The 64206-nt window shown below is 46.7% G+C and overlaps 1 protein-coding gene, 1 long non-coding RNA gene and 1 other non-coding gene across 3 annotated transcripts; 2 read left to right on the top strand and 1 right to left on the bottom strand.

Annotated features, from left to right (window-relative positions):
- Positions 1–34862: 34862 nt before the first annotated feature.
- On the top strand, positions 34863–42912 carry LOC148221258 (uncharacterized). Its single transcript, XR_015808412.1, has 2 exons — positions 34863–41685; positions 42798–42912. It is a non-coding gene; the product is annotated as an uncharacterized LOC148221258 (long non-coding RNA).
- On the bottom strand, positions 39394–57747 carry LACTBL1 (lactamase beta like 1). Its single transcript, XM_088178725.1, has 7 exons — positions 57030–57747; positions 54409–54553; positions 51297–51406; positions 50418–50575; positions 48473–48720; positions 45480–45585; positions 39394–42718 (listed from the first exon to the last, which is right to left on the bottom strand). Exons 2-7 carry the CDS (start codon positions 54512–54514, stop codon positions 41740–41742), a joined length of 1707 nt encoding a protein of 568 aa, XP_088034851.1. The 5' UTR covers positions 54515–54553; positions 57030–57747; the 3' UTR covers positions 39394–41739.
- Positions 49159–49232, top strand: TRNAN-GUU (transfer RNA asparagine (anticodon GUU)). The gene has a single exon. It is a non-coding gene; the product is annotated as a tRNA-Asn (tRNA).
- Positions 57748–64206: the final 6459 nt, after the last annotated feature.

The raw sequence follows: 64206 nt of genomic DNA, 5'->3' as shown, positions 1-64206 counted from the left end.
GACAGTGTGATCTATATAGTGTTACATTACTGAGGTACATACATATTCATGTGCTTCATACATTATTCTCTATAGTTTTTGGTGTTTCAGCAACTCTTCGCTTTGTTTTCTTTACAATCTGACTTTTCTGCACAACATCCTGTGAGATATGTTTTATTTCTTCTTGTGGCTCCATCCTGTTGTTCCACATCCTCCAATAAGGGGTTAACAAATTAGGATTTTTCTCCAGTGCTCTGCTTTGTCACTGTTTTCTTATCTCTTGGAGAGGTCGGTCAGCAGAAATAATTATTTCCCACCGTTCTTTCAGTCACATAGAAGCATTCTAAACATTTTGCATTTTTTGCTAAGGCCTACAATAGAATACATTAATCTCACCAGTATTTCTATAACCTATACATACTGTACAGGTTCTATAACCTGTACATACTTTAACTAATAGGTTATGTTATACTAATGAACAGATAAATAGAATTATACATTGATTACATATAATATATAATAGGTGTAATTATTATATGATCTATATAGACAGATTATATTTATCCTAATATATATGTATCTATATCTATATCTATATCTATATCTACATATCTATGTATTATATTATATAGACAGATTATATATATCCGAAAATATAATTATATCTTACTATACTATACTATACTGTACTGTACCATACTATACTATACTATACTATTATATTGTATTATATTGACAGATTATGTATATCCGAATATTTATGGTCAATATTAGCATGCATAAGCTAATACATAAATGTGAAAGCCAATATTACATTGTAATTTTTAACAATCCCAAACCCCACAGGGGCCCTGCCACCTGCCGGGTCTGCCAAAGAACCCTTTTGCCCTCATTTGACTTATTTTTTATTTCGTATCACGCTCTCACATACACAGAAAAAGGTCTTGTAACCTCAGGCAAGAGGACAAACATTGCAGTTGGGTGGATGCTGTCACCCATCTGCGCTTCTCCATCGATATTCCTTGGTCCCAGGCTGCCACATCCCCTTTTTCAACAGAGAGAAAGGAAAAAAAAATCCCACTTGCCGCCGTCACCCCCCAGTTTGCCCTCACCAATCCTGCAAGATTTCATCGTGCTCGTTTTTGAGGCAGAAGTGGCACATTTGGCAAATCAGGGCTGTAAGAACAAAGTTCGTTCTTTCGAATTTGTGGAAGTTTAATGAGGGATGAGAAGGGCCAATACCCAGCGCTGGCTGTTCGGTGTCTCGGGGGACACCTGCAGGCCAATGGCGGAACTGCAGCCGCGGCCGCCGCGCATGCGCACTGCCTCAAACAGCTCTCCTGCGCCACCCGCAGAGCAAAAGCGGTACTGCAGCTCAGAGACGCGCGCACGCGCAGTGAATGTCCGAGCAGTGCAGTGGCGCTTCCCGCGCCTGCCGCCGCCTCCCGCCGGGCCTGGCGCACGCGCAGTCGGCCCGGTCCCGGCTGTGGTGGCAGTGTCGAGCAAGGATTGCGGGGAACCCACGGAGGAGCAGCGCGGCTGCAGGAAGTCACCTGACAGGACACTCAAGATGGCGTCAGAGACAGGAACTGGCGTCATTCCACTCTCCAGATAGAGACCGCGATAGGAAGTGACATGTCACCACACACATGATGGCGGACGGGAGGAAACTCGCGGCGCCACACTCAAAATGGTGACAGCACACAGGAAATGACGCAAACCACTCTCAAGATGGCTGCCCGGGCGCGCGTACTAGGCCGTCCTTCCCAAGATGGCGGCAGGCTGCGCATGCGCTGTGGGGAAGGCCAGAGAACGGCGCCGTGGTGGAGCTTCTCCCTCAGGACGGCGCCCGGCCCCGACCGCGGTGCTTCTCGGCCTGGGGGTGTGAAAAACGAGCTTCGCTTTCCTGCCTGATTTTTAAAAGGTTTAATAAAAGACAATAAGAGACAATAAACTAAAGGTTATAACGGCCGGGTGCGTGGTCTTCCGCCAAGAGGACACTAACTCAGAGAACACTTTGTTTAATGCATTAACCTGTTGCATAGTCATAAACCTTCATGTATAATTCAAAATCACCCCCTCCCCAACCTATAAATCAACATTTTTACTTTTTTATTATTTTTCCTTGTGGCTCCTTTCATGTGTGTGCACTCCCTGATAATGGAGATCAATAAATCCTTTTCCTGGAGTTTTGGTGTTCGTGATCCCGGACTTCAACCAACTAGGATAATCCAATAATGTGAAGAATTTCCTGATTATTTTTTTACCATTTTCTGAGTTAGTTACATGAACAAAAGCTTTTTACATCACCATGCCGTAGTCCAAAAAAATATACTTATCACACTACTATTTCTAAGTTTTGTTAATAGCGGGACTAAAAGAAACTGTATTCATTCAGCAAAGTTTTCCAACGTTATACACATAGCATTCATTTTAATATTTGTGAAAAGCCAATAATATAATATGTTTCTTCTTGCTTATCTTCTCCTTCTTCTTCTTGGTCTCCAGGCCAACGGCCTTGGTCAGAGAATACTTCTCAAAACAAATCTCATTCATTCACCCTCTCTAACCCACAGACCAGCTGTGGGTCCTACTGTAATTCCCCCTTTTTTCTTATTTGAACTAAAAACGCTGCTAAGGATCTTGCAGGGCCTTTTCAAAAATCCAAGCAGACAGCAGGGGACAAAACAATACTTTAACTTACAAAAAAAGCTATTTGATTATTCTCATCTTCAGACTTAAAACATTCCTGTAAACTGTCCCATTGCACTATAACAGGTCCTTACAATGCGTATGCTCAATATCCTGGCATCCATAACCATGTGCTAACAATAAAAAGGACACATTAATAAGGCAGATTAAAGATGCATCTTCAAACACCATTACAGACTCTACAATCCCTTGATGACACATTTGTGGCAGACTGATACCTTCACTTTTAGTTAAATAAATTTTCCTTCATATAGAGTTACATTTTGTGGCCAAAAGACCAAGTCCAGTCACCAATCAGAACTGAGCAGCATCCACTTAACTTTACAACTGGCCACTGCTCTCCTAATAAAGCAAACCTAGTTGCTTGAAGTGTGGGCTTTCAGCTACTAATTCAACACTGTTAAACCAAAGCAATACCTCTCCCCTAGGTACATTAATACTGAACTTAAAGCATGGACATGAGACACAGGAAAATAAAATGCTTTCATTATTTTTGTTTAAATCACTTTGCTGTGAATTGCTGGGTTTTGTTTTTATGTACTTTTAAATAATTTTTTTTTCTTTTTGCCACTATAATTATGAATTATATCCACTTTTTATGTATAAGGAGACACAGGCTTGTGCAAACATGAACAGGCTTGTCACTGCTGTTACCTGCTTGCTAGGAGTGTGAGAGGAATGAGGGATTTGTCTTTCCAAACGAGCTGTGGGTCTGCTGGTAGATAAAACCAGCACTGAGAGATAAAAGAAACTTTGGGAAGGATTCCACTGATTGATGAATGGAAAAAGATATTTGCCTTTACAAACAAACTGTAGGTTTGCTGATCAATTAAATTGGATATTGAAAGGTGAAAGACGCAATGGGGAAAAACTATGAATTCTGTAAGAATTAAAAATGAAAAGGGAGGGTTGTACATTAGAGGGGACTCTCAGGTATCAGGTGTTTGGGAAGTCTGTGCCTCTCAAGTATCTGAGGCATTGAGCAATTTGAGGTATTTGAGAAATTTTACCAAATGGGGAAAGAGAGAGAGAAATGCAGATGGGAAATTGGGATAAAAAGGGAGATGAGTCCTCCAAAAATTCGAGAGATCCCAGGGAAATGTCCCATGGCCTCTCCTTTATTCGAATAAAGCAAAAGGACTCCTCTGTCTCCTTTTTGGACATAAACCTCTGGTGTTTGTGGATTCATTTTGCTGCCAGGTGAAACCTGACAACATGTTGGGGTTTGTAGCCACAGCTGCTGGAGTGCTCGCCAACACGTTGGGGCTTGCTCAGCCTGGAAGCCCAGCACAGCAGGAATGTCACAGCCCAACGAGAAGCTGCCAATAAAAGGGGCAGTGACCAGGGGCAGGACGGGCGTGTTGGTGACTCCCCAGCGCTGCTTGCCCGTCCCTTATCAATGAATTCATAAATTGCCTTATTGATTGACCAAGCCGATTGTGGGGAGTAATTTATAACAGTGGGAATGGAGATTGACACCAAGGCAGTGAGATAATGCCTGAGCTCTGTGAAAAGCTGCAGCTGTGCAGAAAGGAGTTCCTTTGTGACAGGGTATGTGACTGAAGCACGCTTTAGAACTCGGCAAATTTAGCAGAGCAAGCTAACTACAAAAAGCTGAACATTACTGGGCTATTTGAGCAGACAATCTTATAAAGCTTGTGCAGAAAACAGGTGAAAATTTCAAGCCTGAGGAAAACTTCTGATTTCCCTGCCCATTTCTCTCTTGATTCTGCTGAAGCTCAAAATTCCCTGGACTGATAATTCTTTCTTAATTTATTTTCCTAATATATCTTAAATATTTTCTACATATTTTCTCATATTTTTGCTCCCTCTTCTAGCCACCAGTGTTCTCAAACAACCTGCTTGACATCCTATTAAAATCTTAATCCCATAGTTTCTTTCTAATTCTCACCCACATTACCCTCTATCTACCCCCTACCTCCTGTATCCCTTCTATCCAGAAATTTTGTGTCTGTCTGCTTCTATTCCCATTAACCTCTGTCTTCCCACCCCTCTGGCCATTATCACTTTGTGGTTTGTCCCATATCCTTCCTGTATTTCAGAGCACTTGTTCATCCTTTCTTTTTTCTTCTTTTTTCTTCTTTTTTCTTCTTTTTGTCTTCTTTTTTTTCTTTTTCTTTTCTTTTTCTTTTTTTCTTTTTTCTTTTTTTTTTTTTTTAATTTATTTTTTTTTAATTTTTCCCCTCTTTTTTTTGCTCTTCTTTATTTTCCCTAAATGGAAAAATCCAGAAAGAATTTGAGGCAAGCAGGAGAAGAACTTATTTTACCAGGAAAAACATTTAATTCCTTTAAAATGCTCAAAAATATGAAGGCTCAAATCCATTTCTTCACAGAATCCTGGAGTGGTTGAGGTTGGAAGGGACACTGGGGGTGATCCAGTCCCACCTCTCTGGGATCTGAGTGCCCAGGACCGTTTCCAGATGAATTTTGGATGTCTCCAAGGATGGAGACTCCACAGCCTCTCTGAGCAGCCCATTCCAGTTCACACCCCCCCTTCTTTTTGTCTTTTTGTTCAATATCAAATAATTTCTGACTTGCCTCACCTAGGAAATAGAACAGAAGCTTTTGCTAATTTCAAATGAAGCTTTTTTTTTTTTTTTTTTTTTTTTTTTTTTTTTTTTTTTTTTTTTTAGGAAATTCCAGTGCTTTTCATGGAAAAATGCAGGAGGATTAGATGTCATCCCTGGGTGGGGCTCTGCCCCCACCCCATGCAAATCCAGGGATCCCGGAGTGCTCAGCAAACACTGAGCACACAAAGATGGGATTGTCCTTGGGGTAACTTTTTAACTAAAGGGTCAGAGAAAATACCAGCAATAAGGTGATTTGGTTTATAAGCAATAAAAACTCCATAAAAGCAACGGCACAGCCATGGAGTATCTGCATTAAATATTTTGCATTACTGCCATGTTCTGATAAAAACTCTCATCACTGGCATAGGAATACTCTTAGATCTTTCCATATCTCCTAGATTTTTTTTTCTTTTTTTTTCCAGGAGTCTCAAAGACAGATGCCACATTCTCCTCTGCCTGGGATATTTCTCTATCAGGCACTGGAATCAGAATAAAGGTATTTCATTGTTCTCAGTCCTGTCTTGGTGAGACACTTTTTGACCAGATCAGTAAATTTTCTGCTTTGCTATTCCAGTGGATGAGGCAACACAGTGAATCCAAATATCCCTGTTAGCATTCAGCTGCTTTAAATAGCAAACACCCCAAAGTCTGGAGCCTGAATTGTCACTCAGGTGATTTGCCCCAGGCTATTTTGACTTTTTGGTATTTCATGGTAGACATCCAACCCCTCTCCTGGGAGATACCTGGGGAAAAAACCTGGAAAATCCAGTGCAGAGTGAACAAGGATGGATCTGTGGCACATCAGGTGGAGGGGGATGAACTTCTTTAATCTGGGAAAGGAGAGAAGAAAAGGGTGAGGGGGCAACTGTGAGGGACAGGTTAGTCATGGGAGGGTCTGTTATTTCCAGATCCTTCAGAAAGGCACATCCAGTGGCACATCTGTGACACCTTCAAGGATCCATGTCTCAGTTTGCTTATGAACTGCTTGGCTTTTAATACCTTTGGAAGTTTATTTGTTTTTTTTAAATATTTTTTGAAGCTTGTACCAAGTGTGGTGTGTATTTGTAGGTGAAAAAGTTTCTCGGTTTGACAATTTATAATTATTCTGAGCTTGCCAAGGCTAAATTCTCCTTGTCTGGTATCATTTGCCTCAGTGTGCTCTAAAGCTGCTCTGTATCTTTGATCTCCTGTTGACTCAGACCTTGGGGCCTTGTGATGGCTCTGAGTGGGGTCGGCAGGGACAGATGTGGCTGAGTGAGCACACAAAGGCAGAGAGAACAACAGGAACTTGCAGGAACAATAAAACCAAAGAACCCCAAACTTGCAGGTGCCACTCCAGTAATCCAGCTGCTGAACAGATTGTTTTTGGGGAGAGAGGAAGGTCTGAACCCTGATAACAGCAGAGAGTGGTGAATTCACAGAACAGCACACACAGAATTCTCTTCTTTGTTCCAGGAAGGAAATGGATTGTGCCAAGGGACTGTCCCAGAGTAACCCCGGGCATCTCAGGCACGCTGAAGGTGTCACCAAAACCTGGTTTGTCATGGCCAGTGTACAAAGGGCTCTGAGGGACACGGAGATGCTCCAAGGGCTGGAGTCCCTCTGCTCTGGAGCCAGGCTGGGAGAGCTGGGGGTGCTCACCTGGAGAGGAGAAGGATCCAGGGAGAGCTCAGAGCCCCTTCCAGAGCCTAAAGGGGCTCCAGGAGAGCTGGAGAGGGACTGGGGACAAGGGATGGAGGGACAGGACACAGGGAATGGCTTCAAATGGACAGAGGGCAGGGCTGGATGGGATATTGGGAAGGAATTCCTGGCTGTGAGAGTGGGCAGGCCCTGGCACAGGGTGCCCAGAGCAGCTGTGGCTGCCCCTGGATCCCTGGCAGTGTCCCAGGCCAGTCTGGACAGGGCTGGGAGCAGCCTGGGACAGTGGAAGGTTGCAGGGGATGGAATGAGATGAGCTCTAAGGTCCTTTGAACAACTCTGTCAGGCACAGGGTGGGATTGTTGGGGTGTCTGTGCAGGACCAGGAGCTGGACTGGATGATCCCTGTGGGTCCCTTCCAGCTCAGGATATTCCACAATTCTGTAGTCCAGGTGTGAAATCCATCACCATCAGTCCAACAGAATTTTCTCTCCTCTCTTTCTCTCCCTATATAGGGGTGTAGGAAACATTATGAAGTTCATGGGAAGGCAAGTTCAGGATCCCATTAGATTTACTATTGGACGTTCAGGGGAGGAAGCAAAGGTGGGGAAATAGAAGATATGATGAAATTTGGAGACAAATGCAGGGGAAAAAATAAGGCTAAGGGGACAAGAGTGGCCAGTGGTGTGTAAAGAGCTTAGTGGGTAGTGTGATCCTGATCCTGATCAGCACACTGTGATGTGGCTTCTCATTAACCCCCATTCCTTAATCCTTTCCTGGGTCAGGGACTGTTTATTCCCTCTGCAGGGAGATCTGAGAGCCCCTCTGGAGTGGGTCTATGGGTGCAGGGCTCCTGTGCCAGGGGCTGGAGCTGTGTGGGGATGTGGGGATGTGATCCCAGGAGTGCCCAGCCAGAGGAGGTGACCAGCTGGGTCAGAGCCTTGGGAGCCAGGAGTGCATGGGTGTGAGGGGGTGAGAACCAGAGGATTTGGGTATCAGAGGCACTGGGGGCACTTTTGGGGTCTGGAGGGGTCAATGGGGAAGATCCAGGAGCAGCTGCTGGAGGTACACACTCAGTGTTGCTGAGCCTGGTGGGCCTGGGGCAGCCTTGCTCTGTTGGGATCCCAGATTCTGCACCTGCCCACGAGAAGCAGCATCAAAAAAGAGCCCCCAGTTAAATTGGTCAGAGACTGTCTCTGAGAGTCACTTGTGGGGTTTGTGAGTACAGGATGTCAGGAGGTGGCTTGGAAAAGAATCTGGACAAGTGAATGCAAATAAAACATGAGCCTTGCCTCGAGGAGTTTATGGCAGGAATAATGTTTGTTCTGTGTGAAATAGGGGCAATTGCAGATCCTGGTTCCTGAGGCTGGATCACTAAAAGCTGACAAAGGGCTGGGTATAAAACACTCTTGTTTGAGGTGAAGTTTTATGGGAGGATGTGGATGTTCAGTCAGGTGGTATCCAGGTTATTGGGGCCTTCTCTCCCACCAGCCTTTCATCTTCTCCTTCATAAAAATAACAAATCCATTCCAGCAACACTCGGGCAGTTGGGCTGCGGATTGTTAATGTTTATTGCCTGATAAAGCTCTGCACGGGACTGTGACACCATTTCTGGGTGTTCCAGAAGCTGTGCCCACTGTCCCCAGGTGGGTCCCAGCATCAGCACCCCATGGACACCATCCCTCACTGTGGGCATCCTCTGGAAGGGAATGTCCACACCTGGGTCACAGGTGTCTCTCCAGGACAAGCCAGGGGAGGATCAGAAGAGCCTCTAGCTAGAAAGAGCCTTGGGAGAGGGAAAATCCCTGGGCTGGTGACAGAGGCACCTGAGGCAGAGGAAATGAAAGAAGAGATTTGTACAGTGATATTAAAGGCTGGAGTGTGGGGAGGGACAGCTCCAATCTCTGCTCTGTGTGACAGTGACAGCACCCAGGGAATGGCTGGGGCTGTGTCAGGGAGGTTTGGGTTGGAGATCAGGGAAGGTTCTTCCCCCAGAGGGTGCTGGGCACTGCCCAGGCTGCCCAGGGAATGGGCACAGCCCCGAGGCTGCCACAGCTCCAGGAGAGTTTGGGCAGGGTGGGATTGTTGGGGTGTCTGTGCAGGGCCAGGAGTTGAACTGGATGATCCCTGGGGGTCCCTTCAGCTCGGGATATTCTGTGATTCTTTGTACACCAGACACAGAGACAGAACCGTGGAATGGTTTGGGTACTCAAGGACCATCTCATTCCAGCCTCTGCCATGGACTTGGATCCACTGCTCTGGCCCCAGGGCTCACCTTTGGGATGTGCAGCTCTGTGGGTGCCTCTTGCTCTCTTGGTTCAGTGTGTTAGGAGTGAAAGGGGAGAAACAGAGGGTGCAAGTGCCACCAGGAGCCACAGGAGATGTGTCCCTGTGAAACCAGAGCAGATCACACGGCTGCTGGGCTGGCCACAGATCCTTTGATCCAGACAGATCTCTAGTGAGCTGCAAATCTATTGATCCAAGATTTCTAGTGAGATACAGATCTACTGATTCACATTTGGTGAGCTGCAGATCTATTGATCCAGATTTGTGGTGATCTACAGATCTATGGACAGATAGATCCATCCATTGAGAGATCTGTGTGCTCTATTGATCCACACAGATTAACACTGAATTACAGATTTACACTGAACTACAGATTTACATTTTCCTACAAAAGCAGAAGCAATTCTTCCCAGGTCATTCCTGGGAGGTGCTTGTCTGACTTGTTCTTAAGGCCCTACAAACCTGGGAAATGTCACAATTTCCTCATAAATGTCCAAAGCTTCACCACATCTGTCATTGAAACCTTTTCTCTTTGAATCAACCCTTTGCTGCAGTTCACAGAATCCCAGAATGGGTGGACTGAAAGGAACAATTAAAGCTGATCTTGTTCTACCCCTGCCATGGCAGGGACACCTTCACTATCCCAGGCTGCTCCAAGGCTGGTCCAGCCTGGCCCTGGACACTCTCAGGGATGGGACTGATGTGTTCTCTTTTATCAACTCCCTACAAATCCAAGGGCTGTTTGCATCCTCACCAATCATATCTATATTCTGCTTATTTTTTGTCCTCCAGGGACACTTGTCCTGTCTGGAATCATAGCAGCTGTTCCATGTCTTCCATGAGGTGCAGCTCTCCCAGTGAATGTAAAAGGATAAGATCATGGAAGGGGCAATATCTGTGAGAAGGACAGCAGGGACCAGTTTGCCAAACTACTATTTTATTTTATTTTATTTTATTTTATTTTATTTTATTTTATTTTATTTTATTTTATTTTATTTTATTTTATTTTATTTTATTTTAGTCTAAATTATAAAATTTTTATTTCTTTTTTCCTGCCTTTATTTCTTTTGTGAGCCACACGGGGGCAATCTTATCCTGTCATTTGTGGGAAATGAGCTCAATTCCCTAACAAATGTTAAAGATGCTCTCAAAAGCTATTTCCTTCCAGAGAGCGCAGAGGGAAACATTCTTCTTGGACTGGAGATGCATTAAAGAGCAGAAAAGAACTCAAAATTGGAAGGAAAATAATAACAAAAACTTTTTTTCACACTTTTCCTTACCCCTTTCCTTAACAAAGCCCTGCTGCTTGTCCCAGTCACTTTCTCCTGTACATGGCTATAAAATGCTCTCATGGGGATCCTTTCCAGGACTTTCCCAGGGACTGAGGTGAGGCTGACCTGCTCGTAATTCCCAAACTTCCTCTTGAGTTTCCTCTGGAAGATGGGTGAGATGCTGAGGTTGATTTTCAGGAGCTCCCTTCTTCACCATGACCTTTCAGAAATGACACAGAAGATTCTTGCAATGATTCCAGCCACTTCTCCTGTTGGATCCCAGAAACTCGAGATTTCTGTGCTTTCTGGCACTGACCCCCTGGAGAACACTGCTTTTGACCTGAGGCCTTGGAGAAACTTCCAAATTTGGGTGATGGAGTTAAAATCCTGGGTGTGTAGTTAAATAGAAGTGTGTGATTCCACATGGTGAAGGGTTTGGAATTTGAGGTTTTTATAATATAGTAATAGGGATGGGACAAGATGGAGGATTTTGGGTGGTGTCTCTTTCAGTGCTCATGTTCTTTTTTCATGATTTCAGGCAGTAGTTTCTGGTTGATCAGTCAATGCTGCACTGAGGATCACAGGAGTTCGGTTATTGGGTCAAAAACATAAATAATACAGTGTTAATTCTCTATTGGAGTGTTTGGCTTTAAGACACCTTGTAGCACCTGGATCTGTCTCCATTTTGCTCACTTTTGGCTGGTAAGTAGAAGTGTTGCTGAACTTTCTGTACTTTAGATAAGATTTAATAAACAACCAAGCCTGAAGATGAGAAAATCCATTTCCTTCATGGTTTTATAATCCTGGTTCTTAGTGAAGACAGAAGAGACTCAAGACAAACCACTAATGAACTGTGCAAACACCACCCTGTTACATTCTGTGCCTTGGGCTGCATCCATCCCATCCCATCCCATCCCATCCCATCCCATCCCATCCCATCCCATCCCATCCCATCCCATCCCATCCCATCCCATCCCATCCCATCCCATCCCATCCCATCCCATCCCATCCCATCCCATCCCATCCCATCCCATCCCATGGAGCTGTGTCCATCCCCTCTGATCCCACAGAGCTGTGTGCCTCCCCAGGCAGACCATTCCAGTATTTTACCACTCTTTCAGTAAAAAACTTTTTCCTAATATCCAACCTAAATTTCCCTTGGTGCAGCTCGAGGCTGTGTCCTCTCATTCTGTCAGTGCTGCCTGGAGCAGGAGACCAACCCCAGCTGACACAGCCACCTTTCAGGAAGTTTTAGAGCTTCATTTTCTTTCCAGAGGCCACTGGATGATGCAGCACAATGATTCCATGCCCAGAGGAAGGTGCCAATGGAGCCTAAATCTGCTGGGATCTGAGTACAAAGGAGTCTCATTTTTGGTCTGGATTTATAAAGCAATTTTTCAGTGCCTCCTCCCCTCTCAATTAAGTTGTCTTTTATTAGAGCAGCCTTAGAATGAATTTTCCCTGGAAATGCCCAAGGCCAGGGTGGAGCAACTCTAGTGGAAGGTGTCCCTAGGGTGGAATTGGATGAGCTTTAAGGTCTCTCCCAGCCAAACCATTCCATGATCCCATGAGCTGCTGCACTTGTGTTGTTCTCCAGCACATCCCTCCCCAGGAGCAGGCCTGCTCATGGGAGTGAAAGGGGTGAATAATCCTTTAACAAATGAAACATTCCAGCCTCTGTGACAGCAAATGCAGCCCATAATAGTCCATTGCCACCAAGAAAATGCAGTCAGTGGCTTCTTTCATTCAAGGAGCAGCTGGACAAAGTTTTTCAGGTGTAAGCACTGAATTGGGCAGTGCATCCTTCTCCCCATGCACAGTGAATGCAGGAAAGCAGCAGAATTCCCCTCATGGAAAAGAATCAGAATCATGGAAGATCCTGAGCTGGAAGGGACCCACAAGGATCAGAGCCCAGCTCCTGGCCCTGCACAAACACCCCAACAATCCCACCCTGCACCTGAGAGCATTGTCCTGGAGCTCTGCCCATTCCCTGGGGAACCTGGGCAGTGCCTGCCCAGCATCCAGTGCCCAGCAAAGGGATTTTTTTTGCTCTTGCAGCCCAAACTGAGCAGTGCTGTGTCGAGCTGTGTGACTGAAGTAAAGTCTGCTCACTGGAGATTGACAGTCAAGTCCCAGCCACTGCTGAGGAAGCAGCTCAGACAAGCAGAACCGCTGGGAAGAAACTGGGATATGTCACCAGGGATCTAAAGCAGAAGCTCAGCACAGGCTCCTGAGACCATCAAAGTGCTCAGGAAAGAGCTCAGGCTGAGGTTGAACACCTGCAGATGTAAAACCTCCAGCAGCCCTTGAGCACCTGGCTCTGAACACCCAGAGCTTGAGCTGCCGTTCAGTGAGCCCTGGGCACTGATGTCATCGGAGAGCCTCTCATTAATGCCACTGCAAAAATATTGTTACCTCACTGAATGGTTGGAGCAGCAAGGAGAGCTCAGCTCCTACGTGCAGGGGAGGCAGGGTCGGGGTGTTCTTTCTGTAGGAGGGATCCTGCAGGGAAAGAAGGAGCTGTGTCCTCAGAATGTAGCTCAAGGCTTTTAAAAAGATGTTCTGCCAGAGCTCTGGTCCCAGAGAGCTCAGTGAGGAACCGCCCCTCGTGATGCAGAGTCTCTTCAGAAAGTGTGGGAAATTGGGTAAAACCTAGTTTTGGTAGGATAAGAAATGAAACACCACTAGAGGAGGGGAAAAACTACAACTGGTTAGGAAGGATTTTACTGCTTAGGCTCCTGAGCACAAGGTAACTGTGCTATGCATGGAATAATGGAATTGCTGAGGTTGGAAAAGACCTCTCAGATCATTGAGTGCAACCATTAACCCAGAACTGGGAGAACAAGGGATCACAGAACAAGCAGGAGATGAAACCATTGACAGCAGTGCAGTCCTCCGTGCTGAAATGACATTTTCGTGTGGGACTTTGGGCAGGCACAAACTCACTGGAACAGAGACCCCAAAGGGTGTGGGGAAGAGGCAGGAATTGTGCTGAGTTTGGGGAAGGCTGATGGCATGGGATGTCTCAATGTCACTTCTAACACAAGAACGGGAGAGCACCACACAAAATGATGAGGTGGCAGGTTCAGAACACACCAAAGCATTTGTCTCTTCCCACAAATGATAATTAGCTGTGGTTCTGTCACGTGCAGGGCCAGATGGTAGATATTTACAGGGATTTAAAAAAGGAATGAAAAAGCTCATGGAAGAACAGTCCATGGAAGGGCACAGAGGAAAATGCACATTCCATGGTCAGAACCATCACAGGATCACCTCCATACATTTGTCTCGTTCTTTATCTTTTCTTGATGCATCAGATCATTTTCCAAATGTCCTGATTAAACCCAGCCCCCGCCTCAATATTATTTTTCAACATGCTGGACCCTCACAAACTGTATTTATACCATCATTCCAATGGCACTGAATGGGGACTGATAGCAGGGAATAGGGAACAGAAAAGCAGTGTCAGAAAAACCCTGCAGAGTGCAGGGCCCAAGGATGGGAGTTTCTGCCCCTAAGTGCAGGGGTTGAGAGGAAGTTACAAGAGAATAACTTCATATAAATATATATAAATATATAAAATATCTTTTTATGTATATGTCTCTGTGTGTATATACACACATGCACACACATTTTTATGTATATATGAGTACACTGAAAGCAAAGCAAAAGCTGTAGATCTGTAAGTGATTTAGGCACAAAAAAACCTTTTCCACAAAACAAAACCTTCAACAACAACAACAAAAACTCACATACCAAAACAAAAAGAAAAAACTCCAACCCCCAAAAAACTCAAAAGGGCAAAAAGGACCAAAGCCCTAAACCATCCCCCTGTGCTGATGGAGGGAGGAGCAGAACTCCTCCTTCCTCAGGGAAGGTGGGAGGGGTGGGAGGAAGGTGTTTCTGAGGTCTGCTTTTGCTCGTCATTTTCTTGCTCTGATTTTGTTAGTGATACATTCAGTTGATATCTCTAACTCCAGCCTGCTTTGTCCATGAGGGTTTTGTTGAGAGCTCTCTCCTGGTCCTTATCTCAGCCCATGAATCCTCCATCCTATTTCTGTGCCCTGCCTGTTGCCTGGAAAGGCTGAGCTGGAACAGAGACTGGACAGAGCAAAAGGAACAAAATAGAATAAAATAGGAATTTATTGAAAGAATTCACTTTGGGCAATGCAAGAGCCTGGCCAGGGCTACATCCAAAACAAATCCAGCATGGATCCTGGTCACGAGTTGTACGTTTTTATAAGTTTTGGTTCATTTACATATTGGGGTCAATTATCCAACCACAGCCCCAGGCTATGAAGTCTCAACCCCCTGGCTTGACCCCTTCCTTTCCCTTTCCCTTTCCCTTTCCCTTTCCCTTTCCCTTTCCCTTTCCCTTTCCCTTTCCCTTTCCCTTTCCCTTTCCCTTTCCCTTTCCCTTTCCCTTCCCCTTCCCCTTTCCCTTTCCCTCACCATTGTTTCTGCTTTTTGGGTACCAGTTGTCCTTGATTCTCCAGCTAGAAAGGAATTGTTTTGTTTAATTCCCCTGTGAAGAGAACTCACTAACACCTAATAGGAAGTTTCAGAGTTACATACTAAGCAGCAGAAATTTTGAAAACTATAAAAGCTGAAGCCCTGCTGTGGAGGGCAGTGATGGAGAGGCTTTGGTGGGTGCTGGAATTCAGCCAGGGTCAGCCCCCCACTCATTAATTTGATTCTTTTTGTCCTTCCTGAGGACAAGGTTCCCATTGCACCCAGCCACTCCTGTCATGGGGACAGTGGTGTCTGCTCTGCTCACCCAGTCCACAACTGCCAGTTCTGGAGGCAGAGCTTGTTGTTATTCACATGATAAAATAATTTTAAACATCTCTTGTCAGCTCACTGTTTTTTGACTTCCGTGACATCATTATCATCCCCAGCAGACTCTTCTTATAAAAAAAAAAAAAAAAAAGAAAAAAAAAAGACATCTGTGTACATTTTCAGAAATGCTGAGAACTCAGAATCTGTTCTCACCTTCGGGGACCTTGACAAATGGTTTGTCATAAAATCAGTGGGTTGAATATGCACAACCTGGCAATGGGCTGTTGATGAACCCATTACCAGGGCTTGGAGTAACTCTTAATTTGGGGGGAGCTGCCACTCCAAACTGTCAGGTTACACTTACGTGGAGCAGATGTGCTGCACATTGATTTATTCATGTGCCCAGAGTGGAACATCTTTCTAAATAAAAGTGAAATGTAATTTTAGCCCAAGGTCATTATTAGTATTCCTTATTTTGTGCTTGTTATAAAAAGCCCATCAACTGCATCTCAGTGATCCCTAAAACTGCTTTGGGATTGTCTAACCTAGTTCGCGCCTTAAATTTCTTTGCCTTATTCCATTTGTTAAATTTCTAATTTTTTTTCTTTCTGTTTCATGAGATGAAGCAAGTTTTTTAGGATTCACAGCAGAGTGACCCATCCCATTACAGTGGATTTTAATATTCTGACTGGATATTCCTTTTTTCCCCTGACCTTTGGAGTTAATGGACACCTCAGTGGATTTTTTTTTTTTTACATGTCCCTCAAAGGATTTCTGTAAACTTTCAGTGTAACCTGCAACCAGGTTTGGCCTGAGCAACCTTAAACCCAGGCATATCCCTCATGCTCTGGGATGGCAAGGTTAGGGTTAGGAGCAGAGTTAGGGTCAGTATTAGGGTCGTGGGTAATGTTTGGCTCATTTCCATGGTTAGTGTTATTTTTTTTTCTGTTGAGGATCAACATTAGGTTTAGGGTTAGTGTTTCTTTTTGTTAATGTTAGGGTTATGAAACATCAGAAATATCAGGTGCATTCAAGATGATCTCCATGCACCTAAGAGATTTGGTAGCTGAAATCTGTATGAAGCTCTCTCTTTCTTGTTCATCACTGGAATCAGTGTCCACATTTAGCCAGGATTCCTGAATTTATGTTTTATTTTTTTACCTTTAAGTGAGCCTTGCCTAGGTCTTCTCCAGCCTGATCACATTCAGAAGCTGCTGCATCACATTCACAGCCTTTTATGTTCCTTTTCAGTATTTGGGATCAACCCCTTTGCATTTCAACAAACACTTGGCACGGGGTTTGAACCTCCTATTGACCCTGCAGAGTTTTGGCTGCCTTGGAATAAGGGGAGGGACACCTTTCCCTTCCCCTCAGCAGTGCTGGGACCTTTGCTGCACCCCACCAGGGTACAGCTGCTGCCTCAGTGGGTTTGGGGTCCCTGCTGTGGCACTTCCTTGTCTTTCCTCAGTTTTTGCTGTTGCCTTTTCCCTCCTGAGCAAACATTTCCTCTGCAGCCATGTCCTGGACGTTCTGTGTTATGGTAGGACACAGCTGCTCTGGGAGCCAGAGAGGGTTAATGAATAAGGGTTATTTCTGAAAAGTATTCCATCAAGGCCATTGGCCTGGAGACCACGAAGAGAAGAAGGAGAAAAGCAGAAAGAAAACCTGCAGCTGGGAAAAGTATTTTTAGAAAAGTCTTGGGAAAAACAGAGGTGTAGATTGTTTTACACCAATGAATGTTGTATTGATTTATTGGAACTAATGAACAAAGTGTAAACTTTGTAGAGGGTATAAAAGACAGCATGCTGTTGTAATAACTGGGATATTAACCTTCTGAGATGTGGTGTGTCCTTTCCTGTCACTGCCCCAACAGTGACACTGTGCCCTTGCCATGGGCAGTGGAAGGGAGTGGATGGAACCTCCCTAGCCTGGGGATGAAGGATGGTGGGAAAGAGCAAGTCCAAGAGGAGCTGTGGGTGGAGGAGCCATGGCTGGAGAGGTGATCCCAAACAGGTGATGCTGCTGGGAACGTGACAAACAGAAGCTGATGGCTGTGCTGGGGCTGCAGGGGCTGATCCATTCCCTGGGCTGATGGCTGTGCTGGGATTGCAGGGCTGATCCATTCCCTGGGCATGGACAAGGGCAGCAGCACAGCCAGGCAGGGTTTCCATCCCTGGGAGGAGCAGGGTGGTGAATGCACCTTGCACTGTTTGTGCCCTCACGCCATCCAGGTGTTTATCACAGAATCCTGGAATCATTTAGCTTGGAAAACCTCTCAAATCATCAAACCCAACCATCAGCCAGTCCCACTATCACCTAACCCATGTCCCCAGGTGCCACATCCACATGTTGTATAAACACTTCCAGGGATGGGCAGCCTGTGCCAGTGCCTGAGCAGCTGTTTTGTGAAGAAATATTCCCAATACCCAACCTAAACCTCCCCTGGCACAGCTTGAGGCTGTTTTCTCTCATCCCCCTTGTTCCCTGGAAGCAGGGCCTGTCAGGAAGTTGTGGAGTTATTATTTAATAAACCATTAAACATCTTCTTATCTGGGTCCAGGGTAAAGATTTCCTATCACAAAGCAAATGAATGCCAAACAACGCCTGAAATGTTATTTTAGCCCATTTTTAACAACATTCCCCAGACAGCCCTGTGGATGTGCCAGAAAGGGGTCCTGTGACCTTGCTCAGAGCTTTCCAGATGCTGCCTTGAGTTCTGGATTAATAATTTCCCTTCCCCCCCACCCGAGTTTCACTCGATTTTCCTGCTTCTGTTCAATGCAAGTGTAAAATTCAGGAGTGGAACCCGATCCATGAGGGCCCCTTCAGCTCGGGATATTCCATGAATCTGTGATTCCATGAGTGGGTGCTCACACCTGACTCTTCCCCTGCAAGCTCAGCTGCCCCAGAATTCCTTCAGAGACCCTCTGGCATTCAATAATATTTAGCAATGGATCATATAGAAGGTGTTTAATGATTAATGGTATTTGGAAAAATATCATATACCCTGAGAAGTTTCACGCTTTCTCTATTCCCATGCCAGCAAGTGAAGATTTGCAGAGTGAGGTAATTTTATTAAACCAACTGATAAAACTGGAAGAAAGAAGAGAAATGCTTTGGAAATTCACCATCTTCTTTGAGTCTTAACCAGAAATTGCAAATTTCTTGCCAAGTTCTGTCTGAAAGTAGCTGTGCTGAGTTTCACTTAATTTTTTAAATCAGTTTGGAATTAAAGGATGGTTGGTGAAAATGTGGAGTGTGGTAATTATTGTGGAGTAAAAGATATTGCTGGAGCCAGGAGCAAATAGTGGGAATCCAGAGCTGGTCTCTGAATTAGCTCCAGGTTGACCCTGGGGATCCATTGCCCATCAGCAGCTCTAGCCCACACTTCTGTTCACTTCCATCCCAAGGGAATTTTCCATGCTCTGAAAGGAGCATCTCTGTTACATCTATCCTGGGCTCCAGAAGATTTTCTGGAGCTTGGAGAAGCTCTGGGAATTCTACAAGCTGCTTCACTGCCTGTGAATCCCTGAATAAACTCCCTTCCCACACATTAATTATAGGTTTTGCTGAAGAAAGTCTAAGGAAAGACAGAAACAAATGGGAAGAGATATTTAGACATTTGAACAATCTCTTCCTGTGCCTAATGGAAGAGGGTTAAATGTTGAATTCCATAACTCTTCAAAACCTTTGGGTAAGTACTGACTGAGGCACTTACAAGTTGTTGCATTAACTGTGAAATTGTCCAGTCCCTGCTGGAAAGCCCTGACTGCCAGGGCTGGAAATTCCCAGGGTGATGCTTCTTTGGCAATGTGCATTGTTTGAATCCCCTCTGGATGGTGACACCCTGTGACCAGGCAGGTTTATACCTGTGGGGTCCACACAGAGCACAGTGACCCCAGATGGATATGAGGGTACACATGGGCAGTTAGTCAGGAAGTCAGATTAATAAATAATAAAGCAAATACATTCTACAGCTGTTAAAATTAACAGTGCTGTGCTCAGGATGGCCTGGACATTCCCTATGTGTGTCCATGCTATCTAAGGAATATTTGCACCTCTTTTGGAGCCTGAGTTTGGGGACTGGGTATGAAGGAGTTTTCTTTGCTGTGGCAGCCCCTGGGCTCACACACCCTAGACTGGGATATCTCTGAACAAAGCCATTTGGCTTCAATACTCTCAGCTTCCATCAGCCTTTTTGTTTCCCTTCTGCACTTCATAAACATGGAATCACATCCCAAAATCCTTGGTGTGCAAGTGCTGCTCTGCTGTGATCACCACATTTTTATCCTATGATACATGGATCTGTATTCCCTGTTTGGAAAATCAAATGGACACCAAGCCAAGGATGTCCTGGGAATGCAGAGGCATCCCTGGAGAAAAGCCTGGCTTGGCAGGACCTGCCTTTAACTGTGTCAGGCACCTTTTCATCACCTTTCCTCTCCTGCAGCAGGGGATGGGAAGTGAGGCATCAGTCCCTACAGGAAGGGAATTTTGGGCATCACAGAACTAAGGAAGGCCCAGGAAAAGAGGCGTGAATTGATGGCCCTCACATGGAATCATCAAATGGTTCGGGCTGGGAGGGACCTTAAAGATCAGCAGGTGGGGTTTGCTCACTGCTGCTTTGGCCAGAAAGGCAGGGGCAAGAAAGGGTTAATGCCTGGCAGTGTCCAAGGCCAGGCTGGACAGGGCTTGGAGCACCCTGGGACACTGGAAGGTGTCCCTGCCATGGCAGGGGGGGACACTGGATGAGCTTTAAGGTCTCTCCCAACCCAAACCATTCCATAATTCTCTGATGTAATTCTATGACACGAGTGTGAAATTTCATCTCAGCAACAAATTTAGTGCCCAAGCAATAGCTGGAGGAACTGTCTGGGAACAAACACTTATTTCTGTTTAATAGCTTTGCAAATGTTCCTCCTCATAGGGGCAGTTAGAAATGCCAGGCTGGGAACCTGGAGGTGAGAGCCCAAAAAACCACTGTGCTCTCAGATTGATTCAAATGGAAGGAATCCACTCATTTGTAAGAAATTCACTCATTTTCCTAAAGACATCCTGGCAGTCATTATGCCAGTGATGGGCGTGCTGTTACCACGGGTTTGGGGTAAAGAAAAACCACAAAATTTCCAGCATATTTAATATTCCTTACTGAGTTACATATTTAATATTCCTTACTTAATATTTCTTACTGAGTGGCTCACACGTTTGAACTGGACTGGATGCACAGCTGAGTGTTAATTTTTGTTCAAAAGTAGCAAAACCTAACAAACTCCTTGAGCCCAAGAAGCACAAATAAATTATTTAAGTGTTAGAACCCCTTTGAAGAGAGCCTGAGGAGCACTTTGCCTGTTTTGTTGGTGTTTTTTGTGGGTCTATTTATTTATTTCTTTTAAGAAAGGGCAGAAATGGGCATTCAAACTGCCTTCTGTAACTCTGGGTTTACTGATGTAAAAATCCACCTCTCCCAGGAGATGGCAGAAGAGCCCTGATGATGGCCAAGGACAGTCACTGCTCAGTGATGGATGTTTAAACACTGGCGAAAATCTGGGAGCTGTTGAGCTCCGATCCAAATGATCAAAATCGTACAGATTTACAGCCAAGGCCTTTCCCGCTGTCTGTAAATTCTCCTGCTGTGCACACAGTGATGTGTCAGGGCTGAGTTTCATGTCACATGTCCCTGTGGCTGAAGCAAAGGGAAAAATCATCTGGGAAGCAGAGGAGGGTGGAAAGGGCTGCATCAGCTGCTGGGAAGATGCTGGGCCAGGAGTGATGGGATGGCAGTGTCAGGTTTGAACTTAGGAGTGGGACTGGAGGAGTGAATTCCTCAAAATGAGATCACCATAGTCACAGTTTATAAGTCTGTGGGTGGGAGAGGATGGAAACTGGGGCTGAGGGATCCCCAAAGCTCCTGCAGCCGGCTGTGTGTGGGGTGGGGCTGTGGATAGGAACAGAGATTTTAGGTGGTAGCACTGGCAGGCTGGAGCTGCTCCAGCTCGGGAGTGACACCTGGACTGTGCTGTGGAGGTGCCCTGAAGGCATCAGGCTGCCTGGTCATGGAACCCACAATGGTTTGGGTTGGAAGGGACTTTAAAGCTCATCCCATTCCACTCCTGCCATGGCAGGGACACCTTCACTGTCCCAGGCTGCTCCAAGCCCTGTCCAGCCTGGCCTTGGGCACTGCCAGGGTTCTCTGGGCACCCTGTGCCAGGACCTGCCCACCCTCACAGGGAAGAATTCCTTCCCCAAACCCCACCTAAGCCTCTTTCATCCACCAAGGAACTGTGGCAGCACATCCTGCCCAGCCTGTGGAGCTCTGGGGGAACCAGCTGGCCAACAACCCAAAGGTGTTCCAGATGTTTTAGATGGCCAGCTCCAAGGCAGGGACATCCTCCTTTTCTGGGGTGTTTTTCTGCTGCAAGAGACTCGTTCAACCCCCTCGATGTCCTCAGCCAGCTGTCCCAGCTCATGCTCACACACACTCTGCAACTCAAGGGCTGTTTTCCAGAAAGATGCTCTTGATCTCCCAGCCTGAACAGTCTTCAGCTCCATGAATATTTAACTGCTTCAGAGGAAGCTGAATAACTTTAAGAGGCAGGAGAGGAAAAGGCTCGTGGTGAGAGGTCTTAGATCTGCTGTTCAAAGGGTTTTGTGCAGGGGAGCAAAGGCTGGGTCTGAACAACTTAATTGTCTTCTGCAGTTTCCGAAGTGAGTTCAGACTAATATTGCAGGTCTTACAGATATTTCAGATGTCCCCAACAAAAATAAAGAACCTAAATACCAAGGGCATGTTTTAGACAAGTGCAGAATTCACCAGGCACCAGTGACCTTAACCCTGCCCTCCAGTGGGGCTGCCATGGAGGAAGAGCCAACCCAAATTTCTTTATCCCAGACTATAAAATCTGCACTCCTGGAAGTTACTGTGTGATTTTTTTAATTAAAAAAGTCAAGGTTTAACCAGGTTGCCTTATCTGCTGCATTATTTTTCAAAAAATGTTTCCTTTGTTTTATCCCTGAGGTCTTTGCACACCTTACTCTTCTTGCAGTCTAAATTTAATGAATTCAAGGGTTTTCCCAAACATCAGAGGCAAAAAGCACATACCAAATGATACAAAAATCTTCTTTTTTTTCAAGATATATAAACAGCTGCCCTTTCATTTTAACAAAGACCTTCCATCTCATTTGTCATACAGAAGTGTAACACCACTGCAAATAAAGATCATGTGTGGAAAAAAATCTCACTTGCCAGATCAAGAATCTAAACTATGTAACTGTTTCCAGGATTACCGTGGAAACCAAATTACTCCTAAAAGGACATGAATCTGTCTCTGACCCCGAAATGCTGTAGTGAAGGATTTTTGTTGTTACCCATTAGCTCTGCTCAGGAATTTCTTCAAGCATTTAGGAATTCAACATTAATTGCCTGGTGGGGGTGAATAAGCCATGAAGTTACTCCACAAACCCGCTCACAGATCAAAGCAACACCCAAAACTAAGAGAAGAAAGAGATTTTTTTGGTATTTTTCAAGCTGCAATTTGCATGATTCAGGTGCAGTTGAGTGTGGCTTTTGCATGGGAATATTTCTGCCAGAACATGATTGGCATCCACAGGCACCATGTCCAGAATTTAACAACTTTGGATCGATCTCTGCTAAAAAAAGTTCTTAAATTTAAAGAAATTTAAAATACAATTGTGTTCATCTGGCTCTATATTCCCACTGAGAAACAATCAACCAAAGACCTCAGTGAAGAGAATCTTTGAGTGGGGAACAAGGACAACTGAAATATAAATTGCTTAATATAGAAAAAATAGCAGTTTTTTCTTAGAAGTGAAAAACCTCTTTCTGTATAATACTTGTAGACCCTTTAAAAACATGTTTTGATTAATTTTCCCTATTTCTTCCTGGCTGCTGTCCAAGTTAGGGGAGACTTTCACTGGAATCAGCTCGGTGGGGAGCAGAAAGGGGTGTTCAGAAACCAGAATCAAAGTATTTTGTCAGATCTTTCCCCTGCAAGCTCAGCTCTGTCTCTTGCTGCCACCAATCACTTGGATTTTTCTTAGAAAAATAAGTTTCTAGATTTAATTTGGAGGTTTTATTTTTTAAAAATTTATTTATTTATTTATTTATATTTTTTTTAGTTTTAGCTTAAAATTCTTTCAATATTCTTGAAGTAAGAAGTCAAGCTGTGTCCAGTGGGGGGTGTGCCCCAGGATTCTCTGAGGCTTCATGAAATTGCTCTGGAGTGGCAGAGTGTCCTCCCTTCAGGAGCAGATAAAATGGGCACTTGGAGGAGCCTGAGCTCAGCTGATGATGCTGTGGAAGGGGAAAATGCAGAGCAAAGGTCAGAAAAAAAAGGTGGGACAGGACAATTGGCAGGTGGAATGGTTCTGCCCTTGGCAGGAATCAGTGTCTGCTGGAGCTGAGGTTAATGACCCTCTCCCCCCAGCAGGAATCTGGGATACAGATCCGGGGTCTGAGGGAAACACCTGCACAAGCAGCTCATTTATCTCCCTGAGTTAAATCCCCCTCATTCTGTCATAATGCAGAATCCTTAATTCCTATGTCATTTTTTTTGGTTGTGTTTCATTTCTGGGAATGACTAAATATCTGTGTCCTAACTGACTTGGAATTATTGTGAAAAGTGAAAATTCTTCCATTCTGGGCATGTGTGCACACCAGGTTTGCCACAGTGGTCCCACTCTGGATATAAACTGTTCTTCAAGTGATCAAAATCCCAGGCAATTTATACTTATCATCACCACTACCATGAAAGTGATTTTCAGGAATTTCATACTTGATTTAATGGAATAAATCAATTTATATTTGGGGATTCAAAACATAAATACACCTGTATAAACACACACCATGTGGTTCACTGGATGGTTTTGGTTATCCATTGATTATTCATTGGTTATTGAAAGAATGAATATTTTTATTGGGCAACTCTCAAATAAATGAAAAAATGGCACAAAAATTGTGAGCCATTTCTTGTACCATACACGTGAGTACAATTATAGGTGTTTGTCACAGGTGGAGTGGTTGTGGGTGGATCAGCAGGGAGAAATTGATGTGAAAACTCTCAAACTGTCCAGGACTAAATGAGATCCAACCTCCTGTGTAATGCAGTGCAACTGAAAATGGGGTAAGAAAAAATAATTTCAGCTTCCTGAAACAGCAGAGAGGAGCTCCAGACTCACTTCCTGGGCAGACAAGTGAAAGCAGAATTATTTGTCCTACCTGTCCCACAAACGTTGAAAATTACTTTGTTAAAGGGAAAAACTAATCTATATTTAATTTTCAGTGGGACCACTTAAAATTAAATGGTGTTGAAACACAACATTTTGTTCTTGCTCTGTCTTTGAGAAAATGAGATTTTTACCTTCACTGTGGATTTTTCATTATTTCACATCAAAATCTTGCAAAGCACAAACAGTTCCTCTTCATGCCCTTATGGGATTCCGTGTCTGCTTTTCAGCCAAACTTTGCCAAAAGCATCCTGGCACCTGCTGGAAGCAAAACAAATGAACAGGAACCTTTCTGCATTTTGTGGTCACTTCTCATCAATGAAGGGAACTTCAAGAAAACATCTCCAGGCATGTTCAGCAGGAGCTCTGAAATAACCACCCACCAAACTCAAATTCAGCTGAGTCCTCCCATGACCTGGATTTTGGAATCCTCTCCTCATGGATCTCACTCTTCATCAGCCACGTGCTGCCAATAAACGCCTTGTCCTCCACATCTCCAGCCTAAAGAGAATCAAGGAGGCTGGAAAAGAGCTCCAGGATCATCAATCCAGTCACTGACTCAGCACTGCCAGGCCCACCCTCCACCCTGTCCCCAAGTGCCACACCCAGGTGTTTTTTGGGTCCTTTCAGGGATGGTGACTCCACCATGGGCAGCTGTGCCAGTGCCAGACCAACCCCTCCTGTGAAGCTTTTCCTAATGTCCAACCTCAACTTCCCCTGGCAGAGCTTGAGGCTGATTCCCCTTGTCCTGTCCCTGTTCCCTGGGAGCAGAGCCCAACTCCCCTGGCTGTCCCCTCCTGTCAGGGAGTTGTGCAGAGCCAGAGGTTCCCCCTGATCCCCCTTTTCTCCAGGCTGAGCCCCTTTCCCAGCTCCCTCAGCCCCTCCTGGTGCCCCATCCCTTCCCCAGCTCTGTTCCCTTCCCTGGACATGCTCCATGTCCTTCTTGTCCTGAGGACCCTGGAGCTGCTCCACGATTCCAGTGCAGCCACATCCCAGCTCAGTGGTGGGGATCAGCCCCAGCTGCTGACCCCTCGCAGACCCTGGCCAGCACACACATGGAGTTGTGGCTGCTTTTTAGCCCCCTGAGTGCCCTGGGAGCCTCCAGGCAGCCACTCATGGAGCAGGAGGACGTGGAGGGGTGAGAGGCTGACTGTGCATCAGTGCCCAGCACAGCCTGACTGCAGATGTGTGTGTGCATGCAGCAGAGGATCCTCAGCTGGGCAATCCCAGAGGACACAGCCTTAAGCTGCAGCAGGGGAGGTTTAGGCTGGGAATTAGGGGGTTCTTCAAAGAAAGAGTGATTGGACACTGCAAGGGGCTGCCCAGGGAGGTGGTGGAGTCACCAGAGGGATTTAAGGAGGGCCTGGATGTGGCACTCGGTGCCATTGTCATGTTGATATGATGGTGTTGGGTCACAGGTTGGACTCAACGACCTCAGAGGTCTTTTCCAACCTGATCGATTCTGAGATTCTGAGATTCTGAGATTCTGGGATTCTGGGATTCTGAGATTCTGGGGTTCTGGGATTCTGGGATTCTGGGATTCTGAGATTCTGATATTCTGGGATTCTGATATTCTGGGATTCTGGGATTCTAGGATTTTGGGATGCTTTGCTCACTGGCTTAGCCCTCACACAGACCAGCTCCTCTTTGGCCTTGCTGTTGGGGACAGGCAGCTGAGGAATTCTGGGCCACCTTTTTACAAAGGTAAGCAGAATATTGGATCCAACTGTCTGAGCACCTTGCAGAAGGCAGAACCTGGCACTCCCTTTGCCCCACATGTCTGTGGGTCACTCATGATGGGATCAGCAGGTCTGCAACACAAATATGTGGAAAATCAACCAGCACCAATCAAGTCAGCCCCTTTGAGCATGTATGACTCCTCACTGCAAATGGAGATGATCTGCTCTGGGGGTTTGTCTTCCCCACCCTCCTCTTTCCCCCTCCTCCAGGGCATGGACATTGCCAGTTCTATTACTCCTGATGGAGATTTATTCCAAAATAGCTCAGCAGTGCTCACTGCTGACCATGCCATGTTTTTATTTTAGCAAGACTGTCCAGGCTGGGCAGGACAAGCTCAGGACCTGCTCATCAAAAAGATTAGGGTTTTATTTTTCTATTAAAATTCCAAACTGAGATTTCACCCGTGCTTCTGTCTACTGAGATAATGAATATCATTACATCTCCTCACCAGGTCCCTGAGATGACCTCCTGAAAGACAAAGACCTTGTTAAAAAAAATTTTTTAAAAGGCTAACAGATATTGAAGATGTAGGTGTTTTCATTCTTTTTGTTTCACCAAAGTTAGAAAATCGAAGAGAAATTGGGAAGAGCATCCCAGGGAGCCTTGGCTCAGGCCTGTGGTGGGGCTTGCAGAAAATTGTTCCAGATGACAACATTATTATTTACATCTCTGTGGTGGGGTTGTTTAAACATGGGGCTATTATAGAGTAGAAAGAGGGGACAGAACGTGCATTTTTCTTTTGAAGAAGGGTGACATAAAATGGAGATGGGAAAGGGAATGTGAATTTTTTTGTCAAGAAGGAGACAAAAGATGGAGCTGGGAAGGGCAAGCAGCCATTCCAGGTTCAGGCTTCAAGCACTTTCTTCCACAGCTTCTCCCAGGACCATGAGCCTTTCTGAAAGGGGAATCTTAAATAATTAAAACCTGAAATCTGCTCACTGAGAGAAAGAATGAGCAGCTCTTAAAAAAGTTGTATTAAACCTATATTTAAGCAGAGTTCAGACTGAAGGAAAAGACCAGTTGGGGAAGGTTAAAAACCACCACGGGGATATTGTTTTGTGTGATAAATTCAAGTAATTCCAAGGGAATACTACACATCAAAATAATCCACTCATAGTTAGGGAAGGAAAGATGTTCAAGCTCTTCAGATTGCCCTAAATCGTACCAAAAGTGATGAGAAGTGTTTTTGTGGCTCTGCTGCCAACTTGTGCTATCTTTAAAAACAAACCCACATGTTCTGCAATATTTTGAGCCTAAAAAAGTAACTCAGCTGTGAAAAAAGCCAGATCTGGCTGTGTGGATTGCGTACTTCCCACTTACCCATATTTGAATGTCTTTCAAGTGTAACCTTAACTGAATAATTTGAGTTTATTGTGCTTGTTTTGAGAAAATTATCTCATCACAGAGCAATCACAACATCCTTGTAAAGCTGATTGGAGAAAGCCACGTTCAGAGGGGAGTTAGGAATTGTTCCCTGTCAAACCAGGGTGTTGCATCAAGTGTGATTCTTCAGGAATCTGTGTGACCCAGCATGATCCAATATTTCCATTTAACACCTTGTATTGAACAGACTTTGCTGACATTTGCAGATGAAACCAGGCTGTGAGAGATGATTTGTACAGGGAGACGTTTCAGAGGAAGAGTTCTGGAGCCTGGAGGTGCAGTCCTGGATTTTTTAAGGAATAAACACGAGCAGGTACATGCCAGGCAATCCAGCAGGAGTTCAGCACCTTTGCAAAAACCTGGGGATTATTATGGATTAAATTTTGATGCGGGATATGAAATTGAAAAAAAAAAAAAAAAAATAAAAAGGGCAAGGACACCTTCCACTGTCCCAGGCTGCTCCAAGCCCTGTCCAGCCTGGCCTTGGACACTGCCAGGGATCCAGGGGCAGCCAGAGCTGCTCTGGACACCCTGTGCCTGCCCACCCTCACAGGGAAGGATTTCTTCCAAAAATCCCATCTAACCCTGCCCTCTGGCAGATTTACAGCACCAAAGTTATCCAGCTCCCTAGACTTCATGGGAATTACCTGCAGGAATATTTGGAGAATGTATTCAAAGAGCTCAGAATGAACAGAAGGATTCAGACCTGCACTGAAAGCACAAAAAAGCACCTTGTACTCTGGGGACCACTTCTTGTCCTCAAAATTATAAATAATATTGACCCAGCAGCAGATGTCATTTGCCACAAACCTGAAGTGAAAAGAGGAAGATTCCTGGATTCTCTTCTCTGTGTTCTGTTCTGTGGATCCACCTGTAGCTCCCAGGATGAGCACAGTGCTTGTGCTGGGGCTGTCTCTGAAAATCCCTGGGATTAACGGGGACAGAGCTCCAAATCCAGCTCCACCCAGTGATTGGTGTCACCTTCTGTCACCCTCTGGGAAGCTGCTGCTGCTCTGCTAATTCCCAGAGAAATCTGGACCCACAAATGTTCTGATGTAAATATAATCCTCAGAGAGAGATGCTTGGGATAACACCCCCCTCCCACAAATCCTAATCCCAGGATCTGAAATTCCTTAACATTGTCTCCAATGCTCCCTTGTGTGATCCTCTAAAGGTGAATAGCACTCAGCACCTTTGGGCTTTGAACTTTGATTTAATGTTGTTTTTTTCCCCCCCAAATCCCTGTGAGATATGGTCATCATGATCTGATGCACAGTCTGCAAAGCTCTTCCTCTTTCAACCCTGCGAGGGCTGGGTTGAAATTCTGCTTTAATCCTTTGTGAGGTTACAGAAGGAATGGTGCTCAGGAGAAGTGTTCATGCCTTTTTGAGGCCAGGAGGAATGTGAGGCACAGGTCCCAGGTGAGCTCTTGCCTCTACTGTGGTAAGGTACAGGAGAGCAGAGCAGTGACCTCTGGGAGAAGGGAGCTTGTAGTCACTGCCCTAAAAAGAGAGAGAAAGGACAGCGACACACACGGAGCTCTTTGGGGAAAAAAGGCCAATTTATTGTACAGACAGCCCGGATTTAAAGTGTGTTAGTGCAGCCAGGACAGGACAGGAGCTCATGGGACAATTGGGAAAAACATCCTTGGGACAGCACCTCAGGATGTGTCCCACGGGAAAGACACCAGGGGTTAATGTTGGTGATGAATTCCACTCTGTTTGTCACCGTGTTCTCACCCTGGGAGACTCCTCCCTAACTGAAGCTGCAGTCAGCTTGTCAGCCTGGGAATGGAGCTGAGAGTCAGGAGAAATCCAGGCCTGAAAAGAATTTCCAAGCTGTAATTCCCCAGCTCTCTAAATGTGTGTGTCCACAGGAGGTCACCTGCAGAGCCCTGGGGCTGGGCCAAGGTGGGTGACTGCACATCCTGAAGGAGGAATCAGAGGATCACACAATGGTTTGGGGGTTTGTCTTCCCCACCCTCCTCTTTCCCCCTCCTCCAGGGGATGGACATTGCCAATTCTATCACTCCTGATGGGGATTTATTCCAAAACAGCTCAGCAGTGCTCAGTGCTGACCATGCCTTAAAGATCATCTCATTCCTGCCCTCAGGTGTCTCAGCACCTTCCAGGTGGAACCACGGAATGTGCTGAGCTGGAAGGGACACACAAGGATTGTCCAGAGCCCCCAACAATCCCACCCTGGGCATCCCTGGGAGCATTGTCCAAGCTCTCCTGGAGCTCTGGCAGCCTCGGGGCTGTGCCCATTCCCTGGGCAGTGCCCAGCACCCTCTGGGGGATGTCAAAGTTAAAATCCTCAAATCATCCACTCCCACCTGCAGCCAGAGGAGTGTTTGCCATAGTTAGTTCATAAAGATTTCTGAAATGGTGGTTGTGAGACCAAGAGTGAAACCATAAGTGGGAAATTGTGGGAATTTCAGCCACAACCTGCTGTTGTTTTATCTCTGTGGTGAACCACATAAACAACAGCAAAGAGATGCTTATGCCATATTCATCCCAACCACCCAAACACCTGAAACGGCATTTTCTTTGTCTTCAAGAGACTATATTTGCATATATTTACATGAATTTACAGTTTTTATATGCCTTTATCTCCACAAACAAAATATTTAAAAAATATATTTACCTCACGGTGTAGGGAAAAAATTGAGTTTGTTCTCAGCTTCCAAATGAAAAATAAGGATTAGAAAATGATTTCCAGTTGTTCAAATAAAATAAGCATTAGAAAAATACAGCCTTAACAAAACAAGAAAAATACATCCTTACGCAATGTAATTTAAATTTCCCATTTTAGTAAGCTTGGCTCTGTTCCCTCAGTACCTGCTTTTTTTCTAATATTACAAAAAAATAGGCACAGATGGTACCTGAATTTCCATTGTAATAAATCAAGAGAGAAGACATCACTGTAAACACATCTGAGGTAGATTTTTCCATGTGCAGAACAGGAAAATCCAGCCTTGCTGGACACACAATAAAAGGACTCCTCACAATTAACCCGTCCTGTAATTTGTTTGGGGTTCCACCATCCAAATTATCTCTCTGGGAAGCTGTGGCTGTCCCATCCCTGGAAGTGTCCAAAGCCCTGGACCTTAGAGCAACCTGGCATAGTGGAAGGTGTCCCTGCCCTTGGACACCTCTAGAACAGATGGAAAAGTAAATTTGTTAAAGTTTGTCAGGTTATAAAAAAAAAAAAAGCCAATTGGGAATCTCTTCCCAGGTGCTAAGCTGTTATAAATCTTCTGAAAGATGTGAGTCAAAACTAAAAAAAAAAAAAAAATCTGTATGAAAGACAACTGGCAGTGGGAGCTGTTGTACTCTGTGATCATGGACACAGCTCCCACATCATGGACACCAATGTGGGCTGAGAAACCCCCAGGGTTGCTTTGCCCATGGGGACAGCACAGTCCCTTGGGCAGAAACTGGAGCTGTAGGAATTGCTTTGGCAGTATTTTGGGTACAGGGAGTGAAAACAAATCTCTTTTGTTACTCAGGAATCCTGTATTTTTCCTGCTCACTTTTTAAATTAAGAACTTTTAGGGAAATGCATGCCTTTGCCAGAAATATCGAAGTTTATGTTGGATCCATGATGGATAATAGGGAAAATAAATAGAATTGTATAGAATCCCAGAATGATTTTGGTTGGAAGAGATTTTTAAGCCCATCCAGTGCCACCCCCTGCCATGGGCAGGGACACCTTCCACTATCCAGGTGCTCCAAGCCCTGTCCAACCTGGCCTTGGACACTTCCAGGGATGGGGCAGCCACAGCTGCTCTGGACTGATAGTGAGGAGGTGTAAAATCGCCTTAGGTACAATCAAACCAACTTGTTCATTATCAGACTCCTTTATATAAAATTAATCTCATAAAGCTCTGATTTTGCCAGGTGGGTGCATTGCAGTTCTGTTCCTCTGGAATTCCTGACTGACATTTCACAACATCCCCGGAGTTTAAAAGAGAAGAGGCAGGGGAAGCTGGTACTTGGTGACCTGTGCAAGAGATGCAGAGAAATCTGGGGGACAGAGCTCTTCCTAAAAGCCACCTTGAACATCCCAGGCTGCAGTTTGTGGCTATTGCCCCTTGCTGGATTGTCTGGTACCACTTAGCTCTCTTCTGTCCTCTTTGCCATTGTCCTCCAAGGAGATGTAGCTGTTGGTAAATCCATCCTTCAGCCCTCATCTGAGATCTCACCACTTCTTATCCTCCCTGTGATGCAGGCATGACCATGGAGGTGCATTGTCCCTGGAGGAGCCAAGGCCAGGCTGGATGGGGCTTGGAGCCACCTGGGATAGTGGGAGGTGTCCCTGCCCATGGCAGGGGGTTGGAACAGGATGGGCTCTAGGGTCCCTTCCAGCCCAAACCATTCCATGATTCCCTTGGTTCCCTCCAGTTGTTCATCACCTCAGCATCTTCCTGGGCAGAGGGAAAGAAGCCATGGAGGACTCATGGTGACTCAATGAACTAGAAGGATTTTCTCAAAGAGCTGAGAAGTTCTGGCTGTGCTCTCCTGGAACACTTGGCCCAAGTGTCCCTGAGCAGGAGGATGAGCCCAGGTCAGATCCTGTGCCCTTGATCTCTTCTCCACAAGAGCTCAGCTGCTCTGCACTGGCCACACTTTGGGTGCTGGGTTATTGACAGAACAGGATTTGCATTTCTCTGAAACAATATTTATAGGAGGTTATGGTCCCTTTCAATATTTGATATTTTTCAATCAAGGCAAGCAATTGAAGGGGGTGGACACTTTTATAATGCACTCCTGGATATTTTGATGCTTTGCAGAGGTCACACTGCTCCCACTAATCTTCCTTTGTGCATGGGAACGGGGCCAGTTCTGGTTCATTTATTGCTCTGTGTATTTTTTAAAGCTGAATTGTTTATTGTGCATCGGATTTTAATTTGCTTAGTGGCTTCATGGGATTCTGAGTTACATTATTTGTCGGGAAAAGGACTTTGTAAAATTATAACTGCTGGGCCCAGTGGATTCCCTGGTGTAGCACTTCAGTGCTGATATGCAAAGATTACACAATAATCAGTCAATGCTCAAACAGAGCATTGGGAGGTGTGAGGATTTCCTCACAGTAAGTGGATAGGAAGGAAATTCTTAGGGAGAAGCTGCAAGCAGCTGTGCAGGGCTGAAATCCCCATCCCAGTCTACAACTTCTGCAAGAGCAAAGTGAGAGTGTCTGTAAATGACTTCAATGTCTGCACCAAAGCTGGGCAGAGAATCCTCCCAGCAAGCAGCAGGGCAGGAGTTCCTGTGGTCTCTTACCTCCAAAATACATTCTGGAGAGGGAATACAGTGCTGGGAACTTTTTCAAGGACAAGATGGAAATGAGAGTCTGAGGAAAAGAGCAGTCTTCAGTGTCTTGTTGGGTGAAGAGAATCTGTGGGGCTGAGTGGAGACTTGGCCCAGGGTCTCTGTGGCACAGCTGAGGAATTTCAAAGATTGCTGTTGACTTCTGAGGTCACCACTCAAACTCTGAGTGTGCTGAGGGACCAACAGAAACACTGGCATCAATAGGAGCATCAACAACAGGAGCAGTCCCTGTGAGCTTCCCCCAAATCCTACCACACTGCTAGTTTCTATTCTATTCTATTCTATTCTATTCTATTCTATTCTATTCTATTCTATTCTATTCTATTCTATTCTATTCTATTCTATTCTATTCTATTCTATTCTATTAATTTATTTTAAATTTAATTTAATTAAATTTCATTTCATTTCATTTCATTTTTTATTTTTTTAATTTTAATTTTTATTTAATTTTAATTTTGTTATGATGAAAGCCCCTTCAGCAGAGCACCAGCAATGTCACAGGATGGTCCATGTCACCGGTGTGGCCGTGGGCACTTTGCACACACCAAGTCTTGCTGTGGGGGTCCCCAGGGTGCCCTTACAGGCAGCTCTGTGCTCACCCCTGCCCCTCTCAGGCCTGCTGGCACTGCCAGCCCCTCTCCCACACCCTGTGCTCAAACATCCCTCTCTTTTTTCTTCCTCCTCCCTTTCACCCTCCATTGATGGAACCCCCAGTTTTTATTGGATTAATGCGTTTGCTTCAAGCATTCCTTTATTCTGAGAGGGCTCCAGGGGCTGTTCTTGCAGGTGGTCCCAGTGCCACAGGGACAGCTGAGCACTCAGAGACTCGGTGCCATCACAGGAATTGCCTGATGTGCCCTGTCCTTGCCGAGGGGTGGTTCTGGTCGCACCCATGACTGTCTGGAGCGTTTGTTTTCTGCACCAGGGAGCCCTGGGTGGCTTCCAGGACGTGCAGCGTGGCCTGGCTTGTTTCCATCCTGCTCGTGTTCCAGGCTATTGCAGCCCCAGATGAAATCCCAGCTGCGCTTCAGCCTCAGCACTCTGCGGTGCCCCTCTCGCTCCCCCTGTGCCTCGGAATCTCCACCTCAGAGTGTGCAGAAGGAAACGGGAAGAGAATGAATCTGAAGCCTGAGCTCACATCCCACACAAGCTCTTGGTGTCTGCCAGCAGCACCTCAGCTCCCACGGCAGGGATCCCTGGGGAAGAAACCCCAATCACCTCACAGCAACCTCACTCTGCTTCAGACACGAGTGGGGCTGTCAGGAAAGATGGATGGGACCTGAGCTTCTTTCAAGCACATGCAAAAAAATGATAAGGAGAATAATCCTGATGTGGAAACCAGTGATTCCTGGATGAATTAAATCCTCTTCCATGTATAGGACAAAGGTGAGTGGCTTCCCACTGACAGAGGGAAGGGTTAGATGGGATTTTGGGAAGAAATCCTTCCCTGTGAGGGTGGGCAGGCCCTGGCACAGGGTGCCCAGAGCAGCTGTGGCTGCCCCTGGATCCCTGGCAGTGCCCAAGGCCAGGCTGGACAGGGCTTGGAGCAGCCTGGGACAGTGGAAGGTGTCCCTGCCCATGGCAGGAGGTTGGACAGGATGAGCTCCAAGGTCCCTTCCCCCCAAACCTATTCCATGTGGTGATTCTCTAGATCAGGCAGTGTTGGCTGTGAATACCCAGGAAGGCTGACATCCTGGGAGCCATCCCAAAATCTGTGCACATCCTTTTTGGGGACACCTCCCATTTTGGGATTCACTGTCATGACAAACAGCCATTACCCCAAGTCCAGCCTGTCCTGACTGTCACCATTCAGCCAGGACATATCAGCACACCCAGGACTTCATGTAGCATCAGAGGGCATAAGGAAGGGCCAGACTGAGAGCTGACATGTTCCTGTCTTCTAGACAAACGAAAGGGAAGCTGGAGGCTCCTTTGATTTCCTTATTTCTTTATTTTTTCACATTTGTTGCTCTCCAAAGCCCCTCGATTGCTCTTTTCTGCACCTCCCCCAGATAAGTCTTTGTAGACTTATGCAGTCCTCAAATGCTCTTCTCCTGTGTCCCACAACATGTCCCACCCTCCAGCCAGTAACTCCCACCAGTGTTCCAGAGACATTTTATGTCCCTGTTTGTCCCAGATTTCCTGGCAGGCACCAGGGAACATGAATGGTGTTATGTGATCAGAGACTTTTCTGCATCTTCACAAGGAAGGAGAACCAGGGTGCAATGTCACCCAGAGTGACACCCTGAGAGGGCTCATCTCTTACAATAAACACAATGTCAACAGGTTTTTGGGCGTCATGGGACTGAAACCAAACCAACAGCAGCCAAACACTCTGGCCAAGAGAACTGGCACTGAAATGGCGAAGCTTTCCCCAGTTTTACCAGTTTCCCAGGAGGAACTATGGCAGCTTTGTCCTACAAGCTGTGGGAAAAGATCCTATTTGTCACCCTGGAATGGACCTGCTTTCCCAGCAGAGCTCGTTTCTCCCACAGTTTGGGGGCTGCAGGGCACAACATTTTCTGACTGCCTCTCTGGGAGCACTTTGCTCCCATATTTCAGATTTTCGATTTAACCAACTGCTTTTCTTACATCTTCATCAGTAGGTCCGATAATTAGCTGGAAGTGATTGGAAATTGTGGCTGGACATTTTTATATTCGGCTTCCTGTTGTGCTCATTCCCTGCTCCTGCTGACTCCTCTCTTCCCATGTTTTTCCACAACCTTTTGCCAGCAGGATGCTCTCACATCTCACCCACGGTGCTCAGGTGGAGCTGAAATTAAACGAGATGTGCCTGCCCATCCCTAGCAGAAATATCACTTCTTGGAGGAATAAATTGGGCTCTAAAGAGGAGCTGCTGCCAGGCAGAGCTGGCACCAACCCACAATCCTGATAATTGGGTTGGAATCGGGAATGGCTGCCAGGGGAGGCTCAGCACCTGCCCAGAGCAGTTACAGCCAGACCATGAGTGGGAAGGAGGGGGAGAAGATGCTCAGCCTGTGCTGTGGCACTGGGCAGCACCTGGGCTGAAGAGAACAGAGTGAGAATGAGGGAGGAGTGCAGGAATTGTGAGAGACAGACACTCCAAGGACCCCAGAATCAATTAAGTTGGAAAAGAGACCATGGAGTCCAACCCATGACCTGACACCACCTTGTGACCCAGCCCATGGCACCGAGCAGGATGTGTGACATCTCTGTCAGAGGTTGCATGGCACAGGTCACGCCAGGCTTGCAAGATCCACCCAAATTTCCTCCAAGACATCTGGAGGAGCAGCAGGACTGTCCTGATGTGTAAGCATTCTGCCTTGTGATAATCTTTGTGTCTTGGCTTGGGGTGAATGCCCAGAGCTCTCAAAATGCCATGAAGCCAGGAACCTTTGTGTGTGCAGTGGCAGGTCTGGGAGACTCCCAGTGTTCATGGTAAATAATTAGACCTTTAATTACAGGTTGCATGCACCATGCCAGTGATAGCTTGTGACTGTACTTCAACTATGCTGTATTTCCACAATTCCTGTCTGTATGTGCAAAAGGGCCTCGAATCCTGCTCAGGGGAGAAAGGGATTATTTTTTTCTTTCTGTTTTTATATCTTTGAGTGTTTCTGAGCATGAAACATTGTCTTGGGTTGCAATGCAGGATGTGCCCAGCAGTGTGTATTCTATCCCAGCTGTTCACCCAGCTGTTGCAGTGTTCTTTATCTTCCCCACAGCCCATCCTCCCTCCAGGAGATCTCTCCTGTTCATGGCCATGCAGTCCCAGGGCAGGGCTGATCAAATTCCATCATCCCATTGGGAGATGCTCCAGCCAGGGCAGGAGCCGAGCATTTCCTACCCAGATCAAAGGGGAGATTTGGAACAGCAGAGCAGCCTTTTCCCACTGGATCCCAGAGGAAAACCAGAGCCTTCCACATCATCCCTGGAGCTTTGGAGGAAAACTGCACCTTGTGCAGGAGCCCTGCTCCAGCAGAACCAAATCTGTCACTGCAGGATTGCAGCCACCATGGAATGGGACTGCACCAACCCCTGACTGACTGATGGGGTCAGCTTGGATTCTGACTCTGTCAGTGTTTTGGGTTTGTTCTCTGTAATACTGGATTTCTATTTTAACTTTTCCTAGTAAAGAACTGTTATTCCTATTCCTATCTTTGCCTGAGAGCCCCTTAATTTCAAAATTATAATAATTTGGAGGGAGTGGGTTTACGTTTTCCATTTCAAGAGGGCTCCTGCCTTTCTTAACAAATGCCTGTCTTTCAAACAAAGACAAGCATCAATTTATTTTTATTGTTTTTTTTCATATTTTTTGTCAATTTGGCTAGTGCTGGAGACTGTAATATAACTGTATTTCAGCTCTGTCAGTGCAAGAATTCTACCTGGACCATTAAAGTCATGTTTGGTCACTACCATGAGGGGCTGGGGTGGGTGTTCCAGAGCACAGCATGTTGAGGAAAAAGCACTTTTCAGGACAATGAGTGGATAATGTGAGTTTGGGGGATATGCTCCACTTCGGGCTCTGAGAGGAAAGGGATGAAAGGTGAGGGCTCCACGGGCTGGAGTGACCAGAGACAGAGAGCTTGGAGCAATGAGGGCTGGGGATAAATGGGGCACAACTGCAGAAATGAATGGGAGAAAAATCCTCATAAATGAGGTATAGCTGCAAGAGAGAATGGGAGCACAGCCATCCCTTTCTGCATGTCAGATATCAGTGTGATCCTCACCTGAGCTGACACTCCTGAAGGCAGAGTCCTTCCAAGGAGAAGGGGTTGTCATAACCAATGTCATGTTAGAACAGGACCACAACAAGAACCACCTTGTTGTGTTTTGAGCTATTGATCTGTGAACCTCTTGTCTCCAGGGCAATGGTGACGAGCAAGTTGAGAACTTGTCCTTACCTGAGAGCAGATTCTGGAAGTGTTTCCCTTCCAACTGAAGAGATGCTCGTGACAGCAGGGCCTGGGTCCATCCCAGCCAGCTGGGGGCTGGGGATTTGTAGAGTGTGACTCGTCAGTTTATTCCAATTATACCCTTTGATGTGAGATGAATCCACTCCACTGACTGGAGTCGTTAAAACTCACTGAGAAAGGAGTTCAAAGGGTTCAAAGCTCTGAGATGTAGGTGTTTATATTTTTCCAGATTATTCTCATTCTTAGTGGCCCAGAGTCTTTTAACTTGTGGAGTAACTACAGTTTTAGGGACACTATTACAATATTATGTGGTTTCATTAGTGCTCCTTAGGGCAGAATTTGCTCTCTTAAACCAATAAAGTAAGTTTTGTTCTTGTCTGTTTTGGATGCTGGGAATGTTAATGAAGCATTTTCTATTTGTTTGGTTCCCTGATGAGCAATTCTAAAAACATTTTTAAGCACTGTGTTTCCATAGGCTGTTGCAGACACATTGAGTCACTTTTTAAAGCAGAGATTCAGTGAAAAGTGAGCAGATGGGCAGATTTTGCATGTTTGTTGTACGGATTGTGGAGCCAATCTCTGACATGGGTGAAATAACAGTGAGATATTTTTAAATTCAGCAGCAAGTGTACACAAAAGCTTAAACATTATTCAAAGTGGTAACTTAGATTCTGTAAAAGTTCAAGTAAAAAAAAAAAATAAAAAGGTAAATTCACAAAGAGCTGTTAAAGCTGGTGTAAAACACCTGCAAACTGAGTCAGGTCACCTCCTCCTCCCCCTCCCCGATGACAGAGCTGGCACTTCTCAGGATGCTGCTTTGGCACAAAGGGGCAGAAAGAAGTTTGGACTCAGGATTGTGACTCTGGCTGCTCTCCATGACTGACAGGATCACCCCAGAACGCCCCCTTGTCCTGTCTGCCATGCACAGCCTCTCCCAAATCATCTGTACTGATCTTCCATGGTCTCCTTTTCCCTCTCTGTGTCAGGGAAGGGTTCTGCCCACACTGAGCTCTTGTTCACCCTCCCAGGGTGAGCCAGGCTTTGGTGAGATGAGCTTTGCTGCAGCTCAGGAAATGAATTTGGCTCAGGAGAGGCAAAGAACATAATTTGCTGTTAATGAGAATGAATTAGAGCCCCCAAAATGTTGGTGAACAGGTGTGAGGGCGACTCACTAGAAAAGACTTCTGATGGAAAACTAAAACATGTCCAGCTCTCCATCACACAGATGGAGGTTGTCCAGGGTGGTGTTACCTCCTGGCCAGTAAGTGACATGGGATATAAATCCTAATTTTTCTTGGAAGCTTTTGAGGGTAAACAACCACTTCTTTTGTTTCAAAGCAAGAAGGACAGCCCCACACTGGCTCGTAGCCCTCACACAGAAGAACCAGAATTAGACCACTCCAGGATCTTGCAATCAGACATCACATCCCATGGGCTTGGCTGTGCCAGGAATGTCATGGCAGTGATATTGCCCTCGGGAAATCAGCACCAAATGTGCCTGTGCTCCTCCCTCTGGGCATGACCACACAGGACAGTGGCATTTCCACAGGTTTTATTGCTGTTGCTATAGCCCAGACTAAATGCTTGAACATAGAGCGTTGTACAAGGAATGGGATGTGATCATCTACCAAGTCCAGAGGAAACCAACACAGCAGCAGTTCTGTAAGGCAAGGTTTGCACTGTTCCATGTGCTGATCAGGGAACTGAAATTATCTGAGAAAAGGCAGGGAATTTCTGGGTCTTCAGTGATGGCCTCTCTACTCAAAACTGAAGCTGAAGAACAGCCCAGAGTGAACACACTGAGAGAACCAGAGAGAACGGAGCAGAGAGAGCTTTTTTCTCATCCTCTCTGAGACACACCCAAGAGTCTTTGTGGAGACCACCAGCAGCAGGGCATTGCTCTGCAAGAGGATACAGCTCATACCAGAACATGCACTGGGAAGGGTCTTTGATTGTGCAAGTTTCTATAAGCCCTTTTGCCCTGTTATACTCTCCTCTGGATTTCCACACTGTGCAGCCTCTGCCATGCCCTGCAGTTTGGATATTCACTTTAAGGTCAGAACTATCCTGCCCTGCCCCTCTGCTTGTTTTTATTTCAGCTCCACCCAGGGCTGAAAACACAGTATCCCCTAATTTTGAAGAGACATTGAGGAGCCAGGACTGTGCATTTGTGATAGTCCTGTCTGCCCCCGTGTCTGACACTGTGCCCATCACAGTGAGGTGTGCTGGCCATTGACAGCACAGAATCATTGATTTACTGAGGATGGAACAGATCTGCAAGGTCATCGAGTCCAACTGTTCCTCCAGCACTGCCAGGGCCACCACTAACCATGACCCCAGGTGCCACATTCACACATCCTTTGAAGACCTCCAGAGATGGTGGCTCTACCACTGTCCTGTTCCAATGCCTGAGCACCCTTTCTAAGATAAAAAATTCCCAATATCCAACCTAAATTTCCCTTGGTGCAACTTGAGGCTGTTTCCTCTTGTACTGTCCCCTGTTCCCTGGGAGCAGAGCCCTCCTGGCTGTCCCCTCCTGTCAGGGAGTTGTGCAGAGCCACAAGGTCCCCCCTGAGCCTCCTTTTCTCCAGGAGCTCCCTCAGCTGCTCCCGGTGCCCCAGACCCTTTCCCAGCTCCATTCCCTTCTCTGGACATGCTCCAGCCCCTCAATGCCTTTCCTGTCATGGGGAGCCCAGAACTGACCCAGGGTTGGAGGCAGGGCTCCCCAGTGCCCAGCACAGGGGACAATCACTGCCTGTCCTGTGTCACACCATGGCTGGGACTGCCCAGGTGCTCTTGGCCCTCTTGGCCACCTGGACACACCTGTGCTCATGTCACCATCACCTCCAGGGCCTTTTCTTCCTGGGCAGGTGTCCAGTCACTCTGACCCACACCTGCAGCACTGCCTGGGGTTGGTGTGACCCATATCCCCTGTCGTGCCTGCCCTGGCATGGAGTGGGCACAGGAAGCAATAACAAAAATCACCAGTGGCTTTGCAGGTGCAGGGGCACTGTCCCCAAGGTGGCTCTCCCCAGGCTGATGCACTCCTCCCTCCCAGCTGCACAAACACAGTGGGTACGTTTGCACCCAGACATCCTGCCCAAAACATACAGAAAGGTTCCCACACATTCCTGAATTTCCACACCATGCTCACACACTTTCCTGGATACTGAGACTGTCACAGAGCTGAGTCCAGCTGGAACATCCCACCTCATGTTCCTGTGCCCCTGCTCCCAGAATGAGCTTCAGCCTCTACACTGCTCCAAGACCCTTTGAATGACCAGCCAAGGAGTCAAGACAGGACCACGTTGCTCTGCACTTTTCAAAGTTTATGACCCAGGAAAGAAACAGACCCTCACTTCCCAGGAATCCCAAGCAGGGCCTGGTGTCAGACTGGTGCCATTTTTTAGCATACAATGCTTTTGGCAAACCCAGGTAAGGGATCTTGTTTGTGAAAGACAAGCTCTTGAAAAGCCCTGGAAAAATCCTTGGACTCAAAAAGAAACATTTTCTGAGAGACCCAGGGAATTCTCAGCCCTTTGATGAGAGCAGTTGATCACCACAGTGGTCATCAAACAGACAATATAAGAGTGGACACTTCAGTGCTCTGCTTTTTTTTATGGCATCCAAACACATCCATCCAGCACATTCCCACTTCTTTTTCCTGCAGGTATGTCCATGTGCCAGCTGGCCTGTTGTGCACTGCTGGGGGCCAACAACAAGTCAATAAAGTTGTCTGAAAAGTGGGAAGGATTTGTTTGGCAAAAGAGTCATTTGCCTCCATCCTTCCCTTTCGAATGGCATCCACAAAGCCACGCAGGCAGGAGAGTCTGGTAAGACACAGATTCGGAGGCAGCTCCCAGGAGTGGAGGGAGGAGCAGCAATGTTTAGCTGTAGAACACGGGCTTGCGCAGCACTCGCACCACGTTGTAGGTGTTCAGCCCCGGGGCGTCAAAGCCGGGGGACAAACCCTTGCGATCGAAGGGGTAGAAGTTGAAGAGCTGCCCGTTCTGTGTCTCCAGTGAGATGGAGGCAGAGCCCAGGTGCAGAACACACGGGAACTCCTTGTCAAAAACGACTTGGAAAACGCGATCCTCCAGGTGGTGGAGCTTGATTGTCCGATACTTTTCGGGGATCAGCTCTTCCACGTGAGGCCCAAACTGCTGCATGACCAGCACCCCACCTATGCCAACTTTGATCTCATAGAAAGTCAGGTTGGAATAGGTGTAGTAGCCAACGTAAGGGATTGGGTTTGGAGGAGGAACCAAGCTTTTGTCGGCCTCCCTGAACGCTGTCTCCATGGCAGGGATGAGATACTCGTATGTCTGAGTCACAATGTCCCCACCCTGAGGCCTGGGCCCTGCCATCAGCACGATGAAGCTCAGGCGGAGCTTGGGGATGAGGGAGAAGGTGGCTGAGTACCCATCAAGGTCCCCATCCTTCCTGATGACATCATAGCCCAACTGCTCGTTAATCTCCCAGGGCGTGCCCGTCTTGTTAGCGAAGTATTCAACAGAGCACTTGAACAGGGGCGTCAGCATCGTCTTCACCGTGTCGGGCTCCAGCAGCCGGCGGTGGTACGTGCCCAAGAACACCATGGCCAGCTTGGCCAGGTCGGCAGCTGTGGAGTACATCTGGCCAGAGGGCCGGTACCAGCCCAGGTCGTAGAGCGGGGCCGGCTGCTGGCTGCCGTAGAAGCCCACGGCCATCTGGGAGCGGACGGGCGCCGTGATGTCGAAGCCGGTGTCCTCCATGCCCAGGCGCTCCAGGATGTTGTCCGAGATCCAGCGCTGGTACTGCCCGTCAGCAGCGTGCTCTGCCAGCACGTGGGCCAGCAGGGAGAAGGCCAGGTTGCTGTAGTGGCATCTGGGAAGGAAGAGGAATACATTTGTGGACACACACATTTAGAGAGCTGGGGAATTACAGTTTGGAAATTCTTTTTCAGGCCTGGATTTTTCCTGACTCTCAGCTCCATTCCCAGGCTGACAAGCTGACTGCAGCTTCAGTTAGGGAGGAGTCTCCCAGGGTGACAACACGGTGACAAACAGAGTGGAATTCATCACCAACATTAACCCCTGGTGTCTTTGCCGTGGGACACATCCTGAGGTGCTGTCCCAACGATGTTTTTCCCAATTGTCCAATGAGCTCCTGTCCTGTCCTGGCTGCACTAACACACTTTAAATCCGGGCTGTCTGTACAATAAATTGGCCTTTTTTCCCCAAAGAGCTCCGTGTGTGTTGCTGTCCTGTCTCTCTCTTTGCAGTGCAGTAACCACATACATTGGGTGTTGCAGTGTGTTTCTGGTTAATGGTGTGTTCTGTTATTGCCCAAGTTAATGCTGTGGTCAAAATTACACCCTCCCACCCACCCTGTCAATCTACCCTGAATTCCCTGTCAATCCTGCTTTGTGCCAGCCCCCTGCTTGGAATTCCCCTTTGGAAATCCCCTAAAACTGGATGTCTCATTAGTCCATGTGACCCAATTTCCCCCCTACCTCCCTCATTGGACCAAGCCTTTTACCCCTCCCCAGAATTTCTCCGATTTGCTGATGATTTGTACCCTCTTCTTGAACCTCCTCCATATTTCAGCTGTTGCACACTTACATTTTTTTTTCTTTTGCCCCCAAATTCCCTAGAATAATAAAATCCTCTTTTATCCTATGCAAAAGACCTCTCCCTCCTCAGAGCACAGAATGACAGCCAAACAGACCACAGGGAAATTGCTCTAGCCACACCTCAGGTCATCCTGCTCCCTGGGGTGTGACCCACTCTTGGCACAGGCCAAGTGGCAGAGCCAGTGCAGCTCTGGCCCTGCTGCATTGGGATCAGCAGTTATCAATGATATGCAAAAGCAGTGGCTGGGTCTCTCTTCTTTAGGGAGAAATTCACATTTTATGGAATGACAGATGAAAGGGAAACAGAGAAAAGCTGTGTGTTGTTGCCATGATTTGTTGTTAAGTCAAGAAAATAACATCATTTCAACCCTGATGTACAGAAAGAGCTGAAGATGGAAAATAAACATCTCCTCTATATTTGCATAACCTGACTTGCTGTTTATAATTGTTCACCATCCCTTCTTTTTAAGAGCAGCATGGAGAGTTCCAGGTGCTCACCTTAAAGGTCTCAAAATCCTGGGTAAACCTCTTTGGGGATTTGCCATTGGATAATCACTTAGATACCTAAGCTACCTTAAGATGGTAAAAGCACTTAAAGAGCACTTAAAAGCCCACAAAGCAGCATCCAGCAACGTGGAGTCATTAAAGAAACCTGAGTACTCCAGTCTTTAATAACCATGAAGTGATTGAAGTTTTCACACTTGAACGAAGTTTAATGGCATGAAGACATGAAGGGGCATTTTTAAAAAATACATTTTCAAAATTCATTATATTTTCAACCCATTATATTTTCAACAATTTTAATTGTGTGAAGCCACACATCTCATTGAGACCTATTTTGATCATACATTTGGTACCACTTCAACCTTTTCCAGCTCATTTAGTTGAATAAAACATGGTGAGCATATGTATTCTTACCCTAAGAATAATCACATTCTGTATGTAAAACCTTGTATCTGAAATGGAGCTGAATTTCAACATAGAAAAATATGTTAAAACATCTATATCAGTGAATGGGAACTTCCTTTGGGAGAGTGATCTGTTAGATGGGAAACACAACCAGGAACAAGGAGAGAGAGTGAAAACTATCAGTATATCAATTAATATTGCTTGTTGAGAGATTATGAGGGGATGTCCTTATTTATCTTCATGGGGATCATAAAATAAAGATACCAATAGAGATAAGTTACAATAAAGATATAAAAATACCAAAGAAGATGATGATATTAAAATCCTAAAATCCTTTAAGGACTATCTGTTGTAGCCTCCTACATGACGTGGGACAGAATTAACACAAGTGACTGGTAGATCCTCAGCCATCCTGGGTAAATTATTTCACACTGTAATTAATTACCAAACAATTTTGCAGTCTTAGAAAGTTTCTTCCCAGTTAGTTTGAATCCTTTCCCTCATCTGCTCTCCACAGGATCCTGTTGAAGGCTGTGGGGAAGTGTCCAAGGCCAGGCTGGACAGGGCTTGGGGTAACCTGGGATAGTGGAAGGTGTCCCTGCCATGGCAGAGGGGTGGAAAAAGGTGACCTTTAAGGTCCCTTCCAACCCAAATCAGTCTGGGATTCTATGATTCCATGATATTTTTGGGTGTTTGCAACCTAGGTAACAGACATTTAACAGGCTACAGGAATTGAAACTAGCATCCAAAGACTTTTTAGATAATTTAGAGAAGCACAACTCACAGACATGATTTTAACTGAAACCTGTGATGATTTAAAATGTTTAAATTAAAGTGCCTTTCCACTTTTGAAAACCTACATCATTTAAGGCTCATTAAGTGAAGTACAGCAGTTTAATTTGGCTCATCTGGGCTTAAAAAATTTAAACCTAATCCTGACACCTCCAACAGTGTTTTTTTTCCCCAGCCTGTGACAGGTGTGTGGGGAATGCTGAAGCTCCCTTTGGGAATGGCTGCCTTTTATCTATGGCCATGGAGGCTGGGGATGGGGCTGAGGGTGGAGAACACATCCAGACCAAAATCTCCTAAATGAATTTATCTGACCTGGTTCCTGGGTCAGCCACCAGGATGTCATCTTTGAGCAGGGTGAGGGCGTCCTGTGTGCTGCCCTTCCAGAGCAGGCTGGTGGAGCGCAGCCTCCGGGGCAGACCTGAAAGAGAGAGAAACCATGGGAATGATGGCTCTGCTGAAGAGAGAACAAGCATTCAAGGGAAAAATGGAAGCACCAGTGGTGCTACCTCAACATTAACTCTGGGCTGCTGCATCTCAGTGAAAATGATGAATGATGGAAATTATCCTGGATCCCCAAGTGTGGTTTGGAAGAGAGGGGCAAATGAGGTGTTGGAAATTCCCTGTATTCTCTTGACTCCAAATGTGTGTAATGGCCCCTTTTAACAGGATTTCCTTCTCTATACTTTATCACAGAGGGCCTAAACTTCTCTGGACAACTCCAGGCATGGCCTAAAGTGTTTTTATCTTCCCCCTTATCTTTAGTAACTTTTATTCAGGATTTCTGAAGATAGGAAAAACCCAAAGTTCTTTCCACTTTTAATTATTCAGGGTTTCTAAATGTAGAAAATATCTTAGTTCTTCTCACTTTTTGATCCTCACAGAACATGGATTCCCTAAAATTTTTTGGTCAGTGCTTTTTGAATCACCTCAGCTCCTCTGCACAGGATCTATGGTTTGCCTAGGCCAGAACCTGGATCACTTTGGGAATGGAATCCTTGCTGCCATTTGCAACTTTGGTTTTGGTGTGGGGGTTTGGGAGGAAATTGGGAAATGTATGTTTCTGACAGAAAAACGACTGACAATTGTGTGCTCAGTGGCCATGCCTTAATCATGGATTCACTAAGGTTGGAAAAGCCCTCCAAGATCATGGAGTCCAACCATTAACCCAGCACTGCCACATCCACCACTAACCCACGTCCCCAGGTGCCCCTTCCCACGTTTTTTAACACCTCCCAGGATGGTGATTCCCCCTGAGCAATCCACCCTGAGCAATCTTTGCCAATGCTTTACAACCCTTCCTCTGAGAATTTCCTAATATCTGATCTAAGCCTCCCTTTGTGCAACTTGGGGCCTTTTCCCCTTGTCCTGCACCCTGGCAAAGCTGAATGAGGCCCCATTTTTGTGGCAGCAGCATTTGTTTTTCTCAGCTGGCCTGAACTTGGCATTTGAGCTGGAGTGAGAGCATTGCTTCTGCCCTGCTCTGGGGTTATTTGTGCAGCTGCATGACCAGAGAAGAGATGCACTGACATCTCCCACTGGACAATGGGCTCCTTCATTCTGTACTTGCCCCAATGGCAGCAAAGAAAATGTTGGAGCAGTGGGAGAGTTCAGTTCTGTGACAGCAGTGCAGTGTCTCCTTGAGGTTCATTGGAAATGATAAACCAGAGCATAATATAATCCAGAGTCATTGATTTCTACCTCATGGGCTGCTAATTGAAGTGACAAGCACGTTGTTAATAATTTACAAATGCATCCCATCCTGTCATTCGTGTGGATTTGAAAATCATGGCCTTAACAAGCTGGAGCTTCCCTCCAGCAATGGGCCCACAGAGTGCTAAGGAGAAAAACCTTTGGAGTTGCTTCTGTAATATGCAATGGAGAGACCAGATAATGAGGATCTATTACAGATCAGTTTCCACTGGAAGAATTTAGATGAAACCCACTTTACAATATGTCATGCAGTGGCTTTGATCCCAGTGCTAAGCAGAATTTATTCCTTTCTGGGGTTTGACACACAGCAAACGGAAAGTGGAACTGGAACATTCCTTTGATTTGCAGTTGGGATTTTGAAACTGTGCATCTCCTTCTACTGAATTGTCAGGGTCTTAAGGGCTGGTGTGTCCCATGGGGGTGCTCTGGGAAATTTGGGCCGCATTCTAAAATCCAAAAATACACAGAGGTATAAAAGGAGCTGAGCAGGGGCACAAATCCAGCACAGTGATGGAAGCAATGGCACAGTACAAGCAATTATGCCACGACCAGGTACCCTTTTGGCTTATGCTCCTTACAACATTTCTGGGCTGCACTTCACACCTCCCGGGGTGACAGGAGCAGTCAGAGCAGCTTCAGGTGCTCATGAGAGTCAGAGGGGACCAGGCAGAATTGGTGCCCCTGAAGACAACATCAGGCTGGGTAGAGCCACAGCTTGTCTGCAGGGAGAGGGGCTGGGCAGAGATGTGGCCACTGGCCACTTTGGGTTGTTTATCTGCTTCTTTCCAGGTTTGGAAAGCCCTCGTTTTCATATTGGCTTGCTCCAAATGATGCTGTACCCCATCCTGAGGTCCTGCAAGTTGCAGATATGCTATTTTAATTTTAGGTTTCCTAATTTTAGGGTATTTATTCCAATCTGGAAAAATGCAAATGTTACAGAGATTAACCAAAATACCACACGTGATATCAGCAGTCTCTTTGACTGTTTTGTAATCTCTCAGTCAAGTATTAGCAGCTTTGTTTCTGAGAAAGTTTAAAGTTCTTAGTCCTGTGAGCTCCTTCTCCCTTAATATAGGAGTTCCCCAATTCTTAAGGTAGCAGCAGATTAACACTTCTCTGACAGCAAATGCCAAGCTATTAATAGCTCAGGAATCCTGGATCAGGAACCACACTGACAGCTAAATTTAGCTCAGCAATCAAGGTCTTTCTAGTCAAAGCAAAGAGATTTGACCCTCAACTCTACATCTCAGAAAAATGAGAGCACTCTGGAGTAGAAAACACTGTTGTGCAATTGGAGACTGATTTCAGGTCATGCTATGGAGGAATCCGTGTTCACCTGAAAGGAATCTGTGTTCACATATCAGAGGAAAAGACTCCTCATCCTGGCCCCTTTCCTGGCAGGTGTCCTGGCCAAGTTTCCTTTGAGCACTCCATGAAGTTGCTGCCACCCTGCCTGATCCCTGATAGGTGCACAGTGCAGGGTCCAGACTGGGAAACAGCCTCCCAGCAGCCTTTTTTATTCCTGGAATATGGTCTGCTGTCTCTGTGGTGTCTTTCCAGGGCAGAGAGCCCCAGGGCCACTCAGGTTGCCTTACCTGAGAGCTGACTGGCCATTCTGCGCAGGGTCACTGGGGATGGCTTCAGTGGCATCGAGCCTTTTTCCAAAAAAACCAGCCCATCTGCTGTGTATCTCTGCTCTGAGTCCCTGAGCCTCCCCAGAGGGTTCTTAATAACAAAGTTCTGGGCATAACGCTCCAATGGGTCATCCAGGGATGTGACTTTTCCTTCCTCCCACAGCTTGTACAACATAATAGTGGGGAAGATCTTGGAGACACTGGCAATTCTGTTAGGGAAGAAATATTTGGAGAAATTTGGCATTAAGAAGCTCATGAATCAAGAGGAAAGAAGAGATCACCCTGATTTTACATGGCACATTTGCTCATTCCAGAGGGAATGGCTAAAATACAGGTAGGAAGTTTGAATTAATATTCTTAAATCTGAATCGTTATAGACTGCAAATAACCCCTGTCTGTCCCCAGCAGTGCAGTGGGCTGCTGATCTCTCTATTCACTTGGCATTCATAAAACCACATAAATTGTAAATTACTGGTTAGTATATACCATAAAAACTCTCAAGTAGTTTATTGGAATTTTAAGGTTAAAAATCACAGAATCATTTAGGTTGGGAAAGACCTTTAAGATCATTGAGTTGGACCATTTACCCAGCACTACCGAAGTGTCCCTAAATTCCAGGTGTCCACATTTTCCAGGCCCATCCAGGTGTCCCTGTGGCGCAATCGGTCAGCGCGTTCGGCTGTTAACCGAAAGGTTGGTGGTTCGAGCCCACCCAGGGACGGGCACCCGACCCCTGGCCCATGGTGGGGCCTTGGAACCAGACCTTGAACATCCCTCCCAACCCAAATTATTCAATGGTTCTGGAGGAAAAACTGCACGAGGTCATTTTACCATTGTACAGATGGGGAAGAAACAGATAATCACAGCTGCTGAAGCTGTCAAAAATTGTTCATTCTGAGTGTAAGATTTTATAGTCAGAGTGCAGCCCATGTTTCTTAGATAACACAGTTCTAATTCACTGAAAATTCATCTTTAAAGGAAGGAAGCGTTTCCTTCATCTTTCTTGGTTTTCAGCACACATTAAGAGCTTGATTCTGTCTTAACCTAAAAAATAACAGCCAATATGAGTTTTGAGTTTGACTTCACTGGGATGATGAATAAGCTTATGGGGTCTACTTTATATGTTCTGTAGATATTCATCCCAAATGTCAGGTTTTTTGTCAGTTTTTCCTAAAATGACATTTATTATTATTTTTGGAGTCCTGTGGCACTGTCTCCTCTCTGCTCTCCAAATCTGTGCCAGCTCTTGGTCTTCAGGTTAGTGCCCTGGACATGAAGCCCTTTCCATTTAAGGAGTAGTATGTTTTCAGGTTCTTTAGGGTCATTGCTATTCCAATTTAAAATATTGCCAGAATTAAATGAAAAAATGTCACAGTACAAGCTGGCTTGTTGCTGGGCAATTGATTTGGCCATACATGGGAAAAGCAGCCTGGTGTGACAGACAAACCTCCAGGGAACAGTGATAGGACAGCTTTGGAACCAGAGTAGGGATGTGACCCAATGAGTTCCAGCCTAAGCTGCAGAAGCTATTGGTCACAGAGCTGAGCAGCCTAAACTTTCAACCAATCATAAGTGCTTGCCCAGGAACATTAAGAAGGGTATTTAAAGTGATGTTGAGAACAATAAAGTGCTTTTTGTCACATGAATCATAGAATTCTGTGTCTCTGTCTTCGACTTGGCACCAATCAATGTTACAAAAAAATACACAAATAAATCCAAAGTAACTCAGTAAGCCACCAGCATGTAATAATCTGGGAATTTACTTTGTCTCACAAAGTTCCAGCATAAGCCAGCAGAGATTCCTGCATAGACCTGCAGTTTGTGATGGCACCTCCACTGCCAGGTACCAGCTCTCCATAGCTGTGTGTGCCCTTTCCTGGCTCTGTCACCTGGCCAGGTGTCTCACCTGTAGATGGTGTATTCATTGGGCACCCCTGAGGCGGGGTCAGAGCCGTTCTTCTTGCCCAGGTTGCCCGTCCAGAGCACGGTGTCGTTGTAGATGACGATGGCAGACAGGGCTGGCAGCCCCGAGCTGTGCATCCTCTGCCGCAGCATCTGATCCACCTGGCCACGGAGGGAACCCATCAGCTTCCAAAGGAAGGGTCTTACAAACACCCAGTCTGTACCAGGCCCAGACAGTCAGAGCAATGCTGCAATGCTGCTGCAATGCTGCTGCAACGCTGCTGCAATGCTCAGAGCACATGGAGCCTGCCAGAAGTTCAGGCGGTGCTAAAATGTCAGATCCATCTCATACTGAGGATTTAATGACAGTGTACCCTGCCCTCTTCCAGTCAGATGCAGGTCCCTTCCCCTTCCCCTTCCCCTTCCCCTTCCCCTTCCCCTTCCCCTTCCCCTTCCCCTTCCCTGGAGTTATGTACAAGCAACTTTTAAATTTTTAAACAGAGGTGTGAGCAAAGCCAGCAAAGAAAGAAAGGAACTGGCATAGGCTGATGAATTGGAACCTGAGAGTACCTGAGGCAGGTACATGAGGGCTGTCTAATAGTGGAGCAGATGCCAAGAGCCATTATATTTTGCTGGTGGACGCTCACCAGACCTCAGGATGATGTTTGCCATCCCAGCTCATCCTCTGGGCAAGAGAACTGCTCGCTGACCTGTTCACTGAGGGAGTTTTACACATCCATTTCCAGGTTTGCCTGTTCTCCCCCTCCCCAACTCCCACCTCCTTCCCCAGGGATGTTCAGTGGCAAAATCCTCCATGTCCCCTGTACCCCTGGAGAAAAGCAGCCAGGAGCTGTGTGTCCCTCTGGGCCCCCTCCCCACAGACCTTCTCCAGTGCTTCCTTCAGGATGGGGAGGGGGTGGTCCAGTGGCACTGGCTCAGGATAGCGGGGACACATCTGCACAGCTTCTGACCTCACTTCCATCACGGATGGATCTGGAAAACAGTTTGGGGTGACACAGGTGACTTCCACAGACATGGGGACGAGCTTGAACCTCACCCAGCAGCCACCACAAGCTTTCTTGCTTGTGTTGGCCTAAGGGACACTTCTCCATAGGGACAGCACCAAATTATTTCTGTCTGATGTAAACCAGGGCTGGCACTGTGCCCTGTTATTGCTTATTCCAGCATGGGATGGACACGGGATGTACTTCAGCTAACTCTGCAGCCTGGGAGAGTGAAGGACTGGGGCTGCAGAAAACTCTGGGGTGCCTGGCAGTGGTTCAGCCTCCCTGGAAGGGCCTGCCCCTGTCTAGAGGAAAATCTGAGCTGGGGTTCAGGAGAACAGTGACAAAGAGCCACCCCTCGTGTATCATAAGCTCAGAAATGGGGCCAGGGGTGACCTGTGAGTGCCACTTGAAATCCAGCACTAACAGCACTTGGTAGGTCCCACACCTACTCCATTAGTTGTCTCCTGAATCAGCTGCATCCTCCACATCCCACAGACTGCTCAGATTTTTGTGGCTAGCAAAGATCTTTAAACTCAGAGAGAGATGGGAACTCCCTTACTTGGAGGCACTATTTTCCCAGCTGATCCCAAAGTGTTCATAAATACAGCGACCCTGCACTCCCAGCTGGAGACAAATGCCATTTTCTTGCTTGCCAGGTGAATATGAAACATCAGAAATAAGGATGAGGAGAGAAATGGCACTAGGAAATCTTGGAGATGGACACGGATGGATGCACACAGCCTTCAGGCAACCTGGTACTCTGAGAAAAAAATGTGTGGTTTGAAACATTTTCAGACCTTGGTCTCTGAATACTTCTGGCACCTTCGTTGTGGATTTTATGCAACCTTTTAGCTACTTAAAACTCTGATCCACTGACACTGTGTATATTTAATCCTTGTCCATGCAGTGCCTGGAGTGGATCACTTGAGTTTCCTGTAATCAACAGAGGAGCCCATGGAGATGCTCCAAGGGCTGGAGCCCCTCTGGAGCCAGGCTGGGAGAGCTGGGGGTGTTCTCCTGGAGAAGAGAAGGATCCAGAGAGACCTCAGAGCCCCTCCCAGGGTCTGGAGAGGCTGCAGGAAAGCTGGAGAGAGACTTGGAACACGAGATGGAGTGATAAGGACACAGGGAATGGCTTCCACTGCCAAAGACAGGGATAGACGGGATATTGGGAAGGAATTGTTCCCTGTGAGGGTGGGGAGGGCTGGCACAGGGTGCCCAGAGCAGCTGTGGCTGCCCCTGGATCCTTGGAAGTGTCCAGGGCCAGGCTGGACAGGGCTGGGAGCAGCCTGGGACAGTGGAAGGTGTCCCTGCCATGGCAAGGGTGGGACTGGATGAGCTTTAAGGTCCCTCCAGGACAAACCATTCTATGATTCTGTGATTCCATGAGTTCTACTGTGAACCAGGGGGCATAAGCCAGGGCAAAGATTTGGGAAATAAGAAAGAAAGCAAACTCTGAGGCTGAAGCACAAGGTATAAAAAACCCCTGTTTCTAAACTAGAGTAACTAATTGGAGTAACAACAACAACAACAACAGATAAAGAATCTAAAATAAAATGCCTCCTTAGCAGTTATCCAAATCTAGGCCAGACTGATGGAGCTTCTTTGGACACCAGCAGAGGGATGTGGTACCTCCATCAGGTACCTCCACCAACCCAGCCCTCACCTCCTCCCTGGCCTTGCTCTACTGCTCTCAGGGGAAATCTGTGTTTGGGAAAGTGCTCTTTGGAGACAAATGGGAAGAAAGATTTTACTAATCTTCCAAATCTCTGTGTCATACCACTGATGACTTAAGTTTTAAGTTTTTCTGTTCTGCTTGGGTGGTGAAGACAAAACAGTCCTATCCCAGCTAAGGCCTCAAGGACAATTTCTTCAAACTTCAGGCCCTAAGCATAAACAGCATGAAAAGAGGAGGGAGGGCAAGCAGGCAAGCAAGGAGGATGAAATTTCATTATTTGAGGCTATTAATTGGACAATTGACTCCTGCATGCAAATGGACCAAAACTATAAAAATGTGAGATCTTGTGACCAAGCTCTCTTGTGCTTCCATCCTGGAGCCATCCAGGCAGGGCCATCACTGTGGCACTGGCACTGCCAGGGTGTGGCCTTTGAAAGCCCCTCAATAAATACCCATTTTATTCCTCTTAACTCTGTCTAGCCTCTGTTCCAGCTCCTCTAGACATCACCATGTGATAAATGTGATTCGTGCTAGCTAAATTGTAACTATATTAGCAAAATTGTACTCAAATCAATAGAAAATAAATGTTACAAAGCAAAAGGGAGATGAGTGAGACAAAGCAGATGGAATCCTCCAGATGTTAGAAGGGAGTAGTAGAAGGATGTAGGTTTGATAAGCAGCATCTAGAAATGGAAAGTTTTGACCTTGAAATGGGCCAAAATGGGATGAGATTCCAGGCATGGGACTCAATTAAAGTCTTGCTATGACAAACATCTGCTCAGTCACACAGGGCACATGAGCTACCTGCAGGTCACACCTCGGTCACTGAGGAAGATGAAGAGCCTTCATTGGAAATCAGACCCTCACAAGGATGAGACCCCCTAACCCATTAGTAGTGCAACACAACATAGAGACATAGATTTTAGGAATAGAAACCAGGAGGAGCTTTCCAGAAAATTCTGTATTAATATGTATTAGCATATAGTATATAAGTGGGATTTTTGGCCTTTATTGTTTGGTGTGTGAGGAAGGGCGAGCCCCTCCCTGTACCCCTGGTCAGTTTTGTTTCTGCTTTATACAATTATACTAAATTACTCACTGCCAAATTTTGTGTATTCTCAAATACATATATCTAATATTTTGATTATATTCATTTATATAATTGCTACTATTAAAAATTTGATTATATTCATTTATATAATTGCTACTATTAAAAATTTACTACTAAATCGAGTCTTGTTGTTTGATAAATTGGACAGATAGAACATCATTCATAACAACCACGAGCAAGGTTCAAACCCTGCACTCACTGGGCTCCAGCTTGGGGAGGCTGTACTGCCACAGGAAGCAGCCAGTCATGGCCACGGACAGCAGGAAGAGGAAGAGAACCAGGACATGGATCCACTTCAGCTCCATGGCCGTGAGCTTGAGCACGCTGCGGCTGCAGGGAGCCTGCTGGAATGGAAAAGGAATGGGAGAGAGAGAGAAAACACCCGTGTGTGCCAGCTCTGACAGGCCCCTGTGCTGACAATAAAGCTGCTGCAGGGACAGGACTCACCTGTCCTGCTGGAAGTGTCCCTGCCCATGGCAGGGGTGGAATAGGATCAGCTTTAAGGTCTCTTCAACCCAAACTATTCTGGGATAATTTCAGTACCATTGCTGCAGCAGGGCAGGGCAGGGCAGACCAGCCCATGTTGGGGTAACTGGAACCAGAAATGCCTTCCTGGCTTTCTGAGCTCTGTGAGCCATTAACTCTTCTCCCCTTGTTGGTTCTTGTGCAGCACCAACCACTCCTTTTGCCTTCTCCTCTCCCTGCAGGTGGGGCTCATCATCCCAGCCTGGCAGGAGTCTCAGTTACAGCTCTCACTTCCTCCCTTCTCAGCCACCATGACTTATTCCTGGATATCTTTCCAGTCCCTTTTTCCAGAGTCCAGCATCTGTTCATGGCAGCCAGACCATCTGAGCAGATCCAGCTTTCCTAGATGAATGATGGAATTTTTCACTCTGTGCTGCCCTTACCCTTCTCTGTTGTGCCTGTAAATTCCATTCTATCACGTACCATCTGTAAGCTTGGCATTTACAGATGCCATGTTTTGGGAAACTGCCTGATATTTGAGTGTGTGCAGCTCTCACAACACTGGAGACCATCCAGGTTGGTGAGAGAACCAGATCAATGTTGAAGAAAAACAAGGAACAGATGACAAATGAGGAGGTGCCTGAGCCTGAGCTGTGCTCCTTCACTGCCTGCAGGAGGTCAGGAGGGTGCTTTTGAAAGTTTGGCAATTAATGTTATAAAACATATGGCCTGCCATTTGCATCCAATATGCTCCACATTCCTAAGCTGTTTCAGGTTGTCTGGACTCACTTGTAGGATAGACAGATTGAAATATTCCCTTTAGATTTGCAAACAGCCTTTTTTCCCCCACTCTGTTTTTGAGATACAGGATAGTTCATGCAAAAGCTTCTGCAAATCATCTGAGCCTTGTCACTCACAGGGAATCTGCAGAGCCTCACCCAGACTCACACATGATTCTGTGGATCCAGCTGGGTTTTCCAGCCTTCACTGGAACTCTGGGTTGCAGTTCCACTTTCTACATAATAACAGGATAACAATAACAATATATCATAATTTTTCCTGAAGGCCTTCAGCCTAGTCAGGCATTCCTATGGGAATTTCTGAAAGCAGCTTTTGTCAGGTTCTTCCATAACATAATTAAACTTCAAAGATGGCTTAAGACTGTGCAGGTGCCCACAGACCCAGTCACACCTGAGCACTCCAGGTCCATATTCCAGCCTGTGTTTCTAAATAGGGGAATGCCATCCTGACACCAATCCCACTTTTCTCTGGATATACCAACCTCCTTCAGGGCCTTAGCAGGCAGGAGATTCCATCTCTCAAGGAAAAGCCTGTGCTGAGATCTCTTTAATCCCCCCACACTGGCAGGGCTCAGTGTGTGTTCCAGGATGCCACCTGAGCTGTTTTCCTGCAGTGAGGAGTGGGACAAGGCCCTCTGCCCTGGGGTGGTCATGGCGTGACTTCCTTGCATTTAGTCCCATCTTAATAACTTAATAATTGACTACACCAATTTTCAGTTCCTCTGCCCCTTTTTCTGCCTCTTTCCCTGCTTCACTGAGAAGCCCTGACTCCTGAGTCCCAAAGAACAAGGTGAAAAGACTTTTTTCTGGTGTATTCCTCATCTCACAGACTCCAGACTCCCTGGGCCACCAGCTGAGGACACAAAGATACCAACTTTGAGCTCATCTTTTAATCCAAACTCATCCTTCATTCCAAACTCCCCTTTACTTCATGGGAACCATGAGTGCTCTGAATGGCTTTTTTTCCTTCTCTGCCCTGTGATCCAGTGGGAATGCAAAGAAACCCTGACAATACCATGGACTACAGACAGAGATCTCCCTTTACTGATGGGACACCAGATACCTGAGAGTGTGAGGAATATTCATCCACCCCAGGAGATGCTCTACCCTCCCAAATACCTTCCAGGGAAACCACCACTTTTCCCCTGCGCCTGCGAGACTGTCGGGCAGGCAGATGGATACATCCCTATAAACACTCATCACAATTCCCACTCCTGGACCTGTCTGCTCTCACCTTCCTCTGGTTTCCCCCTCACTCCGTGTCTCTGTGGCTGTCACTGCTCACAGCCAGGCAGGGGGAGGGGACACTGAGCCCTTAAACACATGCAAATGGATGCAAACACATGCAGGAATGAACGCACGCAGCTTCCCATGGGGACAGCTTAGCAGCAGGATACATTCTTTTTTTTTCCCCTCTGAGCTTTGCAAAATTAGGATGGGGAGAAAAACTGGGGATTCCCCATGGACCACCCAGGTCACTGTCCTGCCCCACCAGGTCAAGGCACAGCTCAGCAGGGATTAGGGAGAGCAGAAACACCCCCAGCCCCTCACGTACCACCTCCAGGAGCTGCCTCAGTCCCAAAGGCTGTTGTCTCTCGTCCAGGTGTGTGGGCAGCTCAACAAACCCATCCTGGCCAGCCTGAGCCCCGGGCAGGGGGGAGCAGGAGCCCTCAGCATCTTCAGAGGCAGCTCTGTGTCAGGGGCAGGTGCTGCTCCATCACCTCCTGGAGCAGCCGGCTTTATCTCCCCAAGAGTTCTGCTCCAGGTTTATCTCCCCAAAAGTTCTGCTCCAGGTTTATCTCCCCAAGGATTCTGCTCCAGGTTTATATCCCCAGAATCCTGCTCCAGGTTTATATCCCCAAAATCCTGCTCCAGGTTTATATCCCCAAGAGTTCTGCTCCAGGTTTATCTTCCCAAGAGTTCTGCTCCAGGTTTATATCCCCAAAATCCTGCTCCAGGTTTATATCCCCAAGGATTCTGCTCCAGGTTTATATCCCCAAGGATTCTGCTCCAGGTTTATCTCCCCAAGGGTCCTGCTCCAGGTTTATCTTCCCAGAATTCCTGCTCCAGGTTCATCTCCCCAAGGATTCTGCTCCAGGTTTACCTCCCCAGGAATCCTGCTCCACGTTCATCTCCCCAGCATTCCTGCTCTGGGTTTCCCCATCCATTTGGCCCATCCAGCGAGTGCTGCTGATCTCCCCCGGGAAAGGAGCTTAAGTGACAGGGACAGGATGGCGTTTGCACAGGAAAGTGCCTGAGAGATTGGATGTTAATTCTCCCTAATGCTTCTGTGCCATGTGTGTGAATCACAGCTGAAACCAGGAGGGCTTCACCATCTATTTATAGCAGCTTCATCTCCTCCTGACATCTGAGGCGATTAAGCAGGAGAGGACCAGTCCCTGAGTGCCTCCAGTAGCCCCGGGATCTGCTCAAGGGGAGGGGACGTGGGGATTTAATCCGGGAGCTCAGGCACTCTCTGGGCTTAATCCTGAACAGCCTCGCGGAGTTCCCCACAGTGACAGACAAGGGAGTCATTCCCAGCTCCCAGGCTCACAGGACAGAGATGGAGCTGGGATTTCTCCCCCCTTATCTGCCAGGATAGAGGGAGGTGCACAAGGGGATCCTTACCCGCAGCTGCAACCCCTCCATGGCTGCTCAGCAGGCTCTTCTCATCCCTCGTGCTGCTGGTCGCCACAAATAAAGGGTTTATAAACCCCTGTGCTGGAGAGAACAGAGTTGGTGCAGGAAAGCAGCAGTCAAAGAGGTGACAAAACCCCCATTAACAAAGGCCTGCTCAGGTGAGCAGAGCTGCAGGGACAGACTGGCTTTGGACAGGGACATGGGGGTTGGAAAGAGGTGATCTTTGAGGTCCCTTCCAACCCAAGCCATTCTGAGATAACCACAGTAACCACAAAAGTCCTCAGCCACACCTTCCCTCTCTCTGACAGCATCTTGTGTTTTTACCCCCGAGCTCTGGCACTTCCCATTTCCCTTGACCATCCTCACCTCCAAACACAAGGACCTGAAGCTTTGAGACCTTCAGGGCTGACACATTTTCACTGTGGCTCCTTCACAGGCTCCTTCCAGCCCCCTGCAAGGCTCCTTTGTCTTGTTCCCTCTACACAGCCAACAACACCCCCTTACCCTTGGGAATCACACCCACAGCCAGGGGACTGCACGACAGGATTGGGAGTGCCAGGATAACAGCCCCACCACCACCTTTCCCATAAAATCTCCCATAAAATCTCCCTCATCCATCTACCTGGCACAGCAATTCAATCCCCAACCCCCCAAAGAGAGCTCTTACCAGCCTTGCTGCTACCTCCTGCTTCCAGCTGAGGAATTTGGGGCTGTCCTGCAGCTGCAGATGTTAAGAGCATCTGAAGCACTAATCCAGCTGCCAGCCTCTCTGAGTACAGATTAATGGGCCAGGCCTCACCCCTCCACAAGCAGCACAGCATCTGTCCAGGGATGCAGCCAGAGGGAGGATTGCTGGTGATTTCCTGACTCCAGTGGTACTGCAGAGTGGAAAATGGGGAGCTGTGGTGTGGGGAGCTGTAACATGCTGTGAGCTGGAAATAAATTATATTATATTATAATTATATTATATTTATTGCATTTTATTGCATTTTATTGCATTATATCATGTTCTATTCTATTCACTTTATATAGTACCTCATAAATGCTCTCCAAAGAGAAGGGTGTGGTTATGCACCCAGTCCCATTCCAGATCCAGGGGCATTATGCACCTCAGGGGATTTATTCCTTCCCATCCTATTCCTTCTTCAGATCCTCAGATCTCCTCAGTCCCATCCCTTCACTCCAGTATCTCCAACAGCAGCCCAGAATCTGACAGTGCCCAAAATATTCAGTGGAGCCATGGGCCTGTGACCCAGAGCTGTGCCCAAATTTTGGGGAATGTGGCTGCTGATGACCTCCTGGCTAATTAGAGTAGATCAGGCTCCTCATGGTTTTGTTGCTCCCCATTTCTGGGAGCTTTGATTTCCTTCTGTCCCTGCTAACAACGCTCTTTATGGTGGCTTCATGCCCACTTATCCCACACTTACCAACAATCCCTTCAGCCTGGGAACCCAGTCAGTGCCTCAGAAATGTGAGTCTGTGCTCTCAGAGGTCCCCTGTGGTGGCCACTGCCCTGCTGGGGCTCCATCTCTGGTTATAAATGGCCAGTGTCCTCCATGTGTGCTTTTCTGATAGACCTGCTGTGCCAAAGATTCTTTTCCCAATTTTGTATTTCCTCAGTTAAAGGCATCCCTTTCTCAGTGCTGAGTCTGTTTTCCCATCAGAACTAAGAGGGATTTAAATCCTGTTCTATGTGTGCCTTGTGCTGACCAGGGGAAGCAGCAGGAGAGGAGTTCAACTCCCCCAGCACCCAGTAGAGAGAAGCTCACTCCAGTATTGTCACCAAATCGATGGATGGAATCTCAACACTCATCCCTCGGTGCCCTGGTCCTGGTTCTGACCAGGACAGGGTTAATTTTGACAGTAGCTTGGAAGGGGCACGGCCAGGACCTGAAGGTTGCTCTGTACCAGCTGCTGGAATTGCTGGGAGCAGGGAAAGGGAGAAGGGGGAAAGGAGACCCTTTCAGTTGAGGAAGTGGTTGGGTATTGTCTATTATTGGGTGTTTTTTCCCAAGTGAATTGTTTCTTACACCCTTTGTCTTTAGTATTGTTGCTGTTACTGTTCATGTTCTCATCTCATCTCTGTTTCCAGTAAATTGTTCTTATCCCAACCTGCCATCTTTATCTTTATAACTCCAGCTGTCCTCTTCAGTCACCCACAGGGGGAGAGGGAAGCAAGGGGCAGCATAGGAGCACTAAATTGGAGAATTCCATTCCTAAACCTCCCCAGCCTCCCACCCAAAGCTCCCAGGGGAACTCACACGTGGCTGGTAATGGATCTTTGGAGATGAAAGGATCCAAAGTTGTGGTCTTGGGTCCCACCTGAGATGTCAAACTGCTGAAAAAGATTTGTCACCCTTGGCTTTCTGCTGCAGAGTCTCAGACATCCTATTCCAGAAAAAAAAAAATTAAAAAAAATTTGAGTGCTACAGCAATGGGAACAGCTTGAGCTGGGAGTCTCTGCAGGGGGACCCTGAAAAATGAGATCCCTGAGCTTTTCTGCCCTCGCAGGTTGTGCACGTGCTCTTCATGCCTCCAGTGGTGATTTTTGGTCCTTGTTGGACTCTCTCTGTCTCCACCCACACAGGCCACTGGCTTCTCTTGTCTTGTGGAGTTGCAGCTTCCACGGATGGCTGGAGCCTCTTTATGTCGTGCTCTGTGCTTCCTGAGAGCCAGCAGAGCTTAGGAGCCCAAACCCTTCCTGATTTAGAGAAAGCATTGCCCAGCAGCAGCTCAAATATCAGTGTTTTATCAGAATTATTCTCTTACTGCCTTCAATACACAGCTCTGTATGCAGCTACAAGGAAACTTACTGGGAACATGAACTCCATTCCACCCAAAAGCACATCTGGGTGAGAGTTCAGAGCTTGGGACTTGAGGCTTCTGCAAATCCAGCTACTCAGACTAAGAAAGGAAAGCTAAGCAAGCAGCTAAACCACACAATATTATAACTCTAAGTGACTTATTCTGATTTTAAACTTGCTTCTTAAGCCAAACAACTGATATTTCTCAACCCATTCTTGGGGGGTCTTGAGAGTGGCCTCCACTGAATGGTTTTCCACTGGTCCCAGCTTGGAGAATCCTCAGAAGGGATGTAGGAAGATGTTGTGGTTTCCAGGACAGCCTCTCCCTCCTGCTCCGAGGGCATCCCTGTGACCCGGGGAGTTACAGCCAGGAGGGAACATCCTGCAGCCAAAGGATTTTGTGTTTCATAACCAAAGGGCTGCAAAGGTCAATCCGTGCAACAGCTCTGACCAGGAGTCAGTGGGATGGGGAATGACCAAAACAAACACACAAACAAACAAACAAACAAACACACAAACAAACAAACACACACACACACAAACACACAAACAGCTGCCTGAGGGCTGCCTGAGCTTCTCCCCCCACTCAGCTGCAGATCCACACTGAGATCTGCCCAGCTCCTGAGCTGCCTGCTCTGCCTGCATCTGTCTCCACTGCCAGCCAAGGAATTCTGCATCATTGCTGCAGATATTTTACACAGGTTGTCCTGGAGCACAGAACCAGGATGCCCATCAGGCTCTCTCCAGCTGAATTATTTTTCCATCCCTGTCCAGAAATCACCTTTGGCATTGTCAGGAAAATAAATCCACAAACAGCAGAGGTTTATGTCCAAAAAGGAGACAGAGGAGTCCTTTTTGTTTTATTCGAATAAAGGGAGAGGCCATGGGACATTCCCCTGGGATCTCTCAGATTTTTGGAGGATGCAGCCCCCTTTTTGTCCCAATTTCCCTCTCTCTTTCCCCATGGGCTGAGGTACCTGAGAGGCACAGACTTCCCAAAACCCTGATACCTGAGATTCCCCTCTAATATATAACCCTCCCTTTTAATTTTTAACTCTTATGGAATTCATGAGTTTTCCTCATTGTTTCTTTCATCTTTCAATATCCAATTATATTTATCAGCAAACCTACAGTTTGTTTGTAAAGGCAAATATCTTTTTCCATTCATCAATCCGTGGAATCCTTCCCAAAGTTTCTTTTATCTCTCAGTGCTGGTTTTATCTACCAGCAGACCCACAGCTCGTTTGGAAAGACAAATCCCTCATTCCTCTCAGCATTAAGGTGACTAATACAGAGACTTTGGAAAATCAGCAGTGAGTGAAACTCCCCCCACACAGAGCCCCTTCCCTCCTGCAGCACCTTTCCTGCTTCCAGAAACTCCTCCTCCTTCTTGAGTTCCTCTCCCATCCCATTTCCCCAGCTGAATTTGGGGATGCAGATTGCCATCCCCTTCCACGGGAAGGGTTTGGGGGGTGGTCCCAACCAGCAGAGCCCCCTCAGGGGGCTGGTCCCAGTCAGCTCCATGACCAAGGCTGAGCCCACCAGGGAAGCTGATGGCTTGAAAATGTGTGAAAACATTTCGGAAAGGGAAGAAAACAGCAGATGGGAGGACAAGGGAAGAGCGAAGTGAGAAGTGGGAGAGGAGCAGGAGGTGGAGCAGGAGGGGCTCCCTGGAGCTGAGGATTTTCCCTGCAGCCCAAGGAGGACTCAGAGCAGGGCAGATGTTCCTGCACGAGTGGAGGGGACCCTGCCATGGCACATCCTCACACAGCATCCCGTGGGAATCCACTCCAGGGCAGATGGATATTCCTGAAGAAAGCACAGCCCATGAAGGAGCACACTGCAGGTTTTCCTGGAGGGCTGCAGGCTCCCGGGCTGGAGCACAGCAAAGGTGAGGAGGAAGGAACAAGAAGCAGAAACCACTTTGTGCTGACCTGGACCTGCTGCTCTCAATGTCCCTTGCACCACTTTTTTTTTGGAGGGGGCTGATTAGGGGAGTTTGGAGTGAAGAAGCAAAACTGAATCTGAGAGAGGACTGGGGAGTGAGGAGGAAACATGTTTGATATTTGTCTTTTTGTTTCCCACTACCCAAATTTTAAGACAATAAATTCAATTACTTTTCCCCAAATTGTGTCTGTTTTAACCTGTGACAGCAATTGGTGACTTCCCCATCTTATCCCAGCCCACGAGTTTTCCTGAACTTTTTTTCCCCCAATTTTTTTGGGAAGTGAGCAGCTGGGTGAGAGCTCTGCTGTCAGCCAAGGCTCTCTCATCACCACAGCCATGGCAGGGGGTTGGAATGAGATGATCTTTAAGGTCCTTTCTACCCCAAACCATTCTGGGATTCTATAATTCCATGATCACAAAAGGAAAAGCTCTCCCCTATGGCTTTCCCCCAGTACTGTCCTTCAGTCTCTCTGCCCTGAAGGGTATTCCTGCCATTTTTCTGCCAAAAGATCCCCACACAGGGCACCATTTTTCGGGTTGTGGTTGTTTTCTTTAAAAAAGCCAAGCAGCTATTAGTTGCTATAAAGTCGTTTATTGCAAAGGCACATCAGTCTGGAAAGGCAAAGAGCCACAAGTGTTAAAGTCCGTGCTAAAGGTTTTAATTCAACCCCTGCACTCTGATTTCTCTCTGAATAATTCAGAGATGTTTGATTTGCAGGCTCCAGCATGGAGGGGCATGCTGCTGCCCAGCCCCTGGCTCAGGCAGCTCCCTGCACGGGGAACGTGGCAAGGTCTGGTTTTGCTGCCCAGAGGGGACTGATGGGGATATTTTGTGTCAGATTTTTTTATTGCCAGGAAGAAAAAAACACCTCCAACAAAAGAGTCCGAGCAGATGAATCAGGCCCAGATGCTCGAGCGGTTAAAGAAGGAATTAGAAAACGAGCAAGGGAGGCTCTCAGCAGTGCAGGCAGTGTGTGATGCCAGGAGAGCAGGGCCATGTCCCAGGGACAGGAGCTGCAGTGTCCCCTCCTCGCTGGGCTGTCACTCTCTCCCAGTGACATGGGGGCTGCAGGGGGAAGGTAATTGCCAGCTCTAATTGCCCTTCTCTCCTCCTGCCCTTTGAAGCAGGAGGGGGTGAGGGGGGCTCTCCCCCTCCCACGGCCCCACATTGCAGAGCCCAGCCAGGACTTTGTTGTCCCACTGGGTGTCCTTTGTGTCCTACCAGGCTCCATTGTCAGCCTTTGTGTCCTCTTACCAGCTGGTTCATTTTATTGATGGTTTTGTGTAGTTGAAGTGAGCTTTGAAAGTCAAAAGATGGAGCAGAGTTCCAGAGGGGCTCCA

Source organism: Sturnus vulgaris, chromosome 25 (genome assembly GCF_052056855.1).
Source record: "Sturnus vulgaris isolate bStuVul1 chromosome 25, bStuVul1.hap1, whole genome shotgun sequence".
NCBI lineage: Eukaryota > Metazoa > Chordata > Aves > Passeriformes > Sturnidae > Sturnus > Sturnus vulgaris.
This window is presented reverse-complemented; position numbering and strand designations above follow the sequence as displayed.

Coding starts and splice junctions, on each gene's coding strand:
- LACTBL1 (XM_088178725.1), bottom strand. CDS start 54,514: ATGGAGCTGAAGTGGATCCATGTCCTGGTTCTCTTCCTCTTCCTGCTG. Junction 51,407..54,408: donor CCTCCCCAAGCTGGAGCCCA/GTGAGTGCAGGG, acceptor ACTGTTTTCCAG/ATCCATCCGTGATGGAAGTG. Junction 48,721..50,417: donor AATGAATACACCATCTACAG/GTGAGACACCTG, acceptor CTTCCCTAACAG/AATTGCCAGTGTCTCCAAGA.